At 35.9% G+C, this 72,089-nt stretch overlaps 5 protein-coding genes across 9 annotated transcripts in view; 1 reads left to right on the top strand and 4 right to left on the bottom strand.

Moving 5' to 3' along the window:
* Positions 1 to 10,502, top strand: part of r-l (rudimentary-like) — a 20,291-nt gene extending 9,789 nt beyond the window's left edge. The window contains exons 5-7 of the mRNA XM_071587310.1: positions 7,406 to 7,682; positions 9,154 to 9,368; positions 9,756 to 10,502. Of these exons, the coding sequence (XP_071443411.1) occupies positions 7,406 to 7,682; positions 9,154 to 9,368; positions 9,756 to 10,057 (794 nt within the window). The 3' untranslated portion in view covers positions 10,058 to 10,502. The remainder of the gene's footprint in view (positions 1 to 7,405; positions 7,683 to 9,153; positions 9,369 to 9,755) is intronic.
* Positions 10,503 to 21,263: 10,761 nt separating this feature from the next.
* LOC139691071 (uncharacterized) lies at positions 21,264 to 24,081 on the bottom strand. The gene is made up of 3 exons (XM_071588806.1): positions 23,936 to 24,081; positions 23,681 to 23,834; positions 21,264 to 23,595 (listed from the first exon to the last, which is right to left on the bottom strand). Exon 3 carries the CDS (start codon positions 23,433 to 23,435, stop codon positions 22,260 to 22,262), a length of 1,176 nt encoding a protein of 391 aa, XP_071444907.1. The 5' UTR covers positions 23,436 to 23,595; positions 23,681 to 23,834; positions 23,936 to 24,081; the 3' UTR covers positions 21,264 to 22,259.
* Positions 24,082 to 24,560: 479 nt separating this feature from the next.
* On the bottom strand, positions 24,561 to 30,525 carry LOC139691070 (uncharacterized). 3 transcript variants are annotated; one of them, XM_071588802.1, is made up of 4 exons: positions 30,247 to 30,314; positions 30,073 to 30,125; positions 29,493 to 29,555; positions 24,561 to 27,455 (listed from the first exon to the last, which is right to left on the bottom strand). In XM_071588802.1, exon 4 carries the CDS (start codon positions 27,424 to 27,426, stop codon positions 25,921 to 25,923), a length of 1,506 nt encoding a protein of 501 aa, XP_071444903.1. In that variant the 5' UTR covers positions 27,427 to 27,455; positions 29,493 to 29,555; positions 30,073 to 30,125; positions 30,247 to 30,314; the 3' UTR covers positions 24,561 to 25,920. The 3 variants fall into 3 exon arrangements, with proteins under 3 accessions (XP_071444903.1, XP_071444905.1, XP_071444904.1); XM_071588804.1 differs by having other exon boundaries at positions 24,561 to 27,071; positions 27,198 to 27,455; positions 30,073 to 30,303; XM_071588803.1 differs by lacking the exons at positions 30,073 to 30,125; positions 30,247 to 30,314 and adding an exon at positions 30,456 to 30,525.
* A 311-nt stretch (positions 30,526 to 30,836) lies between these two features.
* On the bottom strand, positions 30,837 to 48,519 carry LOC139690614 (zinc finger and BTB domain-containing protein 49-like). Of its 3 annotated transcripts, XM_071588097.1 has the most exons (6): positions 48,404 to 48,519; positions 48,131 to 48,203; positions 47,687 to 47,741; positions 37,485 to 37,634; positions 33,549 to 33,613; positions 30,837 to 33,285 (listed from the first exon to the last, which is right to left on the bottom strand). In XM_071588097.1, the coding sequence occupies exon 6, from the start codon at positions 33,257 to 33,259 to the stop codon at positions 31,733 to 31,735; it is 1,527 nt and encodes a 508-aa protein (XP_071444198.1). In that variant the 5' UTR covers positions 33,260 to 33,285; positions 33,549 to 33,613; positions 37,485 to 37,634; positions 47,687 to 47,741; positions 48,131 to 48,203; positions 48,404 to 48,519; the 3' UTR covers positions 30,837 to 31,732. The 3 variants fall into 3 exon arrangements, with proteins under 3 accessions (XP_071444198.1, XP_071444197.1, XP_071444199.1); XM_071588096.1 differs by lacking the exon at positions 33,549 to 33,613; XM_071588098.1 differs by lacking the exons at positions 33,549 to 33,613; positions 47,687 to 47,741.
* Positions 48,520 to 64,293: 15,774 nt separating this feature from the next.
* Positions 64,294 to 71,560, bottom strand: LOC139690584 (uncharacterized). Its single transcript, XM_071588063.1, has 3 exons — positions 71,391 to 71,560; positions 71,015 to 71,150; positions 64,294 to 64,981 (listed from the first exon to the last, which is right to left on the bottom strand). The coding sequence occupies exons 1-3, from the start codon at positions 71,414 to 71,416 to the stop codon at positions 64,649 to 64,651; spliced, it is 495 nt and encodes a 164-aa protein (XP_071444164.1). The 5' UTR covers positions 71,417 to 71,560; the 3' UTR covers positions 64,294 to 64,648.
* Positions 71,561 to 72,089: the final 529 nt, after the last annotated feature.

Here is a 72,089-nt window from a genome sequence, read left to right as displayed (position 1 = left end):
ATTCAACTGTAGGATCAATCTCACTTGTGAATATATGATCTGTTATGTGCTCACATTTTTGTAATGCTTTCCCCATTCTTGGAATAAATATGGTTATCCTATTTTATAACAAAATGTATTCATCATTTTAGGATTCTTATTAAAATTATGTTGGGCTTTTAAATTTTTGGTGCCATATTTATGTTAATGGCATTTTTTTATTATTTCCAACATGTCAACAAGGCTACACTTCGGTTATGTCATTATCAAATATGTAAATATACAAGATGTATTTGAGAGATAAGCTAAGGTCTCTCTCAAGAAAAGTCAGCCAGTTGTCCATCCCAGGTATCATATTTATTTTTTTTATTAAATTGACTGGAATGGACTAAATATTTTTTAGACATGGCTTTGCTACTAATGAGTGTTATCACATTTCCTGACCAGATAACATTGGCATGTTAAAGAGGTATTGGTCAGGAAAACTAATAAGTTTCCTGTTTTAATATTGAATCGCTGTATCTCTATTAAGTGTTTTTGCTCTCCTAAATCTTTCACCATAGTAGTAACATTATTAAAAGCAGTAGCTTTTAAACTGGTGATAATTTGCATTGCGTACTTGTGTGTTCTGCTAGCCGCTATAATCACAATTCATTTGCTTGATATAATTTCCTAGCTTTTTTCCAGTTATTTTAAATAATTCTCAATGAGAATTTAAAGCAACATCACATTGTGACAAAGAGTGGCTATACACTAGTCAATTATTATCAACAATGCATACTTAGAAAAATATTTTATCAATAGAAAAAGTAGAAATTCTTTGATTATGAAAAGAGTATGCTAGGGGTTATGGCATTTAAATTAGCAGGCAATCAGAGTCAAGGATGCTTCTTAAATCAAAGAAATAAACACTCCATGCTCTTACATAATTGATAGGAATGAACCTCATATGTTTATGATATTTGAATTCTACCTGAACTTCCACAGTTATTGGAATGAAACATCTATTTCTAAAATTGTGTAATATATATTTCAATTTCACATGTGGTTAAATCACTACACTGTGTTTTTAGTTATCATTAAGTGAAAAAAGTTGTGAGAAAAACCTATTAATTTTTAAGTTGTTATCAAATCTTCACTGATGATAACAGTCAAAAATGTTTTCTTTGTATATACTCTAGTATTTGATAGTGGGCTATACCCCTTATCAGTGAAAATCTGTGCCTTTTCCTTGCATTGCTATTTGTGTATAGCCCACACACGTAGTAATATTTAAGCAGTAATTCTGAGTGGAAAAAGTGTTATGTATGTGGTTGATTAAAATATAAACCTTTAAAAATTCTGATAACTTACAGTTATATTGTTTATACCTTGAAAATCGAGTGAAATGGATGTGTGTGTGTGTACATATATATATATATTTAATTTATAATATATATACTATACTAACCCGGATTTGATTCCCGGGCAAGCCTCTCTGGGTACCTGCAGCCCCACTCAAGCAATATGATTTTTTGGGTACCAGATCATCCTGGGAAACCACAACCAGCACAGGGAAAGGAACTGGCCCCCATACCCTGATGTGTGAATTTCACACGCCGTTGGGCTTAGCATTGGGTGAATTCTACCATCACCTTCCAAACTGACCTTGGGTTTGATTACTGTGTTTTGGATGGATATGTTATATTTTGCAACATAATCTCCTTTTAGCTCATTACACTTCTCAGTGTTTCCTTACCTATTTTAAGCCATCAAAAAGTCAGATTTTGGAAGGTCAAACAATATTCCATTATCTTTTTTGAAAATATTTTGTTTCTTTACCAAATGAGGATGTTTTTTCTTAATTTCTTTACTCCACTGGTACAATAATGATGTATTAAACTCTCCATTTGCCTTTTGTATTTTTTACGAGTAATTGATTTAGATAATTCTGTATGCATCCCAAAAAATTTCATTGCCTTCACCTTCTTAGGGGTCAGATCTCCTTCCTATTATCTCTAAGAGTGTAGTACGTATCAATGTTTCATCCACAGCTGTGTGTTGAAGCAGAAGCTCAGAGCAAATTTGTCACCTTCCTTTCTGACATTTTTTTCACACCCAATTTTGGAAGTGTTTAATCCCCACATGAAGCTTATTTTTTCATTTTTCTAAATAAGCAAAAGTTTTTCGGCTCAATCAAGTAGGAAAATGAAACCACATGACAGATATAGCTGAAACTGTAACAGCAATCTAGTGAGAGGTGAGGCTTACAAAAAGCAAACCTTTTCCAATACTACAAGTGCCATCTCTTTGACTATCTAAGGAATTATTGAGCGACCCATATACTGGAATATCAGGTTTTATATGCTAATTAATTTCTCTGTTATTATGGAATGAAGTGTACTTTGAGACACGGAAAAAGTCTGAGGAAATGTTTTTATTCCTTTTTAATTTAATTATTACTATGTATCTCAAATTCAGTAGTATTTTTTAACTTGTTATGCGACACTTTCATATATCCAGCTCAAATTTGTGCAGCATATCCATCTCGAATTTTTCTTGATTAGCCTTTACTTGTTCTCAAAAATTTGGTTGATAACAAGAACAGAAGTAATTGCCTTTGCAAACATTAATTTCACCAGGAGAGAAAAATATCTATGTTGAAAGATTTATTTTAAAATATGAAATTTCAGAGGCTGTGACATGAAAAACTTAATCAAATATTTATTGATATGATTGCTAAATATGAATCAATAAGCATGTGGTAATGTGCTTCTAAAGTAATCGTGATATTTAATGCAATGCCTTAATGAAAATTTTTCCACAAAAGCAGATTCACATGGCAATTACATAACAAAGAATTGTTGTTTTGAACCTCTATCCTCATTTAATCAATAATCACATTAACCAATGGAGATAATTTTTGCTTGTTTTTGTACTGTAACCAATATAACCATTTGCATGTGGTCTCCAGTTCATGAGTAATTTTTATTGAAGTTCATATGGAATCTTGGTTTCATTTTTCACCCTAGTCTTCTTAGTGTGGTCAGTTTTGAGAGTAAAGTAGTATATTCCTTACCATCTCTCGTCATTATGTGTAAAAATATTTTCTCTGTCGATGGGAAATTGTAAAATAAGCATCATTTGTTCTACGTAGGAACTTATTGGTCATTACTCTGACCAATAAGTTCCTACATATTACTTATTAATTGTGTATGGTTGTGCAGCATAATTGATCTCCAATTTCATTGTCTTAGTCCATCTGAAATTATTAGTAAACATCTCAAGAATAGATACCTATTATCTGGATTATTTTTATTTTTGAAACCCAACAATTATACAGATGTTTGTGTCAGATAAGCCTTACTTTCTCCTATCGAACCAGTCTTCCGGATGGTTATTGTTGTAAACAATTGTTGTTTGTTATGAGAGAATCAGCAAGTGATGAGTGATTTCCCTATGTAATGCATCTTAAAATCTCAAAATAATATTATAACTACCAACCTACCGTATAAAACCAAGTGCTCAAGAAGCTTCTGATTAGATAGTTAATTATTATTTTATGAATTGAGAATTATGTCACAATTAGGCAATTGTCCTGGTGGCAACGGTCAAGTATGATCAGTGATCACTCTTACAACCAACACACATACATACATGCACTAGAAAAACAGATTGGAGACAAAATATTCTTACATACAATGACACTTCCACATCACATGTAAACAAACTTCCACATCACTTACAAAATGCCATCCACATCACATACAAACAATATTTTAATAACTACAATGAAGTTTATCACCCTGTGGCTGCTTTACATTTATTCTAAAAACTCCTATAATTAGATGGAAAGGGCTCAAACAAACCTCCAGGCGGTTGGTTTCAATCAACAATAATTCATTTTAAAAAGGAGTATTTTTTCTTATTTGTTTTTTGCGTTCTTATTTTTATTTTGAAACTGTGGTCATTTTTTCCCTTAAAGTTAGGCTTTTCTGTCTCTTTCCATATATCTTACCAGGCTTTGTCATTTTTAACAATTCTATACATCGCGCCTAACCTACTCTTTTTTCTTCTATTTTTCAAACTCTCCCATTTCAGTATATCTAACATTTCTGTGACTCTATGTGATTTTTTTTACCTTCCGAGTACATACCTTGCTGCCTTTCTTTGAACTTTCTCTATCTTTTTAATATGTCCCACCTCATATGGATCGCATGCTATGGACGAGTATTCTAGGATAGGGTTTACCAGTACCCTATATGCTTTTTCTTTTGTGGCTACGCTACTTCCTTTTAAATTTCTCATTACCCAATGCAATACTTTAAATGCCTTCCGTGTCAAATTATCTACTTGGACTCCCCACCCTAGATCCCTAGTTAAATAAATGCCTAAATATTTGCATTGACTGCTACATGGAATTCTTTCTCCAAAGAGGGTGTAAATTTCCTTTTCTGCATTATTTTGGTTTGAAAAATTTATATGCTTACTCAAACTAACATTAATGCCCATATTATTATTAGCAACCTAATCACCAAGGCAATCAATGTCATTTTGTAGTATTATGTGGTCATTTACATGCTCTTCCCGTCTGTATATAATGCAATCATCAGCAAATAGTCTTATTTGGGAATGTAAATTGTTTGGTAGGGGGATCGAGATGGAGGAGGGGCTATCGCACTGGCTTCCCACCCAGAGGGCCTGGGTTCAAATCCCGGTGGTGTTCAATATTTTTAAGAGGTATCTCGATCCCTACTTGAGATGCTTTGTGCAGGGCACTTTGAGTGAGTTTGCTGTCTGTTGGATGGGATGTTAAGCTGCGGACCCCTTGGCGCCTTTAGCAAAGAGTAGACTAATGCCGACGCGGAGTTTCTCTCCACCCTTCATCCTTTCCTCTCCATCCCCTATGGCGCAAATGACCTCAGCTGTCGGTCGCCTCCCCTAAATACTACTACTTGTTTGGTAGATCATTTACGTACGTTTATAGTGTAGGAGTAAGCCTAGTTTTGACATGATGATTTGCTGTACAAGGGTTGATTATGCATAATTATGTTATCCAGATAATTATCGTTATTGGAAGAATTGGGTATGACCAGGAAAATTTAAAGATGACTTTGCACCCTGTATTCTTTTGTAAATTATCATACACATATATTATTCTCAATGGGGATTAGGACAAATATGATGCCGAAAATCATGTTGAATCATTATATGATAATTTTATTGTGAAATAATTAAATTTAGTGAAATGTTAAATCATCAAATGATAGTTAGTTTTACCAAATTACTTTTATTATTATTGGTGATTGAGTATAATTGGAACCTAGGAGAATCATGAAATGAAATGGTATTCAAGGAGTATGTTCATCAGAACTGTCATCAGTTTCAACTAATAAGAAGCCTTTCCTAGTGGAAAGCATTTGTTAATATGTGCATTTAAAGAGAAAAAGTTTTGAAATAGTGCACTTTTCAACTAGAATATGCATTATTCATTTCCTGTTTATCTGTTGAGAAGAATAGCTATGGAATGTCTTAAAAATCTTCCTCATTAAAAGTTATTTATGGTATTTCACGTAAAATATTCTCTTGAATCCTCAATATTCGTTTGGACAAATTGCATGGAGTACTTGATAATAGTTTTGAAAGAATGGTGCTGGTTTTCTTTGTAGGGAAAGTTATCAAACTATTTTTTTTAGTGCCAGCTTCTTCAAATGCTGCAACAAAATGAGTATCCTATGAAAAGTTAGAAAGTTAATGTGAAACACTTAATTGCCTTAAGCATTATTGTCCTCTAAAACTAAATGTAGGTAACACAGGTATCAACCCAAAGGTCGGTTTGGCAGATGATGGTAGAGTCCACCCAGGACTAAGCCCAACGGCACGTGAAATTCGCTCATCAGGGTAAGGGGTCAGTTCCTTTTCTTGTGCCAACTATGGTTTCCCAGGAAGACATGGTATTCGAAAAATCACAAAGCTTTAGTGAGCTGAGGGTGCCCAGAGAAGCTTGCCCGGGAATCGTACCCGGGCCCTCCAGTCAGTAGTCCAATGCTCTACTCCTGAACTACCGTGACCCATCGTTAATTCAGATAATTCAAATATGGGATTTGAGTGTACTAGAGAACTTAGCTTTCTAGCCAAACTAGAACAAATCTTCTTAGCCAAAACTATAAGCACAATCACAAATGATTCTTTCTGCTGATGGCATTAATGCCAAGGGGGCCTACAATATTATTTTATATAATTTCATATATTTTACCGTGAAAGATGAATCTCAAGAATGAATGAAGGAAAACTATTCCAAATAGCTTAGAAACCAAATAATCAAAGAGATGAGGCATTTATCTGGAAAAAACCAATGAGGCCTAGATGATACAATGAAGATAAAAAATTTTATCTGAAATATTTATTATCAGAGTGAATGTGACTTATTGTGGTATGTGCTGTGTGCTGTTTCCTTCGGACTTGATGCCATATTTAGTATTAATTCTTAACTCGTTTCAAATTTTTGTTGGACTCTCACCTTCTGGGTGTATGGTATAGTATATAATCAGCAAGTTTCTGAAAAGGAGAATATGTTTGTTTTTTTTAAATAAGTTTTACCTTATAGCCAAGGGCATTGCTAGATATTACAGTGCATAATATCCATTTATGTCTTTGATTTGGTATAGTTGGTTCTCATACTGAAGTATGATCCATGTAAAATAAATTATAACACTTGTTTTCTGTGGAGAAGCATAAGTGGTTAAGCAATAAGGAAATATATCGGTGTTTTTGTAGTATAGTTAATATTGAACATATACATGGTTGGGATAGTCATTATATAAACAAGCAGTTGTACAAAGAGTTATTTAAACATTGAACACACCTTGAGTTTTGTTAATACATTCAGATTTGTTATAGAGTATTATTGAATAGCCAATATTTTCCCTTATGACTGGATTGTGCAAGAAAGTAAACTTTTTTAAATAGCTTGAAAAATTAAGTGTTGTAAAGTTTGCTTTCACTGATGCCTCAAAATATTTAAAAATTATGTATTTATTCATTAAATTATTTGTTTTATTGACTGGGTAAGTTCAGTATTGCATAGTATTATGTATTATTTGGGTCTTTTTAAAACGATCTTTTGTTATCAATTACTGGCTCCAATAAATATGTTATAGTTTCCGTTGAGATCACTTTAAGTGATTCCAGTGAAAGCAGTAGTTATATTCTGTTCTAATCATTAATAGGCTACCTTAAATTTAAAGATTTTTTGAATTTCAAATGCCGGCTGTTTTCATATTCCAGCCAAGTTATATTTAATTTATTGGAAAACACATGTTTTGTGCTTTTAATAAATGCACTTAAACATATCACAATGCTATGTACTTTTAGATCAAACAAAAGTTACAAAAGGTTTTTGTTGTAATTTTTATGTGCTGGTGCACTACTATGAATGACACTGCAGTTAACCGGCTAAAAATGGCATTTGGAGAAAGAGCAAGTGTAGCTGTAAATCCTGTTGGAAAAGGATTGCTGCAGCTGATGGAGGCAAAGAAAACCAACCTTTGTGTTGCTGTAGACGTTTTATCTGCTGAAAAACTTTTAAGTATGGCTGCTCAACTTGGACCCTACATTTGCTTACTTAAGACACATGCTGATGCAATCAGTGACTTTAGTGAAGAAACTGCGAAGTCACTTGAAGAAATTTCGAAAAAAGAAAATTTCATGATTCTAGAAGATAGGTAAGTTGCGCTGAGATTGTTTTGTTTGATTTTCATTTGTTTGAATGGATTGTAAGATTAAGATTTTCAGTTATGATTTTTGATTCTCCTAAGTTATTATGAAATTCTTTTTCTCTAACCACAAGTGCTTTACTTAAGTTCTTGATGATACAAACATTTGGAGAAACAATGGACTTATAAAATTGTCAAAGGTGAGTGTATAAGTGAGAGTGCAGTCTGTCGGCATGGGTGGTAAAGATGTGGACCCCTTTGCACCTTTCATTAGAGTAGGCTATTACTGACAGCGAGCTCCTCTCCACCCTGCCTCCTATCTCATCCATCCCTAATAGTCCGAATGACCTGAGCTGTCCGTCACCTCTCCTAAATTTACCTCTACTCTACAAGGGATGAACTTCATTGGCAATTTGGAAAAAGGCCAAAATATTACACACCCATACTGTGCATCATTATTAAACCACCTGAAAACAGCCACCAGAAAAATGTTCATGATATTCTACAAATAAGTCCTTTTTCATGGTGAATATGCACTCATTCACTCCTCTGCAGTTGTAGCTACAAACTTGGAGTTAAAATTCCAGCGCCTTCCCTATTCTTCCTTTTCTCCAGAAGGTGATAGCAGAAATAAGCATCTCTTTTGCAGAGTTGGAATGATCACTGCATTATTTGGAAAGGATCAACAAACTGGGGAGGGCATTGAGTAAAATGAATATGGCTAAAAGGAGTCAATGTTCAAAAATGCAAATGGTTTATCCCCAAATATTTAGTGGTTTTCATTTTTGGATGAACTTTTGCAACCACTCTTGTACTACTACTTTGTATAGTTAGCAGAGCTTTAATCAAAAATGTATAGAATTATTAAATTTAATAGGTATTTTGTTGGCTGGGAAATTTTTAAATATATCATATGCTCATGAAAAGTTGAAATGAAATTCAAGCCATGAAGTGGTTTTTAAAATGATGCTAAAATAATTAAAAACAAACATATATTCCATCCGCAAATCTCAATTCCTCTGTAATCCCTGTCGGTTAAATGATTCATTGTGAGGTTGCAGCCAAATTAAGGCTAAAAAAACTATGACATTTCATCTTGCACTCTCATCCTTTTCTATAAATTGTAGGGCACAGTTTGAGGAGATATTCAACATGGATAAATATAGAGTGGTAATAAATGCTTAGACTAAAGTCAACACACTTTTTCTCTCAGTTTTTTGAATTGAGGATTTATTAATTTTTGAAGTTAAGAGTTCCATGCCATTGGTAACTCTAACAGCTGGTACTGAACTTTCTCAGACTCCTAAAGTAGAATTTTTCTTGCTTAAAGTTTTAGGTTGTAAAAAGGTTTTCATTTTCTCTTATGTATATTAGGTATAAGGAGTGTAAAAAATCATAGATTCAATTTCATTCACGTCTATTCCATTATAGTGTTTTTTGAATTTTTTTTAATTGGCTAACAGCTTTGAAAATTTTACAGGAAATTTTCTGATATAGGTCATACAGTGGCTTTGCAGTATAATCAAGGTCCCCTGAGGATTGCCAAATGGGCACACTTCATTACATGCCATTCAGTTTCTGGCCCAGGTGCTGTGGGTGCTTTGAAAAGTGCTGCTGATGATCAACCCAGAGGTTGCTTCCTGGTGGCTGAGATGAGCAGTGAGGGGAATTTAATTTCATCTTCTTACACAAAAGGTAATTTGATGGAGTAGTTGTATACCCCAATAAAAAGGCTGATCAGCTAATATTTCTAATGAAAGCGTCAACTTTAAGATTAATTAAGGGCTAGCTAGCAGTATGGTTGAAATTACTAGAACTGTGGTAATTCAAATCAATCCTAGGTGCATTTTGATAGAATAAATATGCTCACAGATGAAAGGAATCTGGTAGACACTAAACCATTTCAATTGGTATTAAATTTTGTTTCCCAGTAATAAAAATTAAGCACACATAATTTTTGGTTTTCACTACTTGGTGGTTTGATTATAAACTTGAGAGATGGGCTTCAAAATGTGCGGATTTTTTTCGGGTCTGCTTAATGTAAACAGACTGACTCATTTTTCCATATTGTTCTCGTTTCAGAAACAGTCAGTATGGCTGAAGAACATTCCGGATTTGTTGCTGGGTTGGTCACACAAAGTGATCATACATCAACTTTACCTGGATTAATTCAGCTGACACCTGGGGTACGTCTGTGTGGTGGAGCATCATCTGATGGGATGGGACAACAATGGGTCAGTCCTGAGGAAGCAGTAATAAAGCGTGGTGCTGATGTTGTAGTTGTTGGCCGAGGTATTACTGAATCCGAAAATATAAAAGAAGCTGCCAAACTATATCAAAGCAAGCTTTGGGCTGCTTATCAAATTAGGATTCGATCTGGATAATTGGGTATATGTGAAGAGATCACCATTTATTTTGATATGACTGTATCCAATTTTTCATGCAATTTTTATGGAGTATTATTTTTAATGACATGTACTCACAATAGAGAGCAAAAGACTTATTCCTGCTTAATAAATGATTTAAAGCGTTTAGATTAGTGGTAGTGATTTTATTTGTAAATGCATATGCACGGTGCTACATGTCGTGGTACAGCATATAATGTCATTCTTATGCGGTAGGGTGACTATGCAAGGGCAGACCTCAGGTGTGTACCTGACCACCAAAAGATTGTTTCCAATTGATTGACAATTAATCAAAGAAGTTGGCTTTATAACTTGACAATAAGTACTCAATTCAGGTGAATTGATACCTTCCTAGCATTTGGGTGAAGATAAATCTGTAACATTTGTATGTCAGGGATTTATGCAGCTGCAGCATAGACAATATGAGAATAAACAATAATGTATTCTATATTCTACATCGTTATTCATTATCTGCCATTTAAAGGTAGATTTTGGATGGATCTTAGTGACTATTACTAATGCATCACACTTTTTGTGAACTTTCTTGACTCTTCTTGCTGTCTAAGGCTTCTTTGTCTTGCTTACCTAACATTATCCCGTAGTTTCATATCTTTAATATCCTGATACTTTTCAATTTATTTTCCAGATTTTTCCTTGCACTTGCCTCTATTCTTTGATTTTCAAGTTCCTCATCATTAGTCATCCCCTTTATCCAGCCTATTTTGTACATTCTTCTCCTTACCTACATTTCAAAGTATCTGATCTGAACTCATCTTACTGTCTCAAAGGTAAGGTTTTGAATTTATTCATCAGTACTCTCAAGTTTAGTCTTCAATAATATATTCTTTACATCTTTACTTAGCAATTTATTATGAATTCCCTTCCTGCAATTTCTTCTTTGACCAATGCAATTCTTGCATAAACCACTCTACCCATTTTCCTTCAAATTACCACCCAAAATGACTGCTTATTCCCTCTTACTTGAATGTTTAGCTTGGCCATCCTGCTTCCATAGAGTTTCAATATTTTGGTTTTCTCATGATTTATCTTTGTACCATACTTTTGAGTTCTTTGAATGTTAGATAATTGCAGTCTTATACATGTCAAGTGTGCATTTGATGAAGGAGAAACAATGTGTTTGGTAGTTTATTTTGTGTGTTGTTATCCCTTTTCCCTATACCTATATCCGTATGGGTACGTTTTCGCCTTCTAGTGGGTTTTTATGTTTGAATGTATATTTATGATACAAGTTCTGTCTGGAAAGGATCCAGTCACACAATATTTTGAGAAAAATAGCCTCTCTAGAACAACGAGGCCTTAGTCCCCCTTGAAGTTCTCCCCTTGGGACCTCACGCACTTATTTCATAATATTTTCCACTTTTCAAAATAATTGGTTTAGTTCTTTTTCTGATTGGTTATCAGCTGTCTGGTTGCATTCTCTTTAATCTCATCATCATCAAGAATTTTATACTACAGTGGCAGGGGACTTGCTCCAAACAGCAAATGATGACCCAGGTTTTCTAAAAAAAAAGGCCATGAATGGAAATGGGTCATGGGTCTATGGCTATTATCCTGAAACAAAAGCCCTGTCTTCACAACAGTCAGTTAACGAGATAAAAGTGAGTGCAAGGAGGCAGCTGATGACATATATGATGAAGGACTTAGCCGATGGTTTTGAGAAGTGAAGGAGATACTGGTATAGGTGTGCAAGGTTCTAAGGGGAGTACCTCGCAGGGAACTAAAGCCTCATTGTTCTAAGTAGGCTAATTTTCTCAAAATATTGCATGGCTGAATAGTTTCACAATAGACTGATAAAGGGATAGAAATGCAAACAAAGGCTAATAACATACAATGGTAAACTGTAGTCTTGCCTAAATTTTCAATGATGCGATATTATCTAGTTTTCAAATGAATTATTTCAGTCACACTTGTCAGGGAATACAAATTTTCATAATTTGTATGATTTCACCCCAGAATGTTTGAGGGCATCAAATGTGAGAAGGAAAATATGCCTCAACTTCAGTTGCTTTGTACTGTAGTCTAATTATGCTTGATGCCGATGAAGCTAATATATTTACTGTGTGATACCCTTCCACATGGTGATCCTGATCCTTCTAGACCAAGCCAGAATTGTCAGCATCAATAGTGAACTGAAAATATGTATTGGTAAATCCCTTTTAGCTGCAGTCTATAACTTGAGGCACTCATCAAAAGACTGATTTTTCTCAAGCCATCGTGCTACCTTTGGTTGAAGGGATCCTGTGTACACATACTTATGCTGCATTGGTGTATGAATAACTTGGAAAGTTTTGGGTTGTGAATCACTTCAATGCAAAATAATGTATTTTTTGTAATATAGCATACCAGCATATTTTGTATTCATTTGATTTCGCAAAACGTGTTAGCACCACATAATTGCCAATAATGGGAATTGAATGCTGATGTATGATGCTGGCTGTTGTTTAACCTTGGCTTGATGGAAAATTACATTAATGAAAGCTATGGTTCCAATTTTGTTTTCTAAAAATTTTATATTTTCAACTACAGTTATGCGACATAGAAGAAACATACCATGAGTTGTATAGACTGTAATTGGGAAAAATCACATTGCATGAGGTTAATTAGTAGGTTTGGATCCATAGCATGGGATCATTTTCCTGTACAACTTGGTAACAAGTGAATGTTTGTGTTGTTAATTAGGTTCTTGAGTAGTAGCAAACAATTTTTACGACCATTGGAGTTTACACACCTTAATTCCATCACAGGAAATCTGATGAAGTGGGCAGGGCTTTTTTACAAAGTGGGCGAGCATTTCCTTAACAATATTTGTGTAGTAGGTTGTATCTTCAGAGGGTATCCCCTATTCCTATGGGATTCAGAGATGAGGGCGCGGGTTCAAATCCCGGCGGTGTTGAATATTTTTCAAAGGTATCTCGATCCCTACTTGAGGTGCTTTGTGGGGGGCACTTTGAGTGAGTACGCCGTCCGTCGGATGGGACGTTAAACTGCGGACCCCTTGGCGCCTTTCGTAAAGAGTAGGCTAATGCCGACGCCGGGTTTCTCTCCACCCTTCATCCTTTCCTATCCATCCCCTATGGCCCAAATGACCTTAGCTGTCGGTCGCCTCCCCTCAAAACTACTACGGGATTCAGAGAATAAGATTCTCTACCTTGATTAGTACTCGTGCACAACAATGCCTGCTGTTCCTGAGAGTCACTGGAGCATATGTTTTTTACATGAATGCACAAAAGATTATTTTTGTTTTGATGATTGAAAATCTTACAAATATTGAATTCATCTACATCACCTTTATAATTTGATGGGCCATTATTGTTTAATTGAGTTTGTGGAATTATTCGCTCCAAATTTCAGTAAGCTTATATATTTGCTATATTACTTAATAATGTAATAGTAATTCCAATGCTCATGCATTCAATAATTTTATCCTACACTTCATTTACCTTCCTATACTCTCTTAATTGCCTCTACAATTTGAGGAAATATGCCTTTACCCTTTCTCCAACCCAGACTTTTTGATGCTTTGGCTCAGGGAGGGGCCCTATCTGGATTCTGCTTGTAGTAAATTATGTGTATCCTCGGATTCATTAATAATTTTCCACTTCTCTCTATATTTATTGTCTGCATTGGTAAGTCTATGGTTGATGAAAGATTTTTTTTCGTAAGGTTTGGTGATAACTTTTCTCGAGTACTAAATATTCCTGATGGTCAGCTGGATTCGATTTGCTTTTGTAATGCAGCGGCATCTTTCATTTTCTTTGAAAGCCAACAAATTTTATCAGAGACCCACTGACTTTTGTGATGAATAGACGAGCTTTTGTTTTTTGTGTGCATCAGGACACGGGAAAAGCAAAGTTCACATCACATGATCATGATGAAAAAAGTCATAATACAGTCTCCACCTGATATAAGGTTATATCCCAAGTACTGTGGGGTTTGGTGAAGTCAAAGAGGATTCCCAGAATATATGGCTTGTTCTTTTGAATTGTAGCAAAAAATGTAATGAGCCTATTTCAGCAATCGTTGAGTTAAAAATTTTTATAGTGTTTGAAAATATTTGCAGTTGACTTCACAAATCATAAAAGAGTGAAGGTGATCATAGATTTGTCATCCTATGCAATGAGCTTTAAATTTGTGATATGGCAAAACTAAATGTGAAGGTTCATTGAAAAGGTTTTTTTACTGCTCAAATATTATCGAACTGGGCCACCAAGGTATCCATAAAAAGAATTATTCTTTGGCTAGAAGCAAAATTTAAATATAATCATTTATATCTTAGATACCTGTCTTATGGAATGTAAATGGATGGATGCCAAGGGATGGTGAAGAATTTTAAGATTGAGTCAATTTTGTATAATAAAATACCTAAACAAAAATGGTAGTATTCATTTTATCAGCCTATATCTTTTAGAAGGAAATGTGCAATGAGTATCCATTAAAAATGTCTAAAATATTCAGAACATTTTTGCAAGTTTTGAATCACTGTGAAAACATCATGCAACTTCGAGCACCCAAAAATTGACCCATAATCTTAAAGGGGAACATAAACGGTGACAAAATGCAAGTTTTCATTTGAAAAATCTTATTCACACAGGGTGAAACTTGGAAATTATATTGTTTTTTTACATAAATAATTTTTTTATGTGTAACACAAATTTTCTTTCACATTATATTTATTTTTCACCCGTATACCCTGATAGAATTTACCTGGCTTTATTTTATATGATATTGAACAACTCAAGATAATGTGTGGAAATTATACATCATTTCAGGTAACCATATGCCAAGATTTTCATGAGCCCCTCATTTTACTAAAAACTCTGTAGGTGGGTAATTATTCTTTTTTAAGCTGTGCCTACTACCAACACCAGAAGGATAACCTGCCATATGAAGGTCTTGCACTTAGACATTTAGTGTGTACATAATAAATTACTGGGCCTCAAGGTTCTCGTAAATGAGTACAAACCTAATGTCTCCTGTGTCAGCAAACTGGTTAAATTCAAGTGAACTTTATACCCTTCATTTCTTATTGCTGGTGTGCAAAAATGGTGGTGTTTTGATCCTATTTTCTGTATGCTTTCCCCAAATTCCCATAGGTTTCTCATACCAATTTCTCCACTGGGAACAAATATTTGAATCCTGTATCGCCAGTTAAAAATAGATCATATTATTTTTTATGTGTTGTCTATTTGTTGTTCACCTAAAAGTGACGTGTTTTCCTCACCAAATTAATTAAACTCTTGGAAATAATCCATAATTCTATTCATGAGTAATGATTATTGGTAACTTCAATTGTTATTTTGTGGGAGATTCTAAAAGATGATTTTCTGGATTTAACAACTTCTTTTAACATCTGTGCTGCCAACAGTGAACCGATTAGAGTGAGTGCTAATTCTCAAATTGTTTTAGATAATATATTGACAAATATCGATCTAGTCCAAGTTAATGTAAATTTCCCCTCCTATAAGGTCACTACCTACTTCTTTATACAATTGCTGTCTTCAATCCAGTTAGAGTAAAAAATGCTGCCAAAGGTATTTTCTCATCAAATCACGATCAACTTTTGTGACTTGCTTAATTGTAATGAGTGGTCCTGTTTTTTTCATGTAGAGTCCTTTAGTAAAAGCTTTGAATATTTCTATTCCTTCTATGTACACTATTTTGTTATCTGTTTTCCCCTTATCCTGAAGCATACTAAAAATACAAGTTCATCTGTTAAATGCAAAAGCCAGTGGGTCAGGTGAGATTCGTTGGCTTTCAAATACAGTGAAAAATGCAGCTGTATTTTACAAAAAACAAATGATATCCAGTTGACAGTATATTCAGTACGAAAGAAATGTTATCACCAAACTACGCTACCAAAAAAATGCTATAATAATCATAAACTTAACAGTGCAGACAATAAATCTAAGTTATCTGGAAAGTTATTTAGGAATCCAGGGATATACGTAATATACTACAAGATCCCCAACTGCAGGACTACTGGAAATTTTATACCCACTTACTCAAATATGGCATCCACTGAATCATTTTTACCTAATCGATCAAATTCCTGTAAATTCAGTAAATTGTTATTGTATTCCTAACACACGTAATTCATCACATTTGTTCCCCTGTTCAAACCTGGAAATGACCAACATGATTCATTAAGTCCCTTACAAATCTACTCTTAGAATATATGGCATCCTGGGGATAGACATAAAAAGATCATTTGATGCAATTAAAGATCAATTACTATTTGTAATTAATGAATCCTTAAACATTTTCCCAAGCCCTCTTAAATAGTGCCAATATGCAAAGGTGACAAACCGTGTATGTGTATATATATATATATATACACATATATATATATATATACACATATATATATATATATATATACATATATATATATATATATACACGGTGCTGAATATTCCCTGTTGAATAAGGTGAGGACATAATTTAAAATAGCTTTCTATCACCATCTGGTATCATATCTAGAAATGTATATCCTGTTCTCCACATGGATTTAGAAAAACCAGGTTGACTACAATGGCCACATATCACATGGTGAATCAAATACTATTAGGTTTGAATAATAGAATTGAAACCTTGGGATTATTTTTTGGTTCCACTAAACATTTTGACAATGCAAACCATCAGCTACTGTATAAACTGATATGGAATAAGTGGTACTTCTTATAAAATAATTGAAATCTAACTTAATGAAAGGCATCAGTAGATGGAACTAAAAAAACATAGTTCCATATTTGGTTCTCTTGGCAGAGAAGTAACACTGGGTGTTCCCCAGGGTTCTTTACTCTGAATTATTTTTTATGCATATTAATGATATACCAGACAAGCTTTAGTCCATAGAGGGAACTGACTCATCATTGTAGACTGATGATACAAATATTGTGTCAGCCTCCTGAGTGGACAGACTGAAAGAGCAGCTGAAGTAATAAGATTTTCAATTAATGGTGTCTTCTTAACTTCCTTAAGCCTAATACAAACAAGTCCAGCCTAATTTATCCATCCTACCATATTTACCAAACCCCAAGGTATATAAAGTTATCAATTTTTTCAATATTTTGCTGTGGACACTCACTGCAATTGTTCTGCCCAATTTCCATAAAAAACTTTTTACATTTTTGTCCAGCAGTTTTTCAACTTATTACTCAATTGATTTTGTATTTTTATCTTTCTTGCTACCCAATTTTCTCCAAGATCAATTTTTTAAATGATTAAATGGTGTACTCACATATTTAGTACCTCTCGTCCTCATGTCCAACTAATGTTCTCAGTCTTTTGTTTCTCTCAGTCTCAGGTCTCTGACCATATTCACTCTCATGCAAAACCTCTTTCGAATTTGTAGAAATACTTGGGACACACTTACACCATTCACTGTTGCATAAAAAATTAAAATTTGAATGCCTCCTTTCATACCATCCCAGAGTGATCTATGGGAAGTAGCTTGTATTTCACTTGCATCCTTGCCCTTTCATTTAGAGTAAAACCTCCACCCTCACTATTAACTGTGTACATCGTTGCCACCTTGTGACCACAAAGTCATCAATTTCCACCAGTGTCACACCCTTTAAACTTATTTAAAAGACAGTATGTACCTCATCATTTAATTCACCTACTCTTTTTGTTGTTATTAAGGGAGGTGATCAGCTAAGGTCTTTTTGTTTCACCTACTTTTTTCTTTTCATTCACCCGTGACATTAAAATTACCACTGGTCCATGTAAAAGGGCTACCCAATGGATAGACTACATTCATTGGGCTAATCATTCATGTATTCAGTGTATGCCTCCATTCATGGCTTTGGTCATCAGAGGCTTTCCTTCAACTTATATGACTAAAACAAAGGGTATGCAAGGCAGCCTATTCAAGCCATGAGCAGAATCAAAGCCAAGATCCCAGGCTTGCTCACACTATTCCATACAATCTAATGTTCCTTACGGAGGGGCTTCTCTGAGATCCTTCCAGCCAATATCCAGCATAGCACTGCTTACACTCCTTCACTGAGGGGTGTAAACAGGGTACTGCCACACCCTGATGACCATACTGCTGTTAGCAGAGTTGATTAACTTCATATTTATTAAAATTCACTTTGATGTCTTGTGGGATCAGCCATGGCCCTAGGCATAAAGAAAGTTTCTCTGGCTGAGCATTGGGTACAAAGTTTCAAGTATATTTAGCTTTTTGAATAATTGTCAGAGCTCAATGATTTAATTTTTGGGAAATTAATTGGGCATTTTCCAAACTGCACTTCCATCACCTTTCAAGCCAACAGGTTGCTGATGTTGGGTTTTTAAGATGTAGACAGTATTTCTTATTTAATTTGTGCATTCTCGAGCTATTTATTAGCACACTTCCTATTGATGAGGACATATATCTGACAAAGATACTATTTATTTCAGGATTAATTGTAGTACAAACCACATTTTTAATAAATTTCAAGTCTGATAACCACCAAAAACAATGATAATCAACTTAAAGGGACTGAAGATGAGATTTTGCATTAAATACTGGTCATTAATAAATTCTTATCAACAGGAAAAGTGCTAATATTTCATCATTAAAACCCAAAGGTTGGTATAAAGCTGGTTAACTATTCCCGTATGTAAGTGGTAGGTATAGGATAAAGTGTGCATTTATTGTTAAGTGGCTATAAACAATCAAACCTGATGCTTATAGGAAAATGAAAAGTATTCAACAGCTAACGATGTGATTGTGAGAAGTGGAGAATGCTTATATATATATATATATGGTGGACCATGGAGAGAATTTATGTAGCATATGTTGGGGGGACCTCATGTTTTCCATTCATTAAGTATGCATAGCTATGAACTCCACAAAAAAATGATACATCTTCAGCTTACAAGGATTTGAAAATACACAATGAATTTCCATGGATTTCTTTACATTGAGAGTGGACTTCACATTGTGTCAGTTTCACTTTTCAGATTGTATGCACTCATATTTAGGTACATTGGCTCAAAACCTACCTTCGACATTTCTACTGGAAGACTTATTTCCTCCATGTGGTTTAACCATCAATGCTGTCATTTAAAGATTAGTTCAAATGTGTTGCCTAACTATCATATTTATCATTACTTCATAACAATGAGAATGGAACACATTGCAAATATGTACAGACATACATAAATGTTGATAAGCAGTTATGATATGGTCTATTCTGTTGTAGTCTATATTTTACCATCATATGAGAGTGATCATATGGCTATGATCATCACCAAATATGATCATGTTCACCAGGCAATACAATCACTCAGGCTGCCATGCCAAACTTGGTATCCCATGAGAAGACACAGTTATGTGCATCAGACGCGGTGCAAATTTAACCTACTACCATAGGGTGTCATTATTTTGAAATGCTATATTGGTAGTGTTTTGGATCTGACTTTAAACCAAAAGGCTACATGTCTGGAACAGTCTAGCACAAAGTTTTAAGCAATTTTTAAATAAAATAAAGACAATTTTCAAAAATAATCCAAAGAAATTATTTTCTTGACCACTTATCTTCATCCATTTATAGTGCCCTTCTTCTTGATATTTTCAATGCCATGATTACGATGATGATTTTACTTAAAACTTCCAAGTTTCATTTGGTTAATTTTCATAATTTCTTTACATCAGTTTTGTAATCATTCATGTTTTCTTGATTTTTTCATAAATGAAGAAAATTCTGTTAGTTGCTCCTTACAGACTAAATTTTGGTACCCATTATATTACGGACAAATCTGAACAGGCAGTGATACATTATCATTGGCAATTCCAGCGGTAGTAATGAACTGTGATATCAGGTTAAAACAAAAGCAGACAAATTCATTGAGATATTCATTCATGGTAAAAAATTTTGAGGTATTCTCTTTAATTACATTTGCATTTTTGTTAAAATTCATGAATACCACAGCATGTCAGTCCTAATAAAACATTACTATAGGTCATTATCAATGACATTCAAACATCAGCTTCCAAATTTTTAAAAAAGACTTGACCAAAGCAACTTTAACAGCTCTTAAATACCATGACCCTTGATTGAGAAAGCATTCTCTAGGGAGGATTAATTGTTAAGAGCCCAGAACTATACCCTTAACTTCTTTGTTGGTAGGAGATTTTTTATTTACTTATTGCTTTATTCACCATAGGCCTATTCGGTATGATGAAGTGCTACAAAGTCAAAAGGCACCAATGCCTACCTATTAATAAAATTTTATGGAAGAAAATGCCACCAAAGATGAACTGAACATGGAACAGTTATAAAATGGTTACTTATTCTAATTCATGTATGATAATCTTATTAAGAGGAAGATATTAAATCTCCGAGGTTCAGAGCTCTCCAAAGTAAAAATATTGATAGGAATTAGAATAGACATTCTATTAGCTGTGGCCATGAAATTAAAAACGGTAGAGCAAAATGTTCCTAATCTCTAGCACACACTTATGTAGCTCTTCCTTTGCTCGTTTTTAGGGGATGAATTTCCAAGTGGAATAATGTCTCAATTGTGCATAACTAGATTACATGCTAAAATGATTTTAAAATATTTTTTAGATTAACTATATTAGTATGAAATTGACTGATAATCAGAAATGTTGAAACTGGCAGAGGCTAGTGTATTAAATTTCTTCAAAATATCTTAGATTAAACCAAATAGTTGACTCGGACCATTAGAGGTTTGAGAGATTTGATTGGTGATTTAAAGCCAAATATTCATGTAGGTGAAGACAACGGAGGAGGAGTTTGCAATGCTCCTTCCTTTATGAGAGAGTGGTAGATTCAGACAAGGACTTAATTGATCCTGACCTATTTTATATTATTACAATTGAGCAGTACTTAATATTGAAATCATAAGTACTTAAGTGTATGAGTGGGTATCAAGTAATAACACATTCGTATGAGTGATGTCAAATGAAGCCTTACTCTCATGCTTACCTTTCAAGGAGAGATTAGTTAAGGTTCTCCAAGACGGGGCTCAGATTGAGCGAGATGATACGGAATCTTCCCTCCAAAATTCAAAACCCATCCTGTTGCAAACCTTTCAAGTTCAATAATGTACAATTACCAGAGGTATATGACTTTTGAAAAAGACTCAAACCCAAGAGTCTACACTTTTAAATAAGTTTGCAACAAGCCAAATAAAAAAATGATGGCCTTTATTGATGCTACAAAATAACTGCACCACAGACAAAAAAGCTTTGTCATACAATCTAAAAGAATACATTGTTCTAAATTTTATTTCAGCAAGCATATATCATTTGGAAAATAGTATGCAAGATCATTATCTATGACCTTCGTAGTTTCTTATAAAGGGTTCAATATATAATGCATTCAACCCTGACTGAGTAAAAACATTTAAGAAAAGGAACTTCAAGCCTTGTAAAAATGATAATTGTATGCATCTCAGATACCTGTCATCTATGAAGCTAAATGACTAATGAGAATTAAGCATTGTATCAATGAGGATTTAATATATGGAATGTAACTTAAGGAATCCCTAAAGGCTACAAGCATTACATTTTTTCCAATTTTGCATCCATTCTTAAAACTCGATATTGAAAGTCCTTTTTGTTTTGATTTCATGAGTTCATTAAATGAGCATAATAACACCAACCTAACTTTTTCTCTTGGTTTCAATCATTTATATTCTCTGAAAAACTTTTTATGGCCAAAGGACAACAAAATATGTCCTTAACTAGCAATAAAATCACAAGTGACCAGTTAACACCAACTGAGAGCATACAAATTTGGCTATGAAATTATTTTTTCATTTTCATAAAATATTCAGGTTAATATTTCAAAACTAAGTCATTAACATCAATAAGCACCAATTTCTTTAAAAAATCCTCCAATGACAAACCCAAATAGGATTAAAAATAAAACAACATAATTTAAACAAATGACTATTATGTAATAACTTATTTCTGCATGTCGCACAGGTACTATTAGGAGGCCAAACCATCCCATTATTTAAATAAATTCTTGTAGCCATGCTTATATAAACTTGTAAAAAATGTACAACCAATGTAACATATTCAAATCACTATAGTATCTATATACAATGCAAATGATCACCCAGTCTCTCACCTTGTTATTATCGCTTGATTTTCTAACATGAGACATTCAGCTAGAAGTATCTTACATGTGCATTTTTAAGTCAGTAAGGGAAGAGTAACACCATCTGGCATCAATGCAACAGCCGTGACAGGAGTCATTGTTCCAACTGATACCATATTTGCTATTGAAGCTAATGATGACATTGATGGTGCTTCATTATTTTCCAACGTCTGCTGTGGAACTAACATTGTACTAACATTATGGGCTGGTGAAATACCAGCAGCAGCCATTTGCTGGCTAAGTTCTGCTTTAACTCTTTTTGCTATATGGGTCTGCATATGTTTTCTTAAATGATCCTTTCTGTAAAATGCTTTACTACATTCTGGACAAACTTGCCCCTTCTCCCCTGAATGAATGATGAAGTGACGAGAAAGATGTTCATTGCGTTTGAATGCTTTGAGGCACACAGTGCATATATAAGGTCGATCTGGATTGTGCCCTTGCTTATGCCGATCCAAATGCTCTTTCCTTTTAAGGCCAGCACCACAGATGTCACAGATAAACCGTCGCTCTACCTTGTGACCAATGAGATGCTGTTCAAGAAGTTCTTGCTCAGGGTATGCCATGTGACATTCAGGACAACAAAATAACGTAGACCCATCTAAAGCAGTTGTCAGCCGAATTTCTCCACTTCGTGTCCTTCTTTCACCATTTTTCTTTTTCTTCTTCTTCTTTTTTTTCAGCTGCATTGCCAATGCTTGAGATACTAAATTACTAGGCTCAAGGTCTGACGCCCCCAACTCTTTCTTCACGCCTTCAACTGATGAGTATTTCAAAAAATGCTGTAAAGTAATGGGAAGAGTGGAAGATGGCAAACGAGATAAGTAGTCTGCTACAGTAGTCCCTGGTACGGCGAGGCTTTGCCAAGAAGTAGAAATAACAGGCGCATATGACTTTATGCTTTCTTCATTACTGGCGTCAGCTGTCTTCTCTTCCTCATTTCGCTTATCTTCTTTGGCATTTTTTCCAATTTCTACACCGTTACTACAATGATTACTTGTTCCACTGGGAGTAAGGGTACCGAGCTGTACATCGGGAATGGAAAGTACAGTTTGCGCTTGTCCAGACCCAACCAAAGTTTGAGAATTTTGTTCCAGAGAATGACAAAACGATACATTTGCCTGACTGACGGGCATTTGAACAACAGTCCCGTCGGAAAAATGAGTCCCTAACCCTTGAGACATTTCATACTTAGTTTGAGCCATGACCATTCGGAAGAACGAGTCTTTTTTGTATACAATACCACTGCTCCGTTGAACAAAGCTTGGTTTTGTTTATAATGTGCCTAATTATTGCCAATTAATGAAACGTCGCACCACAAAAGACGTATATTTTACAAGAAGGTGATGATTGCGGGAAACGTTGCCTCTCCTGCAAGTTCAAAAGTAGCGCTTACCGTCGGCGATGAAGAATATCAATTACAGTTTTGTTGCATAAAAAATGCAAATATACTCACCATTTAGTTCAGCACGCATGATTTTCTGCATGCTACGCGGTCGTGTCTTTATTTAAACTCTGCTCACTCAAATACTATTCTCCGTCAAGGACCCCATCACTCGGGCATTGCAACACATGATTAATCAGGCTCATGAACCTTTTCTTTATATGACCTAGTAAAAAATTGAAATAAATGCTAAATAACCTCATTGCATTGAGCTTTACCATGATCTATCAATATATCATTTCAATGTAACTTTAACATTACACGTACTTTGGCAGCCGCGCACCAGGAGCACAAAAATCTCGGGGCAAATCTGAAAGCTTATCATTTTTGATAAATACCGAATCATGTAAACTCCATGTGGCCGTTTCCCATTCTTAAGTTCAGGATAAATGTGTACGCAAATTTTGACAAGGCAAAATGTAAACACCCAGTGCTATACCACACTCATTTGTTTATTAGAAAAATCGTTCACCCAAGTGAACGGGTAAAGTAAATTCACCATGACTAATTTATTGCTTTATATCAAATATTTTAAAATTGCGTCAACAACAAGCAAACACTGTGCTCGTTTTACAAATGCAATTGATTCCATTTCTTCATTACATACGATAACGTCCACCGAGTAAAAAATAAGAATTTGCTTCCATTATACGACTCGTCGAGGTAACGCTCTTCCGAGTATTAATTTCACAATAGAGGATCAATATAAACAACGAGCACACAATTCTATCATAAAATACATCACAAAATGGTTTCTAATTATAAAATGCCGGAATTCACAGTGATTACTTAATTACATTCGAGGAATCCCAAAATTTTGAAAAAAAAACAAGAAAATAATGTGATGGCTAGAAACGATATGGTTGGAAATAATTCTACCATGAGACACTCAGAGTTTCCAATACAGATTTTAATTGATACATAAGCAACACTGGTGTATTTCATAAAGAATGCAGCCTGTAAACAACAAAAAATTTCAGATCTTCTCACAAGTTGAGACTCTCTAGCAATGACAATCACACAGGGAAGCAAGCACTCGGGAGATAAAAAGCAACATTTAAGTCAGTCAGCTTGAGTTTTGTACTATGTCATGAAATTAACGTCTTCACTGTACAAATTCACTGGTAAGACTACAACACATGCTCAGATTCACTAACTCACTGTCTCTTCCTGAATCCCACAACTTTTGTATCATTCATAAATACAAACAGTAGGAATACATGAAGATTGGCCATGCTCTTAAAGAACCTTTCACTGTCCAATAAAAGTACACACAGGTTGCAGGGTGGCCTGGATTGATAAAAACGCCTATTTTCATGGCTCATCAGAATTTTTGACAAAAAGAATTGCACCGATGGCTCTGATGATACTGAGCACAGAATTATTGACCTTCAGTTCACACCTGTGCAGGTGCAACTGCTCACATCACAATTCTGGCCGTTTACAATTCTTTCACTGAACTCTCCATTTTAGAGAGAAGTTATATGTCTGCCACTTTCACGGCTCACAATGCAAATTTAAGGTGCCAGTTGCTAAAGTCCTGCCCATTCTAATCACTTCTTAATCAACTTGTCATGCATAAATTCCATTAATTTACAAATCACTGCCATTTAAATTTCAATAATTAGTTTACATAATACTTCAACCACAAGTCAATTAATTGTCATTCTCTTAAATTTATTACCTGCATCATGGCAGTGCTTTGTAAACAGGCGCATTGTTCCAGAAAATAAGAATTCTTTTTGCAGAAGCCTGGCTTTTTGGAACGAGTATTTATCATCCTCAATTATATATATGTTTATATATATATAAAGGTAAGGTTTGAGGCAACCTAAATAAAAACAATTCATAATCAGATTTACATCATGTAAGATTAGTTTACGAAGACAAGAAAGAAAACAGCTAAATGGCACAATGTAAAAAGACTTATGAAACTAATCCAGTTAAACTTCACAACCAACATCCCAACTCACTGAAGTATTATGCTGGAGTGTCAACTGGGCAATTTACAACCCTCAGTCACTATATCATACCATTTCACACTCAATTTTAGTTTCTGCATTCCAACCACAAACCAAGGAATAGTGGGAGGCAATCGAGGGAACCTTCATACACATCCCCCACATTTATCCCAGCAAAACAGAGCCAAAGTCAGCGGCTAAGATCAATCAGGCATCCCTCACAGTGGTGGACGCAAATGACAGGAGCTCCGAGTTGATGGTGGGAACATTTACATAGTTCCCAGCCGCGATTCAGGAGAGAAGTGATGCTTGGGGCCCATCAGCAACTGCCACACCACCTCCAGCAGCAGCTGCTGCAGCTGCCGCTGCCTGAGCAACCCCTGAGACTGATGCCACAGGCGGTGCATGTTGGCTCATTTCTGCCTTAACTCTGCGAGCAATGTGACTGCGAGTGTGTTTGCGCAGGTGATCCTTGCGATAGAACCCCTTTCCACACTCCGTGCAGACGTGACGTTTCTCTCCCGAGTGGATGACAAAGTGAAGTGTAAGCTGCTCCTTCCGTTTGAAAGCCTTTAGGCAAATGGTGCATACATAGGGACGTTCTGGGTTATGACTCTGCTTGTGTCGCGTGAGGTGATCTTTCCGTTTGAGGCCGGCACCACAGATGTCACAGATGAAGCGTCTCTCCAACTTATGACCAACTAAATGCTGCTCAAGTAATTCTTTCTCTGGGTAAGCCATGTGGCACTCTGGGCAGCAATAAAGGGTTGAGCCATCTAATGCTGTCGTGAGCCTTATTTCCCCAGGCTTAGGTCTAGGTTTTTTCTCCTTATTACTCTTCTTTTTCTTCTTCTTTTTGGGATTGTTTGTCATCTCAGTCTCCTTTTTAATGTTTTCTGCAGAATACTTAAGGAAGTGGTGCAAACTGAGTGGTAATGTTGAAGCTGGCAAATGAGATAGATAATCAGCCACAGTTGATCCAGGAGTCGCTAGACTTTGCCAAGCTGCAGGCATGGACGTAGTATGAGACATGGCTCCACTATATTCAGCTTCACCTGACCCTGACCTTTCACCTTTGTCCCCTCCATCCCTCTTTTCACCCTCTTTGTTTTTTTCTGCCTCACCCATTCCCTCTCGCATCATGGCTGCGCACAGATCCTGAGGCTGCATATCTCCACCACCACCATGGTAACGTTTGTCTCCATGCTGCCTGCTTTGCGCCTGGCCTTGTTGCTGCTGCTGCTGTTGTTGCTGCTGTTGTTGCTGCTGCTGTTGCTGCTGCTGCTGAACCGAGGGTGATGGGGATGAAGATGGTGGACGTGCTCCCGATGGCCCCGGCGCAGAATTCGGTCCTTGCTGCACACCTGCTCCTCCAGTCTGGCTATAAGCCACGGCTCCGCCTCCTCCACTGCTGTGGCCAAAATGGTGGCCAGATGCTGGACCTGGATGATATTTGGAGTTTGGGTTCATCATTGTGAGGGTCTGTGTGGTGGGAGGGTGGGAGCCGCCACCTCCTCCGGCACCACCCCCTCCTCCTCCACTTCCATCACCAGGTCGAGCATACTTGCCCATATTGACAGGCATGCCTATGGGATGCTGATTGGAGAAATGCGCTGGCGGGCTGGCATGCTCAGGGCGGAGGTAGCGGGTTCCATCACCACCGCTGACAACGACAGTTCCTGATGTGACGGCCTGGGGAGGAAGACCTCCTGGAGCCTCATGTGAAAACTTGGCAGCAAACTGGTGGATTGATGGGATGGTGGCTGGGAAGTGGCCCCCAAATGGGGAGAAATTCATGATTGCAGATGGACGAATTCAAGTAGGTCCTAGAAAGTATATTTGAACATAGTTATCTGTGAATACTTCACTTGCAAACAATGACAAATGGTAAACTGCTAAGTACATAAAACTGATCCTTGTTTAATGCAATAACACCTTCATATACACAAAAATGACAAACCAAATAGCCACCACATAATAGATAATACATGGTAAGATACTAAATACACCAAACAAACTTGCTGACAGCAAAAACACCTTCATATACACAAAAATGACAAATCAAATAGCCACATGATACTTTAATTTAAATACGAATGACAAAGTCAAAAGCCACACTATAGATGGCAAAAGGCAAATGGAAAAACACTAATAGCACAGTATTGATCCTAGTTGAAAGCAATGACACTTTAACTGACATATAAACAACAACTTAAATTGCCATACAATGGCGAGCAGTAAAACACTAATAACATTGAACTGATCCTCGTTGAAAGCAGTGACACTTTCAATGTACTTACAAATGACTAAGTCAATTGTCACACAAGCATATGGCAAATGGTAAAATGCTAAATACACCAAATTAATCCTTGCTAAAAGCAATGACACTTTCATTGATCAACATGCATGACTCAAGTTAATGCAATACTTGAAGTTCTGTATCATTTGAACCATTCAAACTTTTTTCTATTGAAGCACAGTTCAAGCAATTGTCAAATGTTTCATACAAATACCACAGTAAAAAACCTTAAGGTGAAGTCGAAAAGAAAATGAAATTTAATTCCATTTACATAAATGACAATCTTTCTTACCAATATTACAAGGTTACCAAAACATTAATTGAAAAAAATAACTTTGGCCAAAAAAGATTGAAAACTTAAAATAGCCTGCAAAAAAGGTAACTTTCTGAGCTCATTACAATTACATTTCAAAGGCAATACCACAGTTAAATATCGCTCATTTAGAAAATGCATTAATGTATCAAGGGTCACAAAAAGAAATACCTGAATGGTAGATAATTCAAAGAGACTTGTTTTCATTTATCAATATTCCAATAATTATTTAGCTTTAAAATATCTACAATGATAGTAACTGAACCAATGCCAAGCATAACTGAATGCACAAGAAACAGTTAAGTAAGCATAACAGATAATATTTCACCCCAATACTAATTTTTTCAAATACTTCCAACATTTTCTTTTGCTATGCGAACTACCACTATGGCAAACAGTGAAATTGTAGCACAGAAATCACAAACACTGCCACACTTTATGATGAATAAATAACCATAACATTATAAATATCCATTGTAAACAATCCACTGCCAGAAAATACATCGTTGAAACATATCAAAACTTTAAAGGGTAAAAAATGCACTGTAAATATTTTCGGCGACAATAACCAATTCTAGGTAAGGTGTGGATCTCATTCCTATTCTGAATCTTAATTTCGATTAATGAAGGGCAGTTTTACTCCCCCACATTCAATATTATTAACTCTAATACACACAGGGAAGTGCAACCGACTGTTCTGGTGGGGTCGTAACTGAGCGCTTGATTAATTAATTCCCCCTCAATTAAGCAACCACGACACATATATCCTAATCAAAAGTTTATTCAAATAAAATCATGGCAATTTAACGAAAATAACGCTTCCAGCACTTATCTTCAAAGCCGGGGTGAATTTCCCACTGAAGGTCTAATGAACTATGGTTTAAAACCCAATACACTATCTCAATAGAATTGAATCACAGAACACATGTGTAACAAAATCGCCCACCTTTATCACAATTTTTATTCATTTCACCCTTATCGTAGATGATAACCATGTCAGTAGAAACAGAACTAAGCCGACAAAAATCAGTATAGAAAATGAAACTTAGTTTTTTTTAACAAGTTATCAATGAATTTTTCGTCACCTAAACGGTCGTTACGATGCATGATAGCTTCCAACCATTCGGAATTAAAATAGCTCACTACAATCAAAAAAACCTGTTAAAGCTATTATGCATGAAAAGCTAGAATTAGCTCTTGCATTCACTTCTAAGTTTGGAATAACAATGATCGCCGAAAATGTATACTTACTCAAAGAAAATTCAGTAAAGGAGTATTGCGACCAAAGCTGCTTTATCAGCAACATGAATTAGCCTGAAAGAATAAAAATGCATGTCAGTACACCATTAATGAGAGTAAATAACTTACGAATCCAAAATTTCACTAAGTATAACTAAACTCCACACAAATAATACTCTTTGACACGTCTGAGCATTAATTAACAAGGGTGTGCAAAAAACAATATTCAAAACCTACACCACAATAGTGTAAATTACCAAAATGCTACCTAACTCTAATCAATTACAATAGGCATTCTTCTGTGAATCACACGGGAAAATTTATGACGAGGGTAATAATTGCAATGCTAACATAGGTTAATTTTAGCATTTAGGAAGACAGTTATCCAACTGGAGTGAATTTTACCCCTTTGAACAACAAAATATCAATAATGTTATTACAGAATAACTCTAATATTACATCCATATTCATGAATCACGGCATGTTAATTCTCTAAATAATACAAACAACAGTGACAAAATAACACGAAACTTATTGCTAGTAATTAACAATACCAAAATCAATGAATAACATTTCGTTGCGTGAATCATACATTAATTGTATTCTCGTAGCACTGTTGGCGTCCCGTCTATTGTCTGCACACCTCTAGCGTTTTATAAAAAAAATCTTCGTTATTCACTTATTTCAACATAACTAGAATTAAAATTAGCTTCTGTTCACAATATTTCCCTCCCCATTGCCTCTTCATATACAGATCACAACTAACATGCTTCATCCTTCACCCAAAATTTCGGCGAGCGTCATGACCCGTGTTGAATAGGGATACAAGATGGGTCCCAAAGTGAACCACTTTCGAATTATGGTCCTGAATTTAGGCCACATCCACGGGTAGAGAAGCCCTCAGTAACCAGCAAAAATCATGCCAAAAACGGCAGTAAATTATTAATATGGATTAAGAGTGGCCAAATAACTTACCATTTCGACTTTTATTCTAATAGCTATCACTTATTTTGGCAAATACGCTTGTTTGACAGGAAACAAAAACACCTGCTGTGCTGGGCGATGCGCAGATGTCATTTGAAGCAATGCAGTGTCGCTCTCTCTCGGCTTATGTATGCATACGTGGTTCTACGTTTTGGCGGCAAAAATTAACCGTAAGAAACAAGCCCTCGAGATGGCGGGAATTAAAAGTGGTTGAAAATCTTAAGTTGATCGTTGTCAACGAATTAGTAGTTACGGCGGAAGAAGTAAGGGTTATTATTTTGATCCAAACTTTGGTATTACCTTTAAATACCATTTCCGTCGTCTAAAAACCAGCACAAAACTATTCAGGTAAAAGAAATAATTTCAAATTGAGACGGTCTATAAATTCCATTTATTTATAAAAATTGGTATGCAGGGGACTGAAGAGAAATGCTATCGGATTGGGCATAAATAGCTTATAGAAATCAATTACTCTATTATCTCTGGATGACAACTAATAACTTAAAATATATTCTGTGAAATATTTAAGCATTTGTATTTTCAAGACAGAATGCCTTAAGGCTAAAGCCAGATTATAACAGAGTTGCCCTTCTTCAGCTGCTCATCTAGCTAGTTAATGGGCAAGAGAGTGCACACAGGAAATGATGCTATTGGTACAATTCTTGCTTAATACCAAATGTCTAAACTTACGTGATGAAATATTAGACTTAAAATATTTAAAGAAGAGTACACACATGTACAAACAGTTAATTCTTACAGTAAAAAAAATGTTATCCAAATTATTGAAGTAGATCCACAACACACATTCCAATTAGTTAAATAGCTGCAATAGTTCAGATAGGTTGTTCGTAAATTGAAGTACTGTCAAGTACTTATGAAATGTTTATGTACACACACAACACACCTTTGTAAGTTTTCCTAACAAAGAAATTGATTCATTGTCACCATACTTCACAAGTGATTAAGGTACGGCAAAAAAATAAATTCACAACAAACACTACACAATAATTTGAATGGACAATGTAAATCGGTGGCGTAGGACCACTAAAGACAACTGGGTTTCAAGAGAATCCAGCACAAGCTATAAAGGGCAGTGCTAGGAACACGTAAAATTTTCATTAACTCCAGCAATATATATACCCCATTTTTAATCCGTGTTCCTTACATAAGACCACCTTAGCCAGTAAGCTGTGACTATACCCTCAAACTAAGCTCCCACTGATATTGAGAGTATATTTAAACCTACTCTATATGTCAATGATAGGGAATCAATGTAAGAGGGCAACAGTAGATGGATGAGCCATTGGGGCAGGTACCACTCCACTGAGCTCCTGACTCAACTCTGCTTTCACCCGTTTGGAGAAATGGCTGCGAGAGTGCTTGCGTAGATGGTCCTTGCGGTAAAATCCCTTACCACACTCAGTGCAAACATGTGTTTTCTCTCCTGAATGAATCACAAAGTGGAGATTCAAATGCTCCTTCCTTTTGAAAGCCTTAAGACATACAGTGCAGACATAGGGCCTATCTGGGTTATGACCTTGCTTGTGCCGATCCAAATGTTCCTTCCTCTTCAAACCAGCACCACATATATCGCATATGAAACGCCGCTCAATTTTGTGTCCTATAAGATGCTGTTCCAATAATTCTTTTTCTGGGTAAGCCATGTGACATTCTGGACAGCAGAACAACGTTGTACCATCCAATGCTGTAGTCAACTGCACTTGACCAGGTCGCATTCTGGGTTTTGGAGGTTTCTTTGTCTTTTTTTTCTTCTTCTTTTTGGCCCCAGTTTTTCCACCAACAGCTGCTTGAGCTTGACCAGCTATTTGCCCAATAGCCTGACCCTGCACTGGTGCAACTCCTGGGTCACCAGAACCATCATCAGACTCCTTTTTGATCGTATCTGTGGAGAATTTAAGAAAATGGTGAAGACTCAATGGCAGGGTTGATGCCGGTAGCCGAGATAAGTAGTCTGCAACAGTTGACCCAGGAGTTGCTAAGCTTTGCCAAGTTGCAGGCATAGTTGTAGTTGCATGAGTAACAGTACCGCCATATTCAACTTCAGCTCCGCCAGCAACAGTCCCATCTTCTCTTCGCAAATCAACTTCTTTAGTCTGTGTTGCTTTATCAACCTCAGCGGTTTGTTGCTGCAACATGGAAGCGCATAGGTCCTGAGGTTGCATTTGTGTAGCAACAGTATACAACTGCTGCTGCTGTTTTGGGTCAACCGTTTGTACAGAAGCAGCTGTCATGACCTGTTGTTGTCCTTGCTGAAGAACAACTCCTGTAGGTGGAGAAGTAGAGGAGGCAGGATCAGATGTTGGGGGTGTGGGCTGCTGCTGCTGTTGTTGCGCCAACTGTAGGGCATCAGCTGGAGCATACGCCACAGTTACAACTGTAGCTCCAACTGGAGCCTGTGCGAAGTGATGCACTGACACAGGTGCAACATGATACTTGGGGTTTACCACCTGCACTGACTGGCCAGCTGCTGCAACTGATGGTTGGGAAACTACAGGTGACCCAGAGGTGGAGGTAGTTCCAGCAGAACTGCCAGTAGCATTTGTGCCATCACGTGCATACTTCCCCACATTGACAGGCATGGTTATGAGTGCCTGATTAGTTGTCGCAAAGTTGCCAGGCTCCGGGCGAATATAGTGGATGGTGTCCCCGGCACTCACCACCACGGCACCCGGTGCCACTGCCTGCCCAGGGGCATTGTGAGCAAACTTAGCGGTGAATTGGTGCACTGTGGGAATCGAACCAGCAAAAGGAGCCCCAAAGGGGGTGAAGTTCATAGCTTAGCTGTCTGTACTCTTAGCACCTGGAAAAAAATCAATGAAAACATATTATTATTCAAAATACACGAATTAATTTTATTTAATTGACAAAAACCAGAATTATGTCCTAGTATCTACAAAATATAGAAGGCCACATGTCACAGAAATAAATTCAGACAGTAATAGGGGAGATTAAAGATAAGCACTAATGGAAAAGTAATGATTTGAATAATATTATAACTCATTATAAAACTACAGAACACATAGGCTGTGAACATTAGGTCATCCACAATTAATTGCAACTCACAACTTCAGTCACGCAGCAGGTAAGCTACCCATTTGGGTAAGCCACCAGTACGCCATGCTATGGGCCTGGATTGCATGCACAAAAATGGAAACAACACATTTAAATTCTATATGCATAAAACTACATAATTATTCATTGTGAGAAACTGACACTAATATATTTTTTTTAAGTAGTTCCAACCATAATTGTAAACACTAGTTTCGGGGTTTAAAGAAATCTCAATGCCACAAAGTACAAGAGAAATTTCAATGGCAAAGGGTTAATGAATTTGTTATTCAGGAATGAATAATAAAATATGAATTACAAGTCCACAAGATGTGTTATCTCACAAAAATTGTCATAAAAGGCATTGCATTCTAACCATTTCTCATACTTCATTTTCTCTGATGTGAACTCATTTTTTACTCTTAAGTTTTAGAAATGTAGCATACTTCTAGAAACCTCATGGTACATAAATAATAAAAACTTAAATTTAAGTAGTATTGAAAAATTAATATTAATGAAACAGTGGAAACTAGTCCAAATGCCAACGTCACATTTTAAGTTATATCTGATTATTTACTTCAGTACAAGAAAAAAATCATGGAATTAAATAAGGAAAATATGAATATCCCAAAGCAATGAGATAGTGCAACTATGGCCCAGAACCACGATGCTATTAATTTTCAATTAATGACATGTTATGTTTTTATATTTTAGTTAATATTTAAAAGAATAGAAAACTAAATAATATTTTTAATCAAAATCACGAGCTAGAAATAATCCAATACCACAGTTATCAACCAAAATGTAGGTTTGATAGGTAAGAGTAAAGCTCATCGATTACTTAGCCCAATGGCAAATGAATTCCACACATCCCTTTCCCAGTATGATCCAATAATGAAATAAATAAAGCAGGGTTGGCACAGTTCTTTATACATAGATTAATTTACCATTCGATGAAACTTTGGAAAATTTATACCTGCAAAAAGATATGAGATAAAAGCAGATTTTTCATGATTAGGTGAATAGTAATTTTCATGATTGACACTATAGATTTTTTTCATGGATTCACAATTCACTGGCATTCCAATGAAAATTTTAATCAGGTTAGTTTTTATTATTTTCTTTTACAAAGAATTAATCAGGTTTACCCACTCTTTATGTGCAAATCACTGTATCTTTTCCAAAAATGAAAAAATTAAGTGCACCGATAAAATGGGTAATTCAATTACATAAATTATTAAAGAACCAGAAGATAATGCGTACATCAAAACCATATTATTAAATCAATATACTGTGGATAAGTGCTATCATTTTTTCTTATTGTGTTCGAATTTCACAATACCACACCTGAAACTATGCATTTTGTAAATAAATTAGCTCTAATAGTGCAGTCGAACAGCTTAATTTATTTTGAAAATAGTAGTTTTCAGGGAGGTGACAGACAGCTGAGGTCATTTGCACCATTAGGGATGGACAGGAAATGATGAAGGGTGGAGAGAAAGAATTGGCACTAGCCTACCCTAAACGAAATATGCCAAGGGGTCTGCAGCTTAACATCCCATCCAACGGACTGTGTACTCACTCTAAGTGCCCCATTAAGCACCTCAAGTATGGATCGGGATACCACTGAAAAATATCTGGCGCCACCGGGCCCTCAGGGTGGGAAGCCAGTATGTTAGCCATCGCACCATTGCGATCCCCCAAACATATTCATATACTTAAAAAGAAATTACTTCAGAAATCCCAATGATGATAAATTTAAAAATCATCAAATCAACAATTTATTTTTGTCAAGTACCCTCACAAAAAGAAGGAATTTTAATGAATTTTCCTAATAATGCAAGTTTTCTACAACGTGAATGCAATATCTGACCCAAAATGACTCTGCTCCTCCCATCTCTACCTTAAAACTATCATTGTAGTCAACCAAACACGACTAGGCAAACGAATATCTCTACCTAGACATCCTTTCTGTCTTACTCTAAATTTCACATTAAAACTTCTTCAACTAAGAAACTCCCCAACATATTTGCAATAAACTGTGACCCTACTGCTTTACACTTTTAACCATTCTATTTGCTGAGTTACTCAGAAACTTTTGACAGAACGCACATCACCTAGCTATGTCAGATCTAAATCTGTACCTTTTCATGTTCTTAACAATTAAAAATTGAGCTTGCCTGTCCAAATTCAATGGCTCAAGATAGATATAGTTTTAAAAAAGAAATAAGGGACAAAATTGATATATTCCAAACCAATGACAAAATATTCCAACCTTAACTACATATTTAACTTTTTTCCAAGCAATGGTAGGACACCATTATGAGGCCATTTCATTTGTAAATTATAACAATTAGAAAATACATTCTTTTACATTACTCTCTTAAATTTTTTGTGATATAATTCAAAAATCTGATTTAAAATTACTTACTCGGCCTTCATTTAGAAAGCTAGGACCAAGTTTTGCAATGTGTTTTGCCGAAAAGAATTGATGCAAAGAGGGCAAAACTTTTATTGGATTGATTTTTCCCAATATTCGCTAACCTTTCCTAGTATTCCATACCAAAAAATCCCCGACTTTCCCAGGCTTTTCTGATGGGTGGCAACCCTTTTGTATTTCAATTAACGGATTACAGTTATAAAATATGGATAAGTGTTTCAGGGTCTCTCCTTGAAAATTTTGACACTGATGATAATAAAATAATACCATGCAAATTTTCGCTAACTAGGTTTCCAACATTGGTCAAACTTAAGGAAACTGCAAGAGATGTCATAAATAACTACAGCAAAGTCAACCGCTAATGTGCATTTCAACGCAACGATTTTTAAGGGTAAAAACCATACACCTTGACCAGGGTTCGAACCCAGATCCCTAGATATTCAGGTGACTGCTTAAGCCAATTAAGCCACCAAGGTGACCTTATACACAAAAATAAAAATTTAAGGGTATTAAGATGTATTAGGGCCTCGGTAGCTAAATTGGCTAAAGCAGTTGGTGGCATATTGAGGGATCCAGGCACGAATCCCTAAGGCAAATGACTTTAACTCTTTGAAGTTATTGTATTGTTCCAACATTTTCACATTATCATTGTCAAGTTTGTTGTGTTAATCACTGCAATGAAACTTGTCAGTGAAAATGAATCAAGAAAATTTCCTTGACAAGATTCAATTATAATGAAAAGTGAATAATCTTAACAATAAAATTTTTAATAGTCTGGACAGTGATTTAGACTAAAACATGCTAAATGACTAACCACAAAAACACAGTCATCAACATGAAGGCTGGTATTGTATGCAAGGATAGAGTTTACTTTGCAATAAGCGTTGTTGCATGGGGAAACATATAGGAGCACAAGGGTCAAATCCTTTCCCTGTTCTACCCGCAGCTTCCCAGAAAAATCAGAGATCCATTTCTCAAAGCCACAAGGCAATTTATAGTGCTAGTAATCAACACACATAAGTTTGCTGGTGGAAATAAATGTTAAAGCATATGTTAATTACCTACATTACACAGTGCACAACTATAAGTTTGAGATCGAGAGTCAGAAGACTTGTAGCTTTGAGAAATAGGATTTGGTAGTTGGAAAACCAGTTTGAGTGAAGCTCATGGTCTTAGTCTTCTCAGATATAAGCCTGGGCTCTCAATCATTTCCATGCTACTACACCTTTAAAAAAAAATAAGATGCTGGTCTAATTTTTTCCCAATGATTCTGGATAGAATTTCTATGATTTCATCATAAAATGGGCTATACAGTGCATAAAATAATAGCAAAAACATTGTATTAATTTTTTGTAGTATTACATGAATCCTAAAATTTCAACAATGATTTCCATAAAAACCACTATTCAAACTGTCATACAGAAATTAATTTTCCTGGCCTTTTCCCAGCATGTGGCAACCCTGCTGAACAATTGAAAATAAAAATGTGAAATATTATTATTTTTACTAACCCATAAGTATCAATTAAAGGTGAAACTATGATGAGGAGGTGTATGAAATCCAATTCCTGTCGAGGCTAACTCTGTAGAAACCATATAAGATCTTTCCTAGTGTGCACAGAGGAACAGCAAATCCTAGCCACAGCAGAGACCGAAATGCATCTACGGCAAAAGAATGTAATCAATTAACAGATATCATAAGAAAATACACAATAAGGATATACTTGACACTTTCAGCGTTGAATTGTTTGATTTCCATATTAAAAGAGTCTGTAATTTTCCACCGACTTTATTTCAGAGTACAATGAATTGCACCAACTTGTGGCATCATCATGTACAAGTGACACACACAGCTGTTGAATATATACCCATGGGACAGAGGAGAAGAGGAAGTTGAAGGTAGGGGGGGAATTTCTGGGACTTCAAAGTTGGTGGCTGTGTCTTTTTCTGTTAAAGGAAGAAGAGGTGGTGGTGCCTTGGTTATGACTAAGCATTGGGTCTGGTTAGGGTTTATTGGAGGGGCTAGGAGCGGACGTCTACTTAGAACCATCGGATTTGTTTACCCTTGGGGAGAGGGGTGGCTGTGTAGGGTCGGGGGATTTTTCGAAAGTGAGAGTTGGTGGTCGAGAAAAGAGAAAACAAACAAATGGACGGTGTTATTTGGGTTATAATGTTTCATAGGATCTGATCATGGCGTAAATGCAACTGAGTACGTTGAACTGTTGGAAAGGAGAAGGGAGGGATGGGTGTATAATTGCTCATTACAAGGTGTTGTATTGGCAAAGAAATTAAATTATATATTTAATAAATCAAAAATCTAGAAACTTAAATGCGATAATTGCAACACTTTTTATGTCGGTCAAACTGGGAGGAATTTCAAACCATGAACCCAAGATCACGCCAGGTGTCACAAAAAGCTAAACACCAATTCCTTCTTTGCAAAACACCTATTAGATTGTAACAATTATAGCAATTGTGCCCCAGAAATACTACATATCCTTCTTAAAGGATTGGAAGCACTTGGCAGATCCCAATACAACACTTTGTAATGAGCAATTAAACGCCTATCTCTCCCATCTCCTTTCTGAAAAATTGACCCAGAGGGTAAACAAACCCAACAGTTCAGTGTACTAAACTGAAAAAACCACGGCCACTGACTATGAAGTCCCAGAAACCCCCCCACCCCACCTTCAACTTCCCCCTCTCCCCTGTCCAATGGGTTTATATTCAACAGATGTGTGTGTCACTTGTACCTGATGATGCTGCAAATCGGTGAAATGCATTGTACTGTGAAATAAAGTCTACGGAAAATTACAAACTCTTTTAATATGGACATAAGGAATAACAATAAGGAATTTGGAAATAAGTTTTTAAATAATTTAAAACAAGAGTAAACATTTTTAAATCAAATTCCAATAACAGTAGCAAGTTTAACAATTAATTCTCTTAACCATGTCAGGGAAAATACACAGTTGACCATTTGTGATATTTGCAAAACTAATTGCAAATCCTAATTCCAACTAGTACAGAGATGCCTCAGAAGGCATACTTTATCACTTTATAATTCACAAAAAATATATATATGCTGTAATAATATATAATTACATAGATCTACATAATTTAAATATAAATTTCAGATTCATATTTTGTCCACATTTTTAGTAAAACACTTTGGCAAATCATTGTGTCCCAGAAATATAGACCAATCCAGAGTAAATCCCAGAAGACTTCAATATTTGCACATCACGGAAGCCTTCACAAGGTACCTCTTAACAGTAAACCAAAACACAAAAGTAACTAACAAAGAAATTTTTAAGTCTTTGGTAGAAAGGAATATATCACAATACGTATTTTTCATTCAAGAGAATGCCAAACTATTCTTAACAACATTAAAAGGTTTAACAGAATTCTATTTAAATACATTGAAAAGTATTAAAGTTATAATTAGAAGCCTTGCAGAGTAAGAGCTGTCAAAGGAAAAGAAAAGTAAGAGGCACATATATTTCAAACTATACAATTGTGGAATGATACAATAATTTGGAGACATTTCAGGAGCAGGAATTTAGAGACACTGCAGCATAATACTGACTCGACGATCTGGCATAATCAACAGTTCAATTATCATTAATTGGCCTTTTTCATTTTAAATTATATTTACATTCACCAATTACAAAAAATGTTGTCACAGAGGCACATCAAAAATGTAATATGTATTAAAAAACAATAGCCATAAGGTGGTTGTTAGCTTCAACATTACCTACGCTAAGTATGATAATCAATTCTTAATCACCCCTTTGTGGGTGGCCATCAAACATAATCATTTAATGAAAAAGATGACGTACAACAAATTCAGAAGTGGTATGAATAATAAAAGTCTATTTGTATCCAAATTAACATTGAAGCATCAATTTATTCTAAAACAACAGTAAAATCAACAATAACAAATTTACACACTGAACAAAAGCTGCAAATGAAAGAATTTAAAGCTTTAAAGTATATAAAGTACAAAAGAGGATACTTAAAAGCTCTGAAATCAAGTTCAGGAAATAAAAGAGTCTTTTATTCCTTAAAATGTACTTAATGTAGCACTAATAATGTTTTGATCAAGCTATTAGAAGCCTTAGCGGCTACTTCATAGAATAAATCTAAGCATCTAACACTTAGCAATCATGCAGCCACAAAGGCACACAACCAATCATAAAGCCATAAAAGCAAATATTAGGCAAGTGGAATAATGAAATAAAATCAATTTTTTGAGATGATAGAGCACAGCTGTAACATTTCAAGACTTAGCAAACACATTTGAATTTCAGGCTGAAATAAAACTTAAGATAAATAACTGAATTTAAGGCCCTGGATGAAATAAATTAACTATTCACCATTATGCACTATATAATCTGCAAGTTAAAATACTCGTTATCATCAAATAATAGCATCCTTAATAAATACTTAGCATACTAAATAACATACTTAGCTTAGGAGAAATAAATAAAACTTTAAAAATTTACTTTCGCTGTGAGACTGCTAATAATGGCTTTGATATGCACGGTAAGGAAAGCATTAAAATGCAGTGAAAAAATGTTTTGGAAATTAAATGATGGAATTATTTTTCAAACATGAAATTTTCTTAAACAATTTTTAATTTCAGATTTCTTCCATACCAAATGAATTTGCAAGTCTTTCAATTTAAAAATGATATAAAAAATAGAGACAAACATAAGTTCAAGATATCAAACTACTTACTTTCTTAAGTGCCTATATCAAATAATGTTTCAAGACTCGAATAATAATGCGAATTGCTTTAGAGCAGTGATAAATAGCCAATAGCCTTTGTCAGTAAAAAAAGTCTTGGACTTCCAAGCCTCATTATGAAATTGTAATTAATTTGGGATTCCTTGGTGAGAATTACATATGTTATTACATTAGTAGATATTAAGTAACTAAGAAACACATTGTAAATTAAATTTATATGAAAACTTAAGCTTTCTATCACTACAAATCATACAAAGAATTCACATATAATTTGAGCTCTCAAACTGAGCGCAATAAATGAACATTTTGCAGAAGACATAAACAGACTTGACAGATACACAACTTCTCAAGAGCCTTTACACGTCTTAAGAGTGCACAAATATGGATAGCATTCGGAGAGTCAGGATGCGGTGAGAGGTGCTATGCAGGAATGAGGTAAGAATATCTACAAGGTCTGTCCCAAAAGCAGTTTGACTTATTATTTCCCAAGACGGATGGATGGGTGGTGGTTTCTTCGGATGGGTTCAAGGGAGGGGAACCTCAGGAAAGGCAGGAGGCCATTAGCAGTTGGCTCCCAGCCTTTGCAGAGTGTGGATCGTTCCTCGGCAAAACGTCCACAATGTGACCTCATTACACTCCGTCATGAACTGACTATTGGAAGAGCACTACACCATCTAATTATATGCGAAACAGGGCAAAACTGAGAAAGAGACTCATGATATGCTCAAGGCAGCTTATGGTGAATATGCCATGGGTAGATTGGGTGTTTTCGAGTGGCACCAGTGGAGATGTTGAAGACACTGAATGTTCAGAATGCCCTTAAGCCTCAAATGTGACAAAAATGCTGCAAGAGTGAAGGCTTCATTTGACAGGGATCAGAGTGTTCACATGGTTTCTGATGAACTTGGCATCTCTAAAAGTGAAGTGCATCGACTTGCAACCAAAAAAATAGGTATGAGAAAGGTATGTGCGAAGCTGTTGCCATGAGTGCTCTCAGATGAACAAAAGGAAACTTGCATGCAGATCTACCAAAGGCTTCCTGACCCTGCCTCAGGCACCCTACAGCCCTGATGTTGCCAGAATAGATTTCTTCTTCTTCCCCTGCCTCAAATTCAAGCTGAAAGGCTGTCACCTTGGTGGAAGTGTTACAACAGACCGTGATGAGGGAGCTTAGCAGCATTCCGGGCGCCACCTCCCAAAAGGCATACATGGCGTGGAAAATTCACTGGAAGCGGCATGTGGATGCATAAGGGTGCTACTTTGAAGATTTTTGAGTGAATGTATCAATTCTGGCAATAAATTTCTGTTGATCGACTCAGTCCTACTACTTTTGGGACAGACTTAGTATTACCAGTACATTTTTTAATGAATATGTGGTAGAAATGGTAAGGAATGCATGTGAAGGGTTAGAGGATGGAGTAAAAGTAGTTGGGGAACTCTTCAAATCAGTTTGGATACCAAATGATCAAGCATTAGTTAACTAGTCAGCCAAATAGTGACAGTCATTACTTGATAGATTGCAGAATCAATTATACAGGTATGGAATGAAATTTAATCATTGAAAAATGAGGGTAATGAGATTTTCAAAAAATAGGAAAGCTAAGATAAACATTTAAGTCAAGGGGAGACGCTACCACAAGTAAATTCACCTATTAGGGTTCACCAATTTAGAAGTGTTTTGGATGAGGGTACCAATCAAAGTTTACACCTAGCAGTGGGCCTATAGTTATCACAGATTCTTTTTTTGTCTAAACAGCAATGCCTATGCCAAGTCAATGCCCTTAAAAACTTCATTATTGAATGTTTTCCCTTTGCAATACCTTCCCCTAAAGATCACACATGCTGGTTTTATCTTAGTACCCACTAAAATTTTGAAAAAATGGTACGAAATAGAGAATTTCTGTTTATCATAATCTTCCATGACAAGATGACATTCACCAACGACAAGCTGTATATGCTGATTTTAATAAAATTCCAAGAAAAAAGTTGGCTGAGATGAAATCAAGTACTCGACTAGAGTTGCAAATCTTGATGTAATTATGAGAGTCAAAGGACAATCATAAATCATATATATTGCACAAGATCAACGCTACACTACACTTAAATTAAAGAGACAATCTTTGGGTACACATTGGTAAAAAACTCGTAATGTCTCATTTTTCCAATTATTGACAACTGCTGAGCTTACCAAGAAACTCAATATAAAACTCCAATGCATACTCCACTCTTTGCACTAGATTCATCTATGATGTCAAAAAATAAATCACATCAGACCTCAATTATGCCACCTATGGTGGCTGATGACGACATAAAAAGGCAAAAATACCTTTCGGCAGTACTTGTATTAAAGAACGCTAACCAATGAGAGATCATGTTACTTGCTTGATAAGATTGTTACTGGGAATCAAGCTTATATACTGGCCTCCCACCCCAAGGGCCCAGGTGGATAGGATGGTTAACCCTTCGATTAGGTAAAGGTACCTAGCATGTTTACATGGTAGGTTGCTGTGAATGAACCTTTTCACCCTCTCTGTGGATATTTATCATACTTTGAAAGTATATAAAAGTTTTATTGATCAAAATAAATTAACAAAATTTTACATCAAATAACTAGTGAATCAAGATTACTTTTATTACTTCCATGTTTTTATTATTTAGATTATTTTTTTAATTCAGGGGTAATATAAGTAATGGAGACACAATACCCTCCATTTTTGGCATGTGGGAGAGTGAACCACAGCGAAAGGGTTAAACTAGGCACCTAATGCTCAGAGTAGGCTGATACCAATAACAGGTTTCTTTCTACTCTCTTATCAATTCCCTGAATACCCTACCCCTACCTAAACACCCATTTATCTCCAAAGGTGCAAATGACCTAAGCAGTCTTTCACCTCCCATAATAATTACTACTTCTAAGTCATTATTCATTTTTTGCAAGACTATTGCCCAATCACAATAAGTTTTAGCAGCCATGCCCAAAAGTTCTCCCACAAAATGGCAACACCCTGAATTCATTCACTGCTACAGCAAGTAATCTTTGGAACACCATGCCAAGCAACTTAAGTATGCATCAAATGTTATTTCATTTAAAACTACCTCTGTTCAAACTTAAACTGACTATTCTATTTCTTTTAACTATTTCACAAGAACTAGTATATTGTGTGCATACCTATTTTGGCAAAATCTTATGTTTAAATTACCTGTATCATTTTGTATTTATTGTAGTATTATTATTACATTATTTATATTACTGAATTATTATTTGTCCTTATAAATAAATCTGGAAATTAAGATGTAATAATCAAAATTAACAAAGATATTATATATACAAATTGCACTATGCAATTTGTCCAACAATACATTTCATACATGTTTTGCTGCAACAAAACATTATTTTTTGTATTTCACATTCTGCTTTCATTCTTAGGTCACTCTGACACAGAATAATAATAAAAATTGTTATTTTTTGACATTTCACATAATGTTTGTGCTATGAAAAATTACTTGTAAAAGCTTCATGTGATCTTGAACTCAAAAAAGGAATATTTTTGTTGCAGCAAATGATTGTGATCCAATGTTTTCAAACTAAATGAACTTTAAATCCTAATTTTTGACATATCAACATCAACATAAAACCCCGCAATACACCAAAAAGGTGTGTGGCAAGGGGCGCAAGCACCAGGTGAGAAGGGTGAGTGATAAGGGAGGATATGGGAAAGGAAGGGATAAGAGTAAATTACTCATTAAAAACTATCAAATAGCATGCACAATTGTATACATGCTGGAGGAAGACCCAATTCAAAACAAGGGTTAATTCACCTTACAAACTATTTACTTGTCATGCAAAAAAATGGGTTTGAAAATGAGCCAAAACCATTTATAATACAGGCCTCCACCAAAACAAGACAGGTCATGCAGAACTGATCAATAAGAAGGGGAAACTCCAGCATTACATGAACATGAAACTCATGTTCCCCGCCCCCAAAGATACAAGTAGGGATTGCAACACAATGCTCCAGGCAGTAGAGGCATCCCCCCCACAGGGAGAGACTAGGAATGGAAGGAGAAGCTTGAAAACAACAATGCAGGTCAAGCAATACTGTACATGGCAGTTCCATGCGGTCACACGGAAAGGGTTTTGACAACAAAACACATCAGGTTAAGGAAAGTGCATGAAATTGAGTGGATCTCATTATTCCCTAGATACTGAGGGTGGCAAGTGGAATTTTTGCTATCTATAACCTTACAGTTGCTATCCCATACTGTCCGTGGGAAGAAGGAGTCTGCTAGTTCTGGTATCTTTTTCCTGAATTTTATATTCATGATCCAAGCGACCTAGGTCTTTTTGAGTTTTAAGAATTTGTGAGCCGTCGGCACTGAAAAATGCAGCTCTGAATTTGTTAAGTAAGTTTAACCTAGCATTTACATTGCCTTTCTTCCAATGATTCCCAATCCAAATCCAGAAGCATTTCTGGGATGCTTTATGCTTTATCATAAGTTTTAAATAAAACAGGCTGCCCTGCGTTGAACCTTCTCAATTTCCTGAATGAGGTCTTTTTCAGTTGGATCCCTTACACTACATGCATATTCTAAATGAGGCCTTACAAGAGCAAGGTCATTATGTCCCTTGACCTTGTAGTCACTTCTGCCAACAATGCATCCAATAAATCCCAAATTTTTATTTACTTGCCCATTTTACATATGTGGGTGCCCCAAGTTGTCTTTAGTTATACTAACACCTAGATATTTTACCATATCAGGTACTTCTAGGTCAACTCCAACTAGTTTTTAAACAAAAACCATTGACCTTTTAAAGAAATTTAGCACCAAACATTTGTTATGGTTTAATTGCAATCTCCATTTTGTACACCATTTCCAAATACAATCTAGATCCTTTGCTAGCATTAAATGATCCTCATCCTCAGGTATCTCTTTATTAATCAGTGTTATCCACAAACATCCTAATCTTACTTTTGTACACAGGGAGTAGTGGATTCTTTTTGAGCAACTTAGGTTTCAAAGGTAAGAGTATTCAAGCTCTAGGAAAATAATCACTCAAAATTTTGAATGTTTTTACTACTGCCACTACAATTACCATATTATAGGTTGGTTTGACAGGCTGGGGGTTGGTAGCCTAGGGTGTAGAGCGTTGAATTACTGACTGGAGGGCCAGGATTTAATTCTTGGGGATACCCCTGGACACCCTCAGCTTCATCAAGTAAAGGAACTGGCCCCCTTTCGCTGATGTTTGAATTTCACATGCCGTGAGGCCTAGTACTGGTTGAGCACTACTCTCACCTATAAAACCAACCCTAGGATTGGATTTTTTTTGATAGATTAGGGTAAAGCTAGCCTTGTACTAAGCACAACAAGTGTGAGATTGACGAAACTGCTTATAGGGGAGATTCCCATGCATTTAAGTTCCTTTCTCTACGCCATCTATGGTTACCAAGTAAAATCTGGAACCCAACAAATTCAAAGTTTGGGAAATTATAATTGAACACTACACAATATGTTGCCAAGATTACCGTTTCACTTTGTCCATTCACCCCTATTACTTAGGCCACCACCAACTTTTACTTGGTACTTAATTACAGTTATTGAATATTTTCACCACATACTACATGCTTACATGTATGTAAATGTTCACACACAGCATATCCTTGAGGGGTAGGTCAATTTTAAAAGACTAGATTTCCTAATCAATGAGCTAATACTACCAGCATTGGGTTGACTATATGATACCAATTGCAGTTAACTACCTAATGCAACCATGGAAAGAAATAAAGCCACTTTAGAGGACTATATAGGAGAAGATCTCCAAAGAAATAAATGAAGAAAAAACAATATTACTGAGGCGGAGGGTAACTTTTTGTCTTTCAAGTCAAAAAGAGGTGATACATTTGGCGGTACAGTGCAGTAAGAATTGCTTGAATAAATGAAAGAATCAATGAACAAGGAGCTTGAAAAACAATTACCTCAGAAAGAAAAATGATTAAACAATAAAAAAAGTGAGAAGAAGTCTCACAGGACAAGATACACAATCAGATTTGGATTTTTAAAGGGGCAAAAGTAACAGGGGGATATTGATTATATTGTAGCTTTGTAGTAGACATGAGAAAGACAACAAGAAACTTGTGAGACACTACCAAATAAGAATTTGAAAGAAAATCTTAAAATTCAAAGGATGCTCATCTTCTCAAGGATTAAAAATGTCTATGACTGAGTAAGTTATCCTCTTGGCATGACAAATATATACATATAATCTACTGAAACTTATTGAATCAGCCAACTTTACTGACAAACAATTAATTATTTTCAGCGCTAATATTCAGTGACTTATGACTTGACCTTTATTGTGAGGAGAATTTGGTTTCCTTATTTACACAAATCTAGCATAACAACATAAACAATAATTAGATTAGAAAATGTGAAATAACATTATTTGGATCATTATTATTAAAAAGAAAACTTTCTTCATGTATCAATTCAATTGTTTGAAAATGATTTATAAGGATACAGAACCCTTGCAGGGTATAATGTTTTCACTGGTAACACTCAAGGTGAATAACTGAGAATAAAGGAATTTGTGAGTGATACTTAAAATCACCGTAAACACTGCACATTTGCAACCTAATTTTTGTATGAACAGTCATCAAGTTAACTTAACCATGCAACTAGATTTTAGAAAAAACTTATCCTCTCTTCCAAGCACAACAAATCTTAGAAAATGAATTTTCCGTTGCACAGCAAATTTCTGGCATACACAACATATCATAGTAGCCCATTTCAAATCTCCCAGATAAATTCCCACATGAATGGTAACTAGTAAACCATTCAGATGTGAAAGTTGAAGATCTTAGATATTGACGATGATCAATTACATATGTAACAGTATTTGAGTAAAACATTCAACATATTCAAGATGTTTTTAGTTACATCAAGTGAATGACAATGATTACCTGTTGACAGGTACCAAACCAAATGGAGGCAGGATATTCTTCTAAAACCCCTACGCTACAATAAAAATACAGAAATAAATAGTCTTACATTGAAAGATAACAACTTAGCTTACATATTTTAATTAAAAACATTGCAATTTCAGTAGCCTCCAGTATTAGATGATCAACAGATTGATTATTGTTTCAATAAGTAAGAATGCTTACAATGATGTGTAATGTACTTTCCGTATGATTACAAAAAGTAAACAAACACCGCTAGATATATATCTTTATACGTAGCGTCCGAACTGCATAAATGTTCATTTGGCCACTTGGTATAACACATTAAGTTTGTTTGCCAACATAAAGTTATCACGCAAAATCCTTAATGAAAAAAAGCACAAGAGGCGCTTTTTAACCATCGTGATATTGTGAAAAATAACACTTCAAAACTGTGATACTCACGTCAAATGTCGTTGGGCCTAAATAGCCAGCATAGCGGTGGTATCATTTTAGTCGCTGATTTCTCTACCACCATCTAAAAAACACGAAATATATATTTAAAATATAATAAATACTAAGTTAACACTCTGAAGTAATATACGCAATGAATCAGGTTTCCCATATCATTGCGTCTCATCCGTTTGATGGACCTAGAATAGGGTCACAAGATGGGATAAAAATTAGCCCACAATGGCTATTAGTGAAGTGTTTTAGGAATGCCGTTTAAACACTTGCCTTATAAATTGAAACATCTCCGTTTGAATTTGTAACTTATTCTTTATATGTTGTCTAATATTTATGTAAATAATTTCCGATGACACAACAAGCACGAAAAACACCTGCTGTGCTAAGCGATGTTTCTTTGTTATGACAATCGGTTACTGGCAATTCGATATATCACATTCGATTACCGTTGGCGTCTTTGTAAATTTTTTCCCGCCGAGCTGCTTGGATTTGCATGGCGATTATACGAGAAGTGCTGACGACGCGAGTAGCCGCTGGACGAGGTCAGATAGCTTCAGTGGCTTGTCTGCCTTCTCTGAGCCAAGTTGCGTGACGCTAGCATTGCCTGTGTTGTTTCTGTGATTGTTTACAATGTTTAAAAAAATTGAGAACGCCGCCAGTTGTGAAGTGAGGGCAGTGATTAAATTCCTCAATGCAAGAAACGTTCGCCCATGTGATATTCATCGCCAATTAAAGGAGGTGTATGGAGACAATGTAATGGACGAGTCGTCTGTTCGGCGGTGGTGTCGCAACTTCAACATGGGGAGGGGGAACATACACGACGATGAGCGTTCGGGGAGGCCGTCTGTCATTACAGACCAACTGGTGAGCTCAGTTGACGAATTCGTGAGGAACGATCGGCGCGTCACAATTGATGACATCTGTGAGCATTTTCCCAATGTTTCTCGAACAATTGTTCATGAAATTGTTAAACACCATCTGCATTATGCAAAAATTTGTGCAAGATGGGTCCCTCGCGTATCTCAATGAGCTGGCGGCGAAGGACTATGCAGCAGGAATACAGAAACTTGTCACACGTTATGACAAATTCCTTAATTTGCTTGGAGATTATGTTGAGAAGTAGTTTAAAGTATCCTCTTTCAAATAAAATTTTTTATGTTTGTTAATATTTACTTCTGTCTTTTTATTTCACGAACGGGTACTACTTTCCGGATGACCCTCGTATGTGCTAAACGTTTCTCTATGTACCTGGAAATCTTAATTACGGCGGTCGAATTTATTGTTTTCCTCTAAATAAGTCACCAAACGCAAACCTTGAGCGTTCTTCGTTAAATGGCCATATGAGACAGAAGGGCGAGCATGAGAAACCTGATACTGTTTGTTCCTTAATTCTTAAAATGTCCAATAATCCTCGAGGAGACTTGTATATCAAAGAGTTTATCCTTTCCGCCTCTGAAACTGTATTTTTGTCTACAAAAAAAGTAAGGTATATGTCTTTTCTGTAAAACTATTATCCTTTTTCTGGTAGCTCCTATATAATTATTGAAAAATTATTTCTGCGTTGAAGTTACTACCTGTACAAAAGGAGTGAAACCAAGCACATTAAAAATGGTCATGTCCAAGTTTATCAATTTTGAATTTAAACCAAATTTGGGAGCAATCCAATTGTTTGAAATATCTTATAAGTGCGGTCTAGTGTTTACCGCGTATGTAAAAATGAACATTTTACATTGGCTGCATTTGCGTTGTTCACCAATGTATAGGTTTTAAAACAATTATTCAATGTAGTCATTTGTGATTGCATCCCCTGATGTATGAATGAATCTTCACATATTGACCATAGTAGAAATAGCTACAAAATGAGACAAAAAATAATTCTCAGTGAAGGCATGATAAATATTAATTTCCTCTACATTTAATATAAATTGGTGTAATCGTCAGAGAAGAGGATCGCCTAATAATCAAAGTCAATCGTATCTGGAAATATGTCACTGTCTGTGGGATTTTTTTTAGCATTCTTGTCCCAATGAACAATTTGGTGAGATAGGGAAAGTAACAGTTTGAAAATACCGTGGTGAGCAGGTAGGCTTATTCGCTCTTAAATATCCAATTAGTAGTGGAGTGTGTGCCAATGGTATCCACTATGTGTTCATTATGAATATATTGTGTTATAGCATATGAAATTGACTTTTCCATTTCAGCTGGAATCGCTAAGAAAGAAGTGTTTGTTGAAGAGCACTAAGACAGTTAAGGTCCGAATGTCTTTCTTATGCCGTGCCCGTAAAGGTTAGCTAATGTTCAACTAAGCTTGAAGAGCAATACCAACAACTGCCAGTAGTCTGCTCAGTGAAGTGTGGGGCCTAATCATACATGGTTGACTAATTTCATTGGACAGGAGACAATGCAGGTCTTAATCAATGACTCGGAGTGAAAGATGAATTTAATAATGAAAATAAATTGTAGAAATAAGGTAACCATTCCTCTTTAGTAATACCTCATTACGTTAATAGTTACGTGTACCACTTGAAAAAAGAGGTCCAATTCAGTCATTGCATCTGCAAATGCTAGTTAAAATTACTATTAAAATAAGACCTATATTTTTTGTGAGAGCCATCCAAGCCTTAGCAAATGCAGACACTGGAAAAATGTATGGGTATTAATGTATGAATTGAATTATAAATTTGTTTTGGTAGGTATAGGTATTATGTGACACAATTATGAACTTCGATCATGTGGTAACATGCATGTTACCAGTGAATATGATATTGCCAAGGAAATAGATGTAAACTATGTGAGTGAAGACCTTAATTCCAAGTTCTCATTGTGCAATATTTGATAATGACACATTTGGCAGAGTTCACCCAGTACTAAGACTTATATGGTGTGTGAAATACTATCATCAGGGTAGTGGGGTCAGTTCCCTTCCGTGTGATGTTTATGGTTTCCCAGGAAGATCTGGTGCCTGAAATTATGCACAGCTTGGGTGGAGCTGAAGGTGCCCAGAGAGGCTTGCCTGAGAATCCAACCTGGGCACCCTGGTTAGCATATAGGTAGCTTATCCTCCATTTTTATTAGTGACATCAGGATGGAAGTATTGCATGGTTCAGTGGAAGAAACTGCCTCATTCCATGAATATATTTTTTTCATTTGTTGGAATTAGACCAATATGAGCTCTTTATTTAATAGCTATTGGGTTATGGTCGGAATGATCAATTGGGGACTTGCCTGTCTCAATTGCTGTTGAACTCTGAGCCCTTTTCTATCTTGAATGTCAGATCCCTTTCTGTTGTAGAAACATTGGCACACTATGTTCAGCCCTTTTTAAACTTTTGACTACAAATTTTTTGCATCTATAAAAGCATGCCTACGTCTTACTCAGTGATGAATTTTTATGGGTGTTTACCCCAGAAAAATTTAGATGGACATTAAATAATGTCATCATAAGTGCTGAAAACACTTGTTACTCAAGAAGCAACCATGCAAACCCTGTGTGGTGCAGCTATATACATATTGTATTCATTAGGAGTTCTCACATAATTAAACTTAGTTATATCTTTCTATATAGTCCCAGTTTCCAAAAAATAGGGTAACCTTAGAACTTGAACTCAATCACTCTGTGGATTTTCTTCACCGTTTCTGGAGTCGTCACCTTATTTGGTCGACCAATACGATGCTTGTCTTGACAGCTCGTAAGGCCCTGTTTAAGCTATGCTACCCAATAGTTTACTGTTGTAAACAAAGGAGCACACTCACCCAGAGTAGAATCCAGTTCAGCTTTGATATTGGTTGGGCTGAGGTTTTTCAAATGAAAGTATTTTATCACACAACGATGGCCACTTTTCTCCATTTTCACAAATTCACTGAAAACATTTGCTATTGATGGCTGCCAAACACATTTTAAACAGCGTTGCATCTTCAAACTTGAATTATATGCTTCATAGATTGCATACTTTCTAATACAGTGATATTTTTCAAACAACTACCGCCATCTCTAGGTCAGGCTGGGTACTTGTAGGACTTCTCATGTATGTCCTGGCTGGAATGGTGTATAAAAGGAAATTATTTATATGTTATTTAATGCGCTTCATCCAAAAAATATGGGACCATCCATGTACACTAGTCCTGAATGATAGTGATCAACTTTTTTTTCTTCAGTATACGTACATTTCAGTAAATGTTTTAATTGAACTAGAAAAGATTCAATGGAGATAGAAGGAATACGTAGAGGATCTTTGTAGTAAGGATAATAGGTTAGCAAATTTAGACAGTAAGAATATGATGTAGATAGTTATCTTAGGTCCATACAAATGAAATGGTGCGGTAGAACATGAATTGAAATCAAATGAGGCCATGGGGGTAGATAGTACTCCGTCAGAACATTAGGATTTTGGAAAACGTGGCTGGTAGAATTTGTATGGACTATTTTGTAGCATTTATAAAGGTAAAATTTTGCCAGGTGATTTTATCCCATCCCAAGAAGATATTGTGACAGCCAAATTAGGGACTAGGGAAAAATGGATTTGATTTTTTTTGCAGCTTAAGTGATAATTTGGATCATCAATAAAAGGTCAAATGATTATTTAGGGAATGATCAGTATGGGCTCAGTTAGAGGAAGTTGTGAGTAATGCCTTAGCAATAATATGGTGACTAATGGAGAGAAATATGGAGTTCAATTAGGATGTATAAATATGTTAAATAGATTTTGATGACTTCAATAGAGGAAATTTGAGAGAATAAATGAACGTATTGGAAGGATATGAGACTTTTAAGTGGATCGGAATGGTTGCGGTGGCTAATGTACAGGCTTCCTACCAAGAGGGCCCAGGTTCAAATCCTGGATGCAACTAATATTTTTCTGCGGTATCCCATTTCCTACTTGAGATGCTTTGTGGAGAGCACTTAGAGCAAGTACAATGTCTGTCAGATAGGACGTTAAATTGGGGACCCCTTGGCACCTTTCAACAAGAGTAGGCTAATGCCGACGCCGGGTTTCTCTCTACCCTTCCTTTCCCATCCATCCCTAATGGCACATATGACCTTTATTTGTCGGTTGCCTCCCGTAAAACTACTACAATGAGACTTGTAACCTGCCCATTTCTCTGGTTGCTCTGGTGTGTGTGGTAGTTCAAGTCAAGGTGGGCAGTTTTTGGAAGAGGGGTAGGATGGTTTGTCATCATCCTCCATGCTTTTCCACATATGTGCAAAAGAAATGGTGAAAGTGGCATGGGAATGAAAGTTCTCTGAGAATTTATGAAATTAAGTTTGCAGATGATGAAGTTTTAGTTAATTGACCTAAAGTTTTCTATCATTACTGAGTGTATTAGGAAATCAGTGTGATAGGTGTGGAATGAGTATCAATTTAATAAGTAAAGGTTCTGACGTATTCAAGGAAAAGGGAAGATAAGTTAACTGTTAAAATAGGAAGTTGTACTGGAGCAGGTGAAACATCTTTCCTATTTTGGAATAAAAATATCTAAGTATGGGGACATAAGAAGAATTGCTTTAGACGGAGAAACTTTCATGAGGAGGGAATTGATGATAGGAATATTGAGTGAGGAGGTTAAGAAGTGGCTAGGGAAGACTGATAAGGATTATGGCTTTGCATGGCTCACAAACATGTTCATTGAAGCAAGAAGCTTGGCATAGGTTATGAGGCTTTGAGATATGGGTTTGAAGACTAGAAAAGGTGAAATGGATTGAAAGGAAAATTAATAAAGAATTACTAGGAATGGAGGGGGAGGAGAGAGTATTTTTGATAGAGATCCAAAGAAGATGGGAAAAATGGATGCATAGCATTTAGGTTGGTGTTGATGTGCAGAAGAGAATGAGGGAAGGAGGTTAGGCAAACTAGGAAGGGTCAGGAAAGGAAAAAGTGTTGGCCTAAATGATGGGAAATAGAATGTATGCATTGTTAAATAAGTCTATTCTGGTGTTGGGTGTCAGATTATATTTTATTCAGAGGCAAAAAAATTATTGTTCATCCTGTGTCTGGACTAAACAGTAGAATACCTAATGATAATATATCCATTTGTTTGTCTAGGTAATTGATATTGTATAGTATTGGAGTGTGGGTGGACTGAAAGAATTTTTTCTAAATGTTCATATTTTTGCCATTTTGGCTATGCTATTTAAGTATTATTGAAAAATTAATGAAAATCCTATGATACAACTTGTCATACTTTACATTTTTCAATTGAAATTAAATTTAAAACACTTTACTTTTCCACATAAAAAAATTTTATTTACGACCTAGGTTTTGTTATGGTATAACATCATCAGGTAAAAATACAAGTCTAACACAGTATATATAGCTCTGGACGGAGGGAAGAGGAGGGAGGGAGGAGGAGGAATGGTAAAATTGATAAATTAGCAGGCTGGGAGAAAGAATTTAATACATTGTTGAAAATATAAAATAACAAAAATATACATTGTTGAGAGAAAAAAATATATACATATATTGTTGAAAAAAAAGAAGTTTTGCTTGGCGTTGATTAGTTGGCAGAGGAGTGGGGGAATGGGTATTGTGAACGGCACTGAGGGAACGCGTAGGGTAAAGAAATTTGTTGGTCAATACATCTCCGTAATCCATGTGCTGAAGTATTTCTAATTGCTCCAGCGCATTGAGGTGGTGGCCTTTCTTCTCAAAGTGCAGGATTTCGGGGATGACATCACTGCTGTGACCACTGTCTCTCAAATGTTTGGCGAAGAGTGACGTGGAGATGTTTTATCTAAAGCATGCTTGGTGCTCCTTTATTCTCGTCTCAAATCTCCTTCCTTATATAGGTTAAACTTGGTCCTTCGTGTGGCATAACAGGTTGATTAATTTTAATTTATTGTAGATTGCCTGTCTCACCTTTTCTTTTAAGAGGATTCTTTGTACTTTTAATGACAAGTGGCCAAGAAAAGGAAATCTCTGCCACTGTGGCTGGTTTTCTGCAGATGTGGGAGAACTATACAAGGCTAACTTAGCTAAACGGGATAGTTTCTTGTTGTAAAGTTAATGATTTAACACTTCTCTATACCCATTGTTCACCGCAATCTGTTTTATGATGCTGAGTTCTTTAAGGGTATTCTCTTTAGACATGGGGATAGAATATGCTCTGTGTACCATGGCGTGGAAAGCTGATAATTTTTTAGAGAAGCAGTGCCTAGTATTATGGTTAATGACTTCGTTTGTATAACACTTCTTCCTGAAAATGGAAAAATCAAACCTATTGTTTTTAATTTTAATAGTTAAATCTAGAAAGTTGAGGGATCCATCTGCTTCTAATTCCTTCGTTAATTTTATATGTTTATCTCTGGAATTAAGGAAATTAAAAAAAAACTCTAATTGTCTGTCAGAACCCGTCCAGATGCAGAAAACGTCATCTACATATCTATACCAGCAAAGGATATTCTTTAAGAGGGTATTCTCTGAGGACAACATTAGTTGCTCAAAATTGTCCAGGTAAATGTCTGCTAGTAGCGGGGAAAGCGGAGAGCCTATAGCCAACCCGTCTTGTTGTTGGTAAATTTCGCCATTAAACATAAAACTGTTTTGTTCTACACACACTTTTTTGGAGGAACACAATTAAAAAATTACCGGGGTTGGAACCTTGGCTTTAACAAGGGTAACTTCTGAAAGGTTTAGAGCTTCTGATCTTGGAACACTGGGGAATAAATTTGTAACATCAAACGATACCATTTTGCACTTGGGGGTTACTATTTCTTTAGACAACACATCTACCAGTTCTTGTGAATTTTTTATTCCAAATTTCGGGGAAAATTTGGAAAAAGTTTTGAATAAGATGTTTAACTTATTAGCCCATAAGTGATTTGGGGCTAAAACATTGGAAATCTCAGGCCGAATAGGAACACTGCTACACATTGTTTACACTGATTTTTTTGGATTTTTGGCAGACCAAAAAATCTGGGCACTGATAGATTCATTTGTATGTGTTTTAAATTTAATTTCAGTATGAAGAATTTCCACCAAGTGACACCAGAAACTTTTATTTATGAAATTTCAATATCATATATTTACAGTTGTAAATGGAATGCCTTCATTGAAACAATTGTTAGGTTTACAACCTTCATAAATTATACATGCTCTTCTTGGTACAAGTACATACTACAGAACACATTCTTTAGGCTGAATATAGCACTGAAAATATATCATTGATTGAATGGCTTCAGTGTGCCTCTTATTTCTCTAAATCCATGGCAGAGAGTGAGTTCTTGAAGGACCACGTTGCCGATCTGGAAAGAAAATTAAGAGAGCTCCATTCCAGGTTAGTAAGTGTACAACCTTTCTGGTGAGGAGTGGCTGCATCACCTCTTGCATTCAGCACCATGGCAGTGTCTTGGGTGTTATCTTGCCAGTTAAGGTAGATTTTGGATAGACGAAAGCTACCAAACAGCACAATGACAATTCCCTTGTCTCCTAATAAACACAACCCAACATCCTATTCCAAAATAGGCCAATCTTTGACTCCGTATACTTCATTCTGTGTAATATTCCTATTCTATTCCTGCCCCTTCCTCACTTGCCTAACACTGCCCGCTAGCACAGTCTTCAATATCCCATTCCCAAACAAAATGCTCTGTGTCCATCTGTCATGCCTCATTTGGATTCTCCTAACCACATGCGTAGCACTTCCTTGTTTGTTCTCTGTACACTTCACCTTCTCCACGCCCACATTTCAAAAGCCTCCAGTCTACGTCTATCATCCTGCTTCAGTGATCATGTTTCCGCACTGTACAAAGCTGTACCTCGTATCTCAGATTTGACTAGCCTTTTCTTAACATCCTTACCCAAAGTCCCTGTCATTAACTCCCTCTTCCTTGTGAAAGCCTCTTTGCCTAATGTAATTTTTCTCCTTATGTCCCTGCTACTTGGACCATTTTGATCTAAAACACTTCCTAGATACGGAAACTGTTCCACCTGCTCCAGTTTTTGCCCTCTTATTTTTATGTTAAGCTGAGCATTTCTCTGTCTGGAGAACCACATAACCTTCATTTTATTTACATTAATTGTCATTGCTTATCTATCACAGTGACTTTCCAATGCACTCAGCAATACTTGCAACCCCTTGGCTGACTGTCTTGATCATCAGCAAACCTAACTGATTTTATGGATATTCCACCGCTTTCATTCTTATCTCCAGTTTTTCCCATGCTGCTTTAACCATTTACTCCACACATTAATTGCAGAGGTTGTAATGGATAATCCTGTGTTACTCTTCCTAATGCTGCCCATCTGGACTCTACAATGCACCTGAGCTGTTTGTGACATGGTTCCTGATAAGTCTCCTATCCCTCCAATCTACTCCTATTTCTATTGAACATTCATTAATTTTCCCAATCCACTATTATGAAACACCTTTTCAAAATCTGCCGAACAGGCAAGTACATCCTGATGGTATTCTTATAGGTGTTTGTAAATGCAAACTGGCTGATCAAGAATCTATGCTGAGGAATAAATAGGTGAAATATTTAACTGTTTTATTTCTTGAGAATGCAAATCATGATATGGGCAGGATTAAAATATTGCTATTTGAAACAATTTCTTCTCATAGCAGCCAAAAGCCTATCCAGTGAACACCTTGTGCTTAACACATGAATGGGTAATGTTTTGTTTTAGGGGATAATCCAGGAGACAACATATTATAAGAAGCACATCTCTCATATTATATATCTCATGGTTTTCAAAGACCTTGCATTTGACTGCATAATTTCTTGAATACATACAAAGGAATTTTTTCTGCATCATCGGTCCCCATGGCTGGAAGATAGTCAACTCACCGCTAACTTTAAGGATGGAAACAAGAGTAGCAGTAACCCACCAGTTAAGCAAACTTCCTGTGTTTTACTCTTAAGAGCTTATTTTTGACAATGTTCATGCCTCTGATGACCCAATATTAGGCAAGGAAGAGAACTAGGGAGACGTGGTTGCATCTTTATTTTGCATAAATTACATTAATTCAAAACTAAAAAAAGCTATATTATGTCCAAGTACAGTATATAAAAAAACATTTGCTCACTGTGGCCAGGTAATTGACAACATTTGAAGCTTGGGCAATATAGGATCTAGACTACTAACAAATGTAAGTAAAAACTCTTAAAAAGTAGATTTGACCATTATTGCATTTTTTGGTTCACAACGGGCATTACTGAGCATATAAAAAGCTTGGGTGTCATCATAATATTGGCCCTAATTTTGGGGAGAATATAATACATGATGCACTCTCTGAAGAACCTACCATTTATGACCTGTAGTGAAAAAATGGTCCAATGGAACATTATTTCTCATTAGTTCAACCTTCATGTGCAGGAAACAATTGGGATCCATCTAAAAGTAATGGTTAGCAAATTAATTGAACCACACTAACTATATATCCTAATTTGGTTGAACTTCAATTTCATGCTGTAACTTCAATGTTAGGGACAGAATAATATTATTAGAATTGGTATCATTTCAGTTAAGATAGGTTTAGGGTGGTCACAATACAGTGATAAATTTACTTGCCTCTCCTAACGGAATCCAACTTAGCATCAGACACTAAAATAAACCCATCTTCATTCTGCAATCATCCTTTATTCCTTTCAACATGCTTATCCTCCTATCCCTTCCTTGTCTGCCTAATTTTCTCCCCTCTATCACAATCTTCAACATCCCATCAATAATCAAAATGTGCGGGATCCATCTTTCCTGCCTCTTTGAAGTTCCTCCAACAGTAACCTTCTTCTCCCCCCCCCCCCTTGTGTAGCACTTTGTTTTCCTTTCTATCTTTTCCTACACCCACATTTCAAAAGCCTCCAGTCAGTCATCCTGCTTCAATGACCTTGATTCCACACCATACGAAACCATATTCCACGTTTAAGTTTTGATGACCCATTTCTTAACATCCATGTTGACCGTCGTTGTTATCAATTCACCCTTCCTTATGAAAGCTTTGCTGAGCGTGATTCTTCTTTTTTTGTCCCTACTAATTTGACCATTTTAGTCTAAAAGACTTTCAAGGTAGGTCAATTGTTTCTCTTGCTCAAGTGAAATGAACAGTTATTTTATTATTTAAGTTAGCGTGTCTCTTTCTCAAAAACCACATATCCTTTGTTTAAATTAATTTCATCTCATACCCATCACACTGACTTTCCAATCTGCTCAGTAATGCTTGCAAAGCCGTGGCTGACTGGCAAATGGAGCCTGACCATCTGCCAACTGGACTGGTTTTATGAATTCCTCAGAGATTTTCATTCCTATATCCAATTCTTCCCATGTTGCTTATACCATTTGCTCTGCATATATGTTGAAAAGCCCTAGTCTCACCCTTCATTCTGACTCCATCTACCACTTGCAGCTGAGCAGTCTGAGAAATGTACAGGTTGTAGATGACTCGTGCTTCTCTCCATTCTACCTACATCCTCTGTAATGTGTTCATTAATTCCCCCTAATTTATTCTATCAAGTGCTTCCTTGAAACAAATATATACATCCTGATTGTACTGGATTTTCCTCTCTATTAGTGATCTCATTACTGATATGGTATCGTGTATACCTTTCCTCTTCCTGATCCTTAAATTTATTATCCCTCTTCATCCACTTATTATGATCCTAAGATCCTTTTGCTGTGACTCTCATCAAACTTATTGTTCTATAGTCCTCGCATATGGTGGCTGACCTTCCCTTTTCTGTGATGGGGGCTAACTGATGAAATCTTCTGGCCAAATTCCCCCTTCATAAATGATAATATAACCCATGGAAACTCTTCCCTCCATATTTTCATAAACCTTTATGTAGTTCCATGGGAATGCTCTCTACTATCACAGCCTTACTTGATTTCAGTTACCTTAATGCCTTTTCTATTTTACCATCAAGTATGTTTGGACCTTGTCTAGGTAACATTCTCTGTCTAAGCTTGCTAGCCTAATTCCTTAAGTTTCTCCATATACTCTTTCTATTGCTCTTGAATCATCCTTGGTTCAAATGATTTTCCTTGCTTATCTGGATTGTTTTCAGGGATTTGCTTCTCTTACTTCCTGTACCGCACACCAATTTTACCTTTCCTTTGTAAAATTTCCTATTTTTGCTAGTCTTCCACCATGCTTCTTTTGTTTTATATGCTTCCCAACTCAGGTTATTATTTAACTTTTTATACTTCCTTCTATATCATTGTGTGTTTACATTCTTCCATTTCTTCTCTCACATATCTTTCTAATGTCGGGCCGATAACCCATAGTTTCCTTTTTTCTATGTTTTCATTTTCGGCTCTCAATATCCCTTTTTTGATACATGTATGCTCTTATTTTTCTTCTATTGTAACCAGCTACCTCTCCTCACTCATAATTTTCTGTACAGCCTGCTGATGCCCATTTCTCATCAATGACATGGCATTTTTAAACATGGATATACCCCTGAACTCTTTCCATATTAGAAGAACTGGTTGATTACTTGATACCCAAACAACACAAACATAGTGCCAATAAATACCTCAAGCTTATTCCTTAAGCTTTAAGTACTCCTATGTTATAATACCAATAGACAGTCTCCATGCACTCAAAATATTTTTTTTCATTTACATTTCTCCTTGCATGAAGAGTTGGTACTGTTACACATTCAATACATTCCGCTATGTTCACCCTCCATAAACTGGATTTGTGCCATAAATTGATTTCAAACGAGTGCTAACAAATGCTGTGGAAATTTTCGCTCTTTGGCTAGGTCCCAAAAAAAAAGCCTCAGATGGGTATGAAGAGCCACTCACTGCCTTTAGTTTCACAATACACTGCACCTTGTGCGGGTATGCATCATCCCTTGCAGATGATTTGCTCTGCCAATATCTTTGTACCCACACCTAGCTACTACTAAAGTTCAGAGTTTAAGTTTACAAAACTTCTGAGAAAAATTTCAGAGTTTAAGAGGACGCCTCGATAGCTTAACTGGCTAAAGCACTTGACCAGACACAACAGAGGGATCCGGGTTTGAATCCCGGTCAAGGCGAATGATTTTTACACTCTGAAATTGTTGCATTGAAATGCATATTAGTAGACTACTCCATTAAAAGTTACTGTTGCAGCATCTCCTGCAGTTTCTTTGGAACTACAAAAGTTGCCACAAAACATTTTTATCCACCATTTTCACCTTCATGACATTAACATAATGTTCTCCTTTATGCTACTAGAAATTATTTACATTTACTGGAACTGCAAAATCAATGTCATCACAAGAGTTGTTTTGTCTTCAAATTTAGAGAAATCCTCAGGAATATTCTAAAGGGCAGAAAATCCTTACAATTGAGGATGCATCTCTGAGAACTAGAGCATAAATTAATCGTAAATTGCTCTGTTGTGACTAGATTTTAGTTTTGTGCCAGCAATAACTGCATATTGCTGACTTGTAACAATGTAGTTTTTTGATGTCGGTCTCTACTTATAGCACTGCAGTCTGCATTTCTAACTTCAAGTCAGGGGAGTAAAGCAATATAGTTTGCATCTTGGGAGGCCATGTATTGAAAAAACCACATGATACAACATTGAAAAATGATTCTGCTTCATTTAACTTACATTTTAAAATAGAGGAAAATATAATTTCCATGTTGCACACATGCATGTAAAAATTCCTTGTCATCTAGGTATTCTTCCATAACAAGTCGGTTTTGGATTCTTTAAAACTCCATTGAAATAAACTTCAATGCATTATAAATACATATTATTTTGAATTTACCCTCTCAAACTTAAACCTAATGGTTTGCATGTTCCACTGACTCTGAGAGCCATATTGGCATAGACAATGATAATTAAAGGCAGCAACATCTATTCCATAGGGAGTGAGTGAGCCCAATGAGATAGCCTTTCAAGTGAAGGTGCCACATCACACACTATTGAGGAAAGTAGCAGAAAGCCACCTCCATTATCTTTCCCATGGCAATTTGGATACTAAAAACTATATGGAATCCTGGCAACTATAAGACACCCCACTGACTGGAAGAAAAATGTTGAATTCCATGATGAAGGAAGAATTTTAGGTAAGCAGCACAGTGGAAGGAACAGAATAACTTTTTAGGCAGTAAAAAAGAACGTAGAAATAATTAAGAACTAGCAAAAGAAAGTTCTCATTCTAAATTGAAGATAATACATGTAGTATTATCTTCAATTTAGTTGGAGACCATCCTAAACCTACCTTTAATATAAAGAAAGCCTTGAATGAAAAATTACCCCTACTATTTCTCTCATCCCTTTAAAATTTCCACCCTTTTCATGGTCTCCAAAATGTCCATTATTTTTTATTCCCCCACCTACTCAGGCTTCTTTGCTTCCATCATTGGCTTCAATATACCACTACCTACCTCTGGATACCTTCCGGCCACATTCCCTCAAAAATCCCAATCTCTCTCTCTCTTAAAATACTGTTCAAAACACCTCTTTTGTTTGTGATTTCCTCTGTCCAACTTATCTTCTTCATCCCACTAACATGTAATGCAGTAATTTTGAAATTCACATCTCTTTTACTGTTTTACTTGAGGGGAGTACTCGAGACAGGCATTCATCATTTCTTTGATGAGATTTGAACCCATAACTTTGAGCAATAACATTGAACTTATTACTGATCAGATTGATGATGTTATAAGGACAATGCTGAATCTGGCAGTCTCCCTGTGTTTGCATCAGTTGAGTATTTAACAACATTAAACAAAAAACTGCTATCAATTCCCTTGGGGTTATTGAATATAATAGTATTCACGTAATATGATTACTATATACTTCCATGATAGTTTATCATAATACCTTAAAAAATATTGTGATATTCAATACTTAATCGGTATCATTCTATTTTTTTCTGTCCAACACGTTTCACCAATGCATCTTTATAATAGTCTGTTAAGCAATGTGAAAATTATGTTGAAAGGCATCATCTATGCGTTTATATTCAATACTTTTGAAAAAAACTGTCGGAAGTGTTGTTGCTCACTGACAAGGAATTAACAGATATTATTTGCTACAAAAATAATTACATCTTGATTTATTAAGTACAGTAAAAATCATTAAGATGCCTTGAGGGGATTGAATTTTAAGTAACATAAATAAAGAGGATAGTATTTGTAGTGTGATATGGTAATACTTAGTTCATAACCTAGAAAAACAAAATAAAAATGTATTCATTAACTTTAAAAAAAACGTGGGGCAACATTATTAAAATTAAAAATTAGCTTGTTTTATTGCATAATATTCACTCAACTTTGTAAATAGAATATTTAAATTCCTAGACCTCGGAAAAGTTAAATGAAGCAGCGGGTGTTAACATACTTTTGAATAAATAACCAAAATATGGTTCAATCTATGGTTAACCTATCATCTGTACTACCTATACATATATACCCCCATGCCATTCAATAGAAAAATGTCTATATGGTATCCTGAAGCTAAAGATTGTATGCTCCCTGAAGGAAGAGCATAGAAGTCAGGGGGTTCAGTATTCAATATTTTTCAAAAGGAGATGTTGAACATTCATGAATTATTAGCCTCAGGATTTCACCACAGGTGACAGAAGAATGCAGTTTTCATTTTCATTCATAATACTAATGGTTTCCAATATATGCCTGATAGATTAGACTTAAAGGTATTCTTTTAAGGGCTTCCCAAATTTTGAGGAAGTAAGAATGTGGGCTGCATCAAAATAGCTAGGTACAAGAGAAAAATATTTCTTCAACCCTAATGGTGTGCATTTCTCTGCTTCTCAAAATTAACTGATTTCATTCAGGGTATTTATTTATGAAACAGTTCAATACACTTACAAACCTCATTTGTTCAGTGTGAGATGACCTCTTTCTGCATTAAAAATGTTTTTGTTGCTTCATATGTTCTGCACCTATTTATTAGTATTTCCTAATTACTTGACCAGGATTTTTCTGACATCGCACTGAGCAAAGACATCCAGTAGTTTTATTTCACCTAAAATTACAATATCAATGCTTAAATTACACTCAATACTCTAAATTAAAATTGTACGGCCAATTGGAAAAAATTTTATCACTTCTGGTGTCTTCCCCAATGTATGAAACGACAGCTGGCACTGTCCTTTACCTGTAAAGTGAATGCAAATACATATCTAAACCCATAGAATCAATATGCAAAACACAATGCGTAAATTTCTACATTAATTATGCAATCAACTCCAGGACATCTTTGACTAATTAAAAGTTCGAATGCATATACTATATAAGGGTGGATGAATCAGATAATGCTTTCTTCACAAAGTCTTAATTTTATTAGAAATACCTCAATAAAAACTTATCATCAGAAAATATTACATAAATACAGCATTAAATTGTAATAAATATGGCATAAAATGATACACAGTTCAAAATGAAATTATGCTTCAGCAGTGGTCTTGCCTCATAAATTAAATTTATCATCAAATAAAGTTATGATTAAAATGCTAGAGTAACGGCAAATGAAAATTTGGGAGAAAGTTCAAATGATATTTCTTCACTTATAACGTCATCCATCCAGTAGTCCCGCTACACTTAAACATTTGCATTAGTAAGGGTTTGGACCTATACGTTGCATTCTCTCCCAGTATAGAGAAAATAACATTTTGTTGGTCTCATAATAAAAAGGGTTATCACACGGATCAAGGGAGGGATTGTACATGGAGAGAGCCTCTTCTGAAATCCATCCTGAGGCTGGAGGAACTAGATTTGGGTGATTTTGCAGTGTGTGAACATTGCTATTTCCAACAGATCCATCTGGAGGTGTTGGTGGGCAATTCTCTATGCGATCATCCACTGCTCTGCTAGGTGGAATTACAGACGGGCTACTGTGTGCTTCATCTGTCCATGGTGGAGATTCATACCCCAAAACCTGAGATGTCTGTAAAAGAAATGTTTGTTTAAGAGTAATGCCATAAATCAATCAGTCTAAAAAATTTGCTGTACACCTTGAATACAAGGTACATGAGTGCACGTCCTCCGAACATAATCATTTGAAATTGACACCTTTTATAGTTAGAAATCTTCACGCTTAGCCACAGAAATTATATTTATCATTAAAAAATTGTGTAATTAAGGCTTCTATGGCGATAAACAAATTACACCAACATTTTAAGATAGCTTCCTCATTGTTCTATCTAGTTGGGCATTGGTTTTGCTGGCATTATAGCCAGCAGCACTGTCATCCAGCCAGATGGAAAATGCAGGAGCAATCTGAAAACCCTGGTGCCATCAATAGAAAAGTATTCCTAGTAGTAGTTTTGAGGGGAGGCGACTGACAGCTGAGGTCATTTGCGCCATAGGGGATGGACAGGAAAGGATGAAGGGTGGAGAGAAACCCGGCGTCGGCATTAGCCTACTCTTTACGAAAGGCGCCAAGGGGTCCGCAGTTTAACGTCCCATCCGACGGACGGCGTACTCACTCAAAGTGCCCTCCACAAAGCACCTCAAGTAGGGATCGAGATACCTCTGAAAAATATTCAACACCGCCGGGATTTGAACCCGCGCCCTCAAGGTGGGAAGCCAGTACGTTAGCCCCCGCACCATCTCGATCCCCAAAAGTATTCCTGTATGTTGTATGCAGAAGGACATGGAAGAGAAAGGTGTTTTCAAAGACTTTTTATGCATAATGTTACTTAAAATAAACTAAATTTGTTGACACCAACAATAATAACTTCAAATGTTCACAATCTTGCAACTAATTATTGATTTACCTTTGCATCATAAGATTTACATGACAGAAATTATGATTAAAAACCAGCATATATAGCTGATAAATATATATATTAATCCTATCCACAACCTGTGTCAAGAGAGACAAAACAAAAAGTACTCTAATTCTATTCCACCTGACTTTTCCATGATTAGATTCAATGTTTACTCTCACTCTATGCATATATATATATATATATATATATATATATATATATATATATATATATATATATATATATATATATATATATATATATACACACACACACACACGAGGGTCATCCGGAAAGTAGTACCCGTTCGTGAAATAAAGACACAAAAGTAAATATTAACAAACATAAAAAATTTTATTTGAAAGAGGATACTTTAAACTACTTCTCAACATAATCTCCAAGCAAATTAAGGCATTTGTCATAACGTGTGACAAGTTTCTGTATTCCTGCTGCATAGTCCTTCGCCGCCAGCTCATTGAGATACGCGAGGGACCCATCTTGCACAAATTTTTGCATAATGCAGATGGTGTTTAACAATTTCATGAACAATTGTTCGAGAAACATTGGGAAAATGCTCACAGATGTCATCAATTGTGACGCGCCGATCGTTCCTCACGAATTCGTCAACTGAGCTCACCAGTTGGTCTGTAATGACAGACGGTCTCCCCGAACGCTCATCGTCGTGTGTGTTCCCCCTCCCCATGTTGAAGTTGCGACACCACCGCCGAACAGACGACTCGTCCATTACATTGTCTCCATACACCTCCTTTAATTGGCGATGAATATCACATGGGCGAACGTTTCTTGCATTGAGGAATTTAATCACTGCCCTCACTTCACAACTGGCGGCGTTCTCAATTTTTTTAAACATTGTAAACAATCACAGAAACAACACAGGCAATGCTAGCGTCACGCAACTTGGCTCAGAGAAGGCAGACAAGCCACTGAAGCTATCTGACCTCGTCCAGCGGCTACTCGCGTCGTCAGCACTTCATGCGGCACGAACGGGTACTACTTTCCGGATGACCCTCGTGTGTGTGTATATATATACTACCTTGATCAAAAATTTCCCGGAATTTATTCAGAAAATTAAAAATACAAGTTTATTCATCTAAATCTATATTGTCCCCTTCAAAGTAATCCCCATCGACTGCAACACACTTATGCCAGCGCTTGATCCAATCCTCGAAACATTTTTTATATTCGGTTTTCGGTATGTCCATCAGTGCTTCCTGCGATTTTTCCATTACTTCCTCTCGGCTGCTAAAACGCGTTCCCCGTAATGGTTTTTTAACTCGATTGAACAGAAAGAAGTCACAGGGAGCCAAATCAGGTGAATTCGGTGGCTGTTGGATGGTATTTGTTGCATTTTTCGTCAAAAAATTACGAATAATGATAGCACTGTGCGACGGTGCGTTATCATGGTGCAAAATCCACGAGTTTTCTGCCCACATTTCTGGTCTCTTTCGGCGAATTGCTTCACGCAAACGTCTCATAACGCCCAAATAATACTCTTTGTTTACTGTCTGGCCTTCTGGCAAAAATTCATGATGCACTACACCGTTGTAATCCATGAAAACCGTCAGCATTGCCTTCTTTTTTGACTGAAAACGACGTGGTTTTTTTGGTCTCGGCTCATTTGGTGAACGCCATTCACTTGCCTGATGTCTGGATTGCGTGTCGTACTCATAAACCCACGTCTCGTCTCCAGTAATGATCCTTTTGATGAATGTGGGATCGGATTCAGCCTCGCAAATCATGTCTTTTGCGACGACATGAAATTGAGGTCTTTTGGCACCAACTTTGCTGCTACACGACGGAAACCCAAATCATTAACCACAATGTCTTGGGCGGATCCATAGGCAATGTTCAAGTCCTCCGCTATTTCTCTGATGGTTAATTTGCGGTTATTGACCAACATTTCTTTTACTTTATCAATTTTTTCACCGACTTTCGATGTCGATGGTCTGCCACTGCGTTCATCATCTTCGATTGACTCACGACCACTTCTGAACCGCTCGTGCCACTGGTAAACGACCGTTTTTTTTAGAGAATCGTTGCCGAAACACTTTTCCAACATTTCCAACGTCCGTGCGCCACTAAATCCGTTTTTTACGCAAAATTTAATACAAGTTCGTTGGTGCAAATTTAAATCCATTTCTAAAATTGTAAAAAATCGCCAACACACACAGAGATAGATGTACTCTTGGCTACGTAACTTTTGCAAATGTCAAGTTATGACACTAAGATTTAAAGGAAATATCAACAACAGATGTACCAATTTAACAAAAAAAACAGAACTCAAATCGGAACGATGGGAGCGGCACACGGTGGTTATTCCGGGAACTTTTTGATCAAGGTAGTATATATATATATATATAAATAGTTGGCATCAGAAAATAAAGAACTCTTTTTTAATATAAACTTCAAGTTTTCATGTTTGTTTGTTTCATACATTGTGCTAATTCCTTGATGAGGGATGCTTAGTAATTCTGAAATTCAGATATCCTGAAAAATTACATAAATGACGAATGCATACAAGGGTTCCAACATTGGGGTACAACAATTAACCTAAAGGTTTCATAAACAAAATCCTAACCTTTTTATACCTTCTTTCATCCCGTCTAAAATACCTATTTATCCAGCCCTCTACCTCACTTTCCCAGCATTCTCCCTTTTATTACCATCTTCAGCAACCCATTGCCCCTCAGTATCTCTTGCATCCACTTGTCCTACCATTTCTCAATTTTAAAACATGTTTTCCTTTCTATCCATTCTGTTTTTTTTACTAATCTTCTCCAAACCCACATAAAAAACCTTCAATCTATGCATATCCCCTTGCCACAAAAAACAAGTTTTGAAACCATCCAAAACTATATTCCATATGAAAGTTTTCCCTAGTCTTTCCTTTAAATTTTACTATATTACCCATGCAATTACTATCTCCTCAATTGAATCAAAAGTTAAGGCTTCTATACTTAACTTTGGCTGACTGGATAATCATAGCTTGACCATGTACAGGTTTGAGCTAAGTTACATATTCCTCCAAGGGTTAAGGTGGTTTAGGGGTACAGTGTTGAACTACTGGCCGGAGGGCCTGGGTTTGATTCCTGGGCAAGCCTCTGGGCACCTGGAGCTCAACCCAAGCTGTGAGATTTTTCGTTCTCCTGCGAAACTCTTTTCATCATGCTGCTAATTTTTTAATGTTGAACCAGAATCTCCTGCCTGCCTGTCTACTATTTCAATCCCCAAGCACAATCAAATGGTTTCTTCCATGTGTACTCCCAATCATTTGTCTAGTTGATAGTATACATTATCTACTTCTTCCTCCATAAGAATTTGCCCCTGATTTTCAAATATAAAATTTTATGAACACTACTCAATCCTCTTCGAACTATGGGATCTAGGACTTCCAAAATAAGGTTTTACTAATCATGGTACTTACTTTTCGGGAATATGAGTCAGGAAAAAGAAACAAAAGCAATAATGGTTGTTCAATCTGGAAACCAATGAGTTCATAATGAACATTAAATTCAGGCAATCAAGACCACCATCCATGACTCTGGAATTGGATTGCCCTTTTTAAAAGACAAACTTTGGAAAAGGTGGCTAATAATGTTACACAAGAAGTATTTCAATTGAAAATTTACAGAAAGAGAATGTTAGAACCCAATCTAATTAGTTTAGTCTAGGGAATGTTACTTCCATTATGTAAACATACTATCACTTACTGTCTAAAATAAAAAGAATTTGACCAAGTGAATCTATGAGAAAGATGAATACATCATAATTCTGGTCTTTAGTTTTAACTAGTTATTCTTTGAAATTTTTTTCTATGCAGTATACATTTTGGGGCAATGCTATAAGTATTCAAAACGGAAAAATTCTGGAATTTTTAGTTAAACTTTGTGCAACCTAGAAATGGAATCCTTTAAAGCATTGACCTCATTTTTGTGTTTTGAATAATTAAGGCCATTTCATTGGGTCAAGACATGGTTAGAATGATCAGAATCAACCCTTAGGAATGGTATGCATCACTTGTATAGCAGTTTTTATCATTCACATAATTATTTCGTAATAGCAAGCGAACTATAATGACCTTCTATCAAGAACAACAAGTTCTCTACTGAAATTTCTCCAAAGCAATTACTGCACATTATGCCAAACTTGTATGTTCACATGTTTTCCCTCCTTATGGTTGATTATTAATACTGGTTTATTCCATTGAACTTCAGGGCAGCATCAAACATGATGATACTACAGAAAAATATGAATAATCTACAATATAAAACGTTGTGATGCATGAGGACAAGAACCATTATCTGTCTTTCCAAACAGTTTTATGCTGGGATACAGGCCATTTGATGGATTCATATTTATTAAAACGCTTGTGAGTAACATATAAACCTTGTTTTTTTAAATATTGGCATATCTATAATTTTTTGAGAGAGCTGTGGTATCCTTCTGTTCTCCAGATGTCAATATCACTCATCAAATCCATCATAAACAGATTACCACATGGACATAATGAAATATTATTAAGAGTAAACTATCTGTAACATTTTTACAGATCTACTAAGTTTTGATTGTTGTCCCACCCAGCACGACACTAAAATGAGGCAACCCGTTGAATTTGGATCATAAAGTAGTAAAAATGGGTTTAATCCATCAAAAGAATGTATATGGCTTAGCTACCTATTGCATACTGTCATTAACCCGGGGAACCCTCATGAATCACCAAAGAGCAAGAAATCTATGAAAGAAACATATTTTTGTACATGCTCTGAAGTGCAATATTATAAAACACTAAAGTGTATGGGCTTCACAATTTTCATTGCCGTTTTTTATCAACACGAGATGTATTGTATCAATATAAGAGTAGTTAAATACCACTAGCAAATAAAAAAAACATGGTTCTGACTGGTGCACCATATTAGAGCAAAGTTATTTCAGAATGAGAGCTTAAAAAATTTTCAAACCACAAGTTTTGTTTTTACACTACGTATAGAGTGACTCAATTTATTTCCCCATGCATGCATTGACATGAAAAAGGTCGCATATAATTTAATCTAAAAAAGATTGGAGGTCACTTTCGCTTAACCAGCGTAATGCTATTAACAAATCCAAGCATTAGTGGTTCCACTCACAGAAATGAGGTGAGTTTAACTTCTAATTTAACCCCAAACAGGCATGCGATCTCTTCTTACCTCTTCAGCTCCACAGTAATGTTTTAAATGCCTTAACGTGCTACAACAGCCCGAATTAATGTGAAGATTATTGATGCGCTTCGATAATGGGGTAAAATCACTGCCATCCTCTTCAATGTTGTTTCTAGTTCGTTTCCTTGTATAAAAAATCGGGCCACATGCCATTTAATCATATTTATATACTAGGACTATAATTCATCAGTATATCACTAGGCCACAAATAAATGTACGATATAGCTAGGAGTAGGTTTACTTAGGGCAACCTTACGATGCTCCAAAATAAACGGTTGTTTTCACGGGGGGAACGTTTTGTAAAATAAACCATTCACACTTTCGATTTGCATTGATGGGACCATAATCTTGCAACATAGCTTACCTGCAGCTGCTCGTTGATTGAGCCATTTTGTTCTAGATACCCTAATTTGCACTCTTGTAATAGACGAACACAGTTAACTACTTGTTTCGAGGATGTCATGAGATCAAACTGTACGTTTAAATATTGTTAAATTCTTAAGCCTTATCGAAACCATTTTATGGGTGCAATACGCATATCAATTGTCTCGGTTGATGCATAAACGAACCACCGCGCCGATTTGAAATTGATAAATTTAATTACTCTAGAAATTTCAAAACAAGTTAGTCTTATTAATGTTTCCTACATCGCTAGTTTTAGTATAATCTCCCCTTATGCCCTGTAAAATATGAAGTTGCGCCGTTTTATAGCTCAGCTATTAATTTATGTAGCACATCGTAAGTTTGCTTTTTAAATAAGAAGCTCTGCTTGCTGAGGAAACGACTGCCTCGTAAACAATTTGCAATTCATAAAAAAATGATTTAAATTGTTTCAAAACACTGTTCAAACCCCTTGATTCTTTTATGTAATGAAATGGTATTATCAATCAGGAGCATATAGCAGAGAGCGGTACGAAATTATAACTAAACCCTATAAATCGCGCATTCCACCGCCAAATGATTCGCAAGTTAACTTTTAAAGCAATTATTGATACCCATTGTAGTCTTATTTTATTTTGATGACAACAGTCCAAGGAGCTAAATATCATGAGTTAATCGCACT

This window comes from Hetaerina americana, unplaced genomic scaffold (genome assembly GCF_022747635.1).
Source record: "Hetaerina americana unplaced genomic scaffold, ioHetAmer1.1.p SCAF_3, whole genome shotgun sequence".
NCBI classification, from domain to species: Eukaryota; Metazoa; Arthropoda; class Insecta; order Odonata; family Calopterygidae; genus Hetaerina; species Hetaerina americana.
Note: the sequence above shows the minus strand (reverse complement) of the source record. Positions and strands in the feature narration are given on the sequence as shown.

What these genes read in the sequence shown, in the direction of transcription:
- LOC139691071 (XM_071588806.1), bottom strand. Translation starts at nt 23,435, where the DNA reads ATGGTCATGGCTCAAACTAAGTATGAAATGTCTCAAGGGTTAGGGACT.
- LOC139691070 (XM_071588803.1), bottom strand. Translation starts at nt 27,426, where the DNA reads ATGAATTTCTCCCCATTTGGGGGCCACTTCCCAGCCACCATCCCATCA.
- LOC139690614 (XM_071588097.1), bottom strand. Translation starts at nt 33,259, where the DNA reads ATGAACTTCACCCCCTTTGGGGCTCCTTTTGCTGGTTCGATTCCCACA.
- LOC139690584 (XM_071588063.1), bottom strand. Translation starts at nt 71,416, where the DNA reads ATGGCTCAATCAACGAGCAGCTGCAG. An exon ending in CAATCAACGAGCAGCTGCAG is followed by an intron (nt 71,151 to 71,390) that starts GTAAGCTATGTT and finishes TTTTTATACAAG; the next exon opens with GAAACGAACTAGAAACAACA. An exon ending in ATTACTGTGGAGCTGAAGAG is followed by an intron (nt 64,982 to 71,014) that starts GTAAGAAGAGAT and finishes TTTCTTTTACAG; the next exon opens with ACATCTCAGGTTTTGGGGTA.